The following is a 72,089-nucleotide window of genomic DNA, read 5'->3' as shown; positions in this document are numbered from 1 at the left end:
CTCTTAAAATAGGGTCCATTCGGGAGGTGAAATACCCCGAATGGTTAGCCAATGTAGTTGTAGTCCCTAAAAAAGGGAACAAACTTAGAATGTGTGTAGATTATAAGGATTTAAACAAGGCATGCCCCAAAGATTCTTTTCCGCTGCCCAAAATCGATCGCATGATCGATGCCACGGCCGGCCACGAGGTCCTCACTTTTCTCGATGCCTATTCCGGGTATAATCAAATCCAAATAAACCCGGAAGACCAGAAAAAGACTTCATTTGTCACCAAGTATGGAACATAGTGTTACAATGTGATGCCCTTCGGGCTAAAAAATGCAGGAGCTACTTACCAGTGCCTAGCAAATAAAATGTTCGAGGAACAAATAAGTAAATCAATGGAAGTTTATATTGATGACATGCTAGTTAAGTCCCTGTGCGCAGAGGACCATTTGGATCATTTGCAGGAAAAATTTGAGATTTTAAGGAAATACAACATGAAGCACAACCCAGAGAAATATGCTTTCTGGGTCGGTTCGGGCAAGTTCCTTGGCTTCATGGTATCAAATCAGGGGATCGAGATCAACCCCGATAAAATCAAGGCCATCGAAGACAATCGTGGACAGTGTAAAAGCTATGCAGAGGCTAATATGATGGATTTCTGCCTTAGGCCGATTCATTTCAAGGTTGTCAGATCGAAGTCACATATTTTTCTTTCTACTCAAAAAGAAGAACGATTTCGCCTGGATCCCGGAATTCCAACAGGCATTAGAGGAATTGAAGTGATACCTATCGAGCCCACCACTGCTTCACACTCCAAAGACAGACGAAAAACTTTGCTTGTACTTGGCAGTATCGAAAATCGCGGTAAGTGATGTCCTAGTTCGAGAAGCGCAAGGTACGCAATTTCCAGTTTATTATGTAAGTCGAACCTTAGGGGAAGCAAAAACTAGATACCCGCACTTAGAGAAATTGGCACTTGCACTGATAAGCGTCTTTAGAAAGTTAAGATCATACTTTCAATGTCACCCCATATGCATATTAACCACTTACCCACTTCGTAATATTTTGCACAAGCCCGAACTATCAGGCCGATTGGCCAAATGGGCCGTAGAACTCAGTGGGTACGATATCGAATATCAACCCCGGACGACCATCAAGTCTCAAATTTTAGCGGATTTCGTGGCCGATTTCACGCCAACCCTCGTACCCATAGTCGAAAAAGAACTCTTGTTGAAATCGGGTACATCATCAGGGGTATGGACCCTTTACACAGACGGGGCTTCGAACGCGAAGGGGTCTGGGCTAGGCATCATTTTAAAGCCGTCTACGGGTAGCACTATTAGGCAATCTATCAAAACTACTAGGTTGACTAACAACGAGGCCGAGTATGAGTCCATGATTACAGGTCTCAAACTAGCTAAAAGCTTGGGAGAAAAAGTCACTGAAGCAAGTGTGACTCTTTGCTGGTGGTAAATCAAGTAAACAAAACCTTCGAAGTTCTAAAAGATAGAATGCAAAGGTATTTGGACAAACTACAGGTAACTTTGCACCGTTTCAAAGAATAGATTTTACAGGATGTACCTCAAGAACAAAACAGTGATGCCGATGCACTTGCAAATTTGGGATCATCAGTCGAGGAAGGTGAGATCAGCTCGGGGACTGTCGTTCAACTCTCGAGATCCGTGATCGAGGATGGTCATGCCGAGATAAATTCTACAAGCTTAACCTGGGATTGGAGAAATAAGTATATTAAATACTTGGAGAATGGAAAGCTCCTATCGGACCCTAAATATTCGAGGGCCCTACGAACCAAAGTTGCTCGATTCATATTGACTGCAGATGAAACATTATACCGAAGGACATTAGATGGACCATTGTCAGTATGCTTAGGTCCAGGAGACACCGACTACATCATACATAAGATTCACGAGGGTACTTGTGGAAATCATTCGCGACGATTCATTTGTCTGAAAAATAATCAGAGCAGGATATTATTGGATCGATATGGACAAAGATTCAAAAGAGTTTGTTCGAAAATGTGACAAATGTCAAAGGTTTGCACCGATAATCCATCAGCCGGAGAGCAACTTCACTCAGTCCTATCCCCACGGCCATTCATGAAATGGGGAATAGATATCGTCGGCCCTCTGCCATTGGCCCCAGGTAAAGCTAAGTTCAATTTAATTATGACTGACTATTTTTCTAAATGGGTTGAAATACAGGCGTTCGAGAAAGTAAGAGAGAAAGAGGTTATAGACTTCATCTGGGATCTTATCGTATGTTGATTTGGGATACCCGCCGAAATAGTGTGTGACAATGGAAAACAGTTTATCGGTAGCAAAGTGACAAAATTCCTCGAAGACCAAAAAATAAAAAGGATATTATCGACACAGTATCACCCTAGTGGGAACAGACAGGCCGAATCGACGAACAAGACTATCATTCAAAACCTAAAGAAAAGGTTGAACGATGCTAAGGGAAAATGGAGAGAAATCCTACCCGAAGTTCTTTGGGCATATCGGACAACATCAAAATCCAGTACGGGGGCAGCCCCGTTCTCCTTAGTATATGGCTCAGAAGCTTTGATTCCAGTCGAAGTCGGGGAACCCAGTGCCGGGTTTTGATATACAACAGAAGAGTTAAATCACGAGGCTATGAATACTAGCCTCGAATTATTGGATGAAAAACGAGAAGCTGCTCTCATCCAATTGGCCACCCAAAAGCAGCGAATCTAAAGATACTATAATCGAAGAACCAATCTTCACCATTTTAAAATCGGGGACTTAGTGCTAAGGAAAGTCGCCCTCAGCACCCCAAATCCAAATGAAGGAAAACTGGGTCTAAACTGGGAAGGACCGTATCAGGTTCTCGAAAACATCGGTAAAGGATCCTACAAGCTCGATATTATAAACGGCAAATAACTACCAAGCAATTGGAATGTGTCGTACCTAAAATCATACTACTGCTAAGGTACGACCCTCCCATATTCGTTTATATTTCAAAACTAACCCTTGCAGGAGTTCGATCAGGAACAAGGATGGATCATTCAACACGAAGCCCTAGGTCTGAAAGTACGCGTTTCACTCTTTTTCCCTTAGACCGATTTTTATCCCAAATGAGTTTTTCGGCAAGGTTTTTAATGAGGCAACCATTGATCGTGCTAACTTAGAATAATTCAACAATATCTGAGGCCTCTTTACAATCGACCTCGAATACTGGTGGGTCATTACCCTCAAATATATCAAGTTTGATGTTCGTTTATCAAGTTCGATGCAAGAAAGTTACTTCATAACAACAGGGTTCCGATAGGAAAAATTGTAAGAGCCAAATGGTCTAAACGAACCATGCTCGTGTAGATTGCTCGATCCCTGGTACAAAATATAAACACATGTATAACAACATGAAAAGAAACTTATTTGCCCATATCTCATGTCTCACAAACCATCCTCTATTTCATGATCTATTACGCAAACAGGCTCAAGGGCCGACCATTACCCCACAAATCGGGGACTTCCACTCGACCATTATGCCTACGGGCTACATTACTTTGAGTTTGAGCAAGCACTCACTTAACTACTAAGCCTACGGGCTACTCTTATTTTGAGTTCGAGAAATCACCCACTCAACCATTAAGCCTACGGGCTACATTACTTCGAGTTCGAGCAAGCACTCACTCGACTACTAAGCCTACGTGCTACGTTACTTCGAGTTCGAATCACTCACTCGACTAATAAAGCCTACGGGCTACATTACTTCGAGTTCGAGCACGCACTCACTCGACTACTAAGCCTACGGGCTACTCTTATTTTGAGTTCGAGAAATTACTCACTCAACTATTAAGCCTACGAGCTACATTACTTCGAGTTCGAGAAAGCACTCACTCGACTACTAAGCCTACGGGCTACTCCTATTTTGAGTTCGAGAAATCACTCACTTGACCATAAAGCCTACGGGCTGCAATACTTCGAGTTCGAGCAATCACTCACTCGACTATTAAGCCTAAGGGCTATCTTACTCTGAGTTCGAACAAATCACTCACTCGACTATTAAGCCTACAGGCTACTTCACTTCGAGTTCGAGAAAAAACTCACTCAACTATAAAGCCTAAGGGCCACTTGTACTTCGAGTTCGAGCAAACAATTGCTCAGTTATAAAGACTACAAAGTCCGAGTTCGATGAAAATTGCATAAAGCCTCAAACTTATGAACATTTTCATAAGGCATGAGTAAAACAAAATCTTCACTAGGCAGAAAATAAAACAGAGTCAAGTTGAGAAAGGAAAAGACCTTTATATATATGGTAATATTTACAAACATCTGATCAGGACCTTACACGAAAGATCAAAATAAGAAAAACCCTAATTATCTCTTGGGGCAGTCTCTTCTTCACCGGACTCCTCCCCACTCTCAGGTCCACTCATGCTCCCATCATCATCACCGTCATCGTCATCATCGGAGGCTAAGTCCACAGTATCGGCTTCAAGCTCTTTGGCCTTTGTTATCTCTTTAGTAAGATCGAAACCTCGAGCGTGGATCTCCTCGAGGGTTTCCCTTTGAGATTTTCATTTGGAGAATTCAGCAATCCAATGTGCTCAAGTTCGAGTGGTCTCGGCTACCTCTCTCGCATGTACCTGAGTGGCTTCAGCATCGGCCCGATAAACGGCCACAAATGCATCTGTATCGACTTTTGTCTTTTCGGCCTTGGCAAGTTCAGAAGCCAACCGAGCCTCGAGCTCCTCTATTCTTCTTGCTTGAACCGAGCTTTTCTCCTTCAGACCTTGAAGTTTACCTTTGACCGATGATAATTGGGCTCGAGCAACCTCTTTCTCTGCAGCAAAGCGGTCCATACTTTCTTTCCACTTCAAGGACTCCGCCTTTATCACATCGACCTCCTCACGTAGTTTCCCGATTATCTCAAGCTTCTGCTGCAGCTGTGAAACCGAAAAATTAGCCATCATTCCAGTATCGAGCCCATAGGCTTTTAATAGTATCATTACCTGCTCGGACAGATCGGTCTGATCTTGGTGAGACTTGGCCAACTTAGCTTGGAGGTCCTTTATTTCCTCTCCCCTTTGCCCTAAGAGGAGTTTAGGGGCGTTCCTCTCCTCCGTGACCCATTGGAGGTCGGCCTCACATCGACGCAGCTCGGCTCCAGACCGAGAACATGCCTCTCACTGAATTGCTGCGGCCTACGAAGAAAGAAGAAATTAAGTTAGAAAAGGAAAACAAACATAAAGATAATACCAACAAAGTAAGTTAAGGCTTACCCGATTCAAGGCCTGCTGCACTCCGTGGAAAAGGCTCGATGCATCACTAGTACCGGCAACATCCTCGACACTGGTAAACAGATCACGAAAAGGGTCCTCTCCTGTCATGACCCAATTTCACCTATAGGTCGTGATGGCGACAAATAAATTAAACATATATCAATTATTTTCAGAATAATTTTCTAAGAAATTTTATTATTTTACTAGAAATATCAAAGAAATTAGAAAAGATAACGATTAACTTAAATCCAAGAAAATAATACAACTCCCAATTCTACCAATGTGTGTGCCAAGACCTGGTATCACAAGTGTATGAGCATCTAGTAGATTATACAAAATCCCAAATACTGTCTGAAATAAAAATAGACAGAATGAAAATACAAGGAGAGACACTGGTAGCTGCAGAACGGCTCAGAAAGGCAGCTCACCACTATGCCACTGGATAACGTGGGTGTAAGACGATAGGTCCCCCCACTAGTACTTGCCTCAGGTCCTGCACAAAAAGTGCAGCAAGTGTAGCATGAGTACGTAAACAACGTGTACCCAGTAAGTATCAAGCCTAATCTCGAAGTGGTAGAGACGAGATGGTCGACTTTGACACTCACTAAGGGTCAACAATATTAAATAGAATAAAACAGAATTTATTTAACTCAACATGATTTACAAAGTCAACAATAATTTTATTTAATCAGTAGAAATAATTAAATTCCCTCAAATGCAAGAATTCTCAATATATTAATTAAATTCCTTCAATTCCAATAAATTTTCAATTTATCAATTAGCTTTACTAGCTGCAATAAACTATCCAAGTATCGTGTAATTATTATTATTAGGCACAATTTCTGCCGAGGTCGTACGACCCGATCCAGAGTGTAGTGTACACTGCTGAGGGACGTGCGGCGCGATCCATAGATGCATCTATCCTGCCGAGGCGTTTGGCCCGCTCCACAAGAAAGGAGGACATTTTTCTTATGTACCTCCGGAGAGAGAGAGTATATTTATTATAAGATCAATTCAAGAGGATAAACAATTTCTCTTAACAATTAATTAATTTAAACAGAAAATCAAGCATATGAGATTTCCATCCTTTAATATTTTTAACAGAAAATCAAGCATATGAGATTTCCATCCTTTAATATCTTTATCTAATAATTCACAATATATTCATATATATTAATTTAATATTAATTAAACAAAGAATACAATTTACACAAGTAATTCATACTTTGAGTCCTAAACTACCCGGACTTTAGCATTAATAGTAGCTACGCACGGACTCTCGTCACCTCGTGCGTACGTAGCCCCCGCAATTAGCAATAATTATTACTTTAATTACCTATGAGGTAATTTCTCCCTCACAAGATTAGACAAGAGACTTACCTCAATTTGCTCCAATTTAATCCACTAGAAAGCCTTTTCCACGGTTATCCAACTTTGTCTGGCTCGAATCTAGCCAAAATAATACGACACAATCACTAAAAATTATAGTAATCAATTCTATAAAAAAATACTATATTTTTCAATAAAAATCCAAAATTAATTCAAATATCGTCCGTGGGGCCCACGTCTCGAAATCCGGTGAAAGTTACAAAATATGAGCACCTACTCAACCACGAGTCTACCCATACAAAATTACTAAATTTCGATAATAATTCGGCCCTCAAATCCTCAAATCTATCCAAGAGGGGTTTCAAACTTTTCCAACTTAATTCACCAATTAAATGATAAAAACAGTGATGGATTCGGGTAATTTAACCAATATTTAGTTAAGAACACTTACCCCGTTGTTTTCTCTGAAAATCTCCCAAAAGTCGCCTCAATCCGAGCTCCAAATCGATAAAAATAAAAAATGGGACGAAGTCCCATTTTCAGAACTTAAACTCTCTGCCCAGTGATTTCTTCTACGCGATCGCGAACTTCCTCATGAGATCACGTAGCACAAAGTTTTATTGCCCAAAAATAACCCTACGTGATCGCAAACAATGCCACGCGATCGCGATGCACAAGGTTCCAACTCTACGCTATCACATCCTTCTTTACGCGATCGCGTAAAACAAATTCACCTCTACCTAAATTAACCTACACGGTCGCAAATAGACTTACGCGATCGCGTATAAGGAAATCAGAAGAAAATTCCAGCAACTATCAGCAATCTCCCAAAAGCCAAAAATGATCCGTTAGCCGTACGAAACTCATCCGAGCCCCTCGGAACCTCAACCAAATATACCAACAAATCCCAAAACATCATACGAACTTAGTCGAACCCTCAAATCACACCAAACAATGCTAAAACCACGAATCATCCTCCAATTCAAGCTTAATGAAAGTTAAGATTTCCAACTTTTATATTCGGTATTGAAACCTATCAAATCAAGTCCGGTTGACCTCAAATTTTGCACACAGGTCATAAATGACATAACAGAGCTACGAAAATTTCGGAACTGGATTTCGACCCTGATATCAAAAAGTCAACTCTCCGGTCAAACTGCCAAACTTAAATTCTTATTTTAGCCATTTCAAGCTTAATTTAACTACGGACTTCCAAATAAAATTCAAAACACGCTCCTAAGTCCAAAATCACCATACAGAGCTGTTGGAATCATCAAAATTCTATTCCAGGGTTGTTTTCTCAAAATGTTGACCGAAGGCAAACTTGGCCTTTTAAAGCCAACTTAAGGAACCGACTGTGCCGATTTCAACCCAAACACTTCCAAATCCCAAACAAACCATCCCCGCAAGTCATAAATCATTAAAAGCACATACGGAAAGTTTTATTGTAGGGAACGAGGTTCTAAAAGTCAAAATGATCGGTTGGGTCATTACATTCTCCACCTCTTAAACAAACGTTCGTCCTCGAACGGGTTTAGAATTATACCTGAAGTGCTGAATAAGTGTGGATATCTGCTCCACATATTTTTCTCGGCCTCCCAAGTCGCTTCCTCGACTGGTTGACCCCTCTACTGGACTTTTACTGCAAAAATCCTCTTAAACCTCAACTAGCGAACCTGTTTATCAACAATGGCAACTGGTTCTTCTTTATAGCCCAAAATATTATCTAGCTGAACTGTGCTGAAGTCCAACACATGTGACAGGTCAGCATGATACTTCCAGTGCATAAATACATAGAAAATCAGATGAACTCCCGATAGACTGGGAGGCAATGCAAGCTCATAAGCAACCTCTCCAACTCGTCTCAACACCTCAAATGGGCCTATAAACCTTGGGCTCAACTTGCCCTTCTTCCCGAATCTCATGATTCCCTTCATCGGCGAAACCTTTAAGAGAACTTTTCCCCCCATAATAAAGGATAAATCACGCGCTTTCTGATCTACGTAAATCTTCTGTCTGGACTGCGATGTACGAAGTCGCTCCTAAATCAACTTTACCCTTTTCCAAGGCATCCTTCACCAAATCAGTACCATATAACTTAGCCTCACCGGGCTCAAACCACCCGATGGGAAAACGACGTCGCCGACCATATAAAGCCTCAAATGGAGCCATCTCGATGCTGGATTGGTAACTGTTATTATAAGCAAACTCGGCCAAAAGCAAGAAACGATCCCACTGACCTCCAAAGTCAATCACACATGCCCTGAGCATATCCTCCAAAATCTGAATTGTCCGCTCTAACTGCCCGTCGGTCTGCGGATGAAAAGTTATGCTGAGCTCTACCCGGTCCCCAACTCACTCTGTACTGCTCTCCAGAAATGTGAAGTAAACTGAGGGCGTCTATCTGATATGATAGAAATTGGCACGCCGTGCAACCGAACTATCTCCTGAATATAAATCTGGGACAACCTCTCTGAAGTACACATAGTCACAACCGAAATGAAGTGTGCCGACTTGGTCAACCTGTCGACAATGACCCAAACTGCATCAAACTTCCGCAAGGTCCACGATAACCCAACTACAAAGTCCATAGTGATGCGTTCCCATTTCCACTCCGGTATAGTCATCTGCTGAAGTATGCCACCTGGCCTCTGGTGCTCATATTTAACTTGTTGGCAATTTAGACACCTAGCTACATACTCAACTATGCCCTTTTTCATTCATCGCCACCAATAATGCTGACTCAGGTCACGATACATCTTCATAGCACCTGGATGAATAGAATACCGAGAACTGTGTGCCTCATCTAGGATCTTTTTCCTCAGTCCATCCACATTAGGAACAAATAGACGATCCTGGAGTCGCAGAACACCATCCGCTCCAATAGTAACTTCCTTGGCACCACCCCGTAGTACTATTTCTCGAAGAACCATTAAGTGTGGATCATCATACTGGCGAGCCTTGATCTGTTCAAATAGTGAAGATTGAGCTACAACACATGTAAGAACTCGGCTGGGCTCTGAAATATCCAGCCGCACAAGTCTGCTGACCAAGGATTGAATGTCCAAAGCTAATGGCCTCTCCTTTTCTGAAATAAAGGCCAAACTACCCATACTCTCCGCCTTTCTACTCAAGGCATCTGCAACCACATTTGCTTTGCCCGGATGATACAGGATAGTAATATCATAATCTTTTAGTAATTCCAACCATCTGCGCTGCCTCAAATTTAGGTCCCTCTGCTTGAACAAATGCTGCATACTGCGATGATCGGTGTAAACTTCACAAGACACCCCATAAAGTTAATGCCTCTAAATCTTAAGAGCGTGAACAATCGTAGCTAATTCCAAATCATGTACCGGATAATTCTTCTCGTGGGGCTTCAGCTGACGTGAAGCATATGCAATAACTCACCCTTCCTGCATTAATACATAGCCCAAACCAACGCGTGAAGCGTCACAATATACTGTATACATCCCCGAACCGGAAGGAAACACTAACACTGGTGTTGTAGTCAATGCTGTCTTGAGCTTCTGAAAGCTCACCTCACAATCATTGGACCATCGGAACGGAGCACCCTTTTGGGTTAATTTGGTCAAAAGTGCTGCAATAGACAAAAAACCCTCCACAAACCGATGATAATAACCTGCTAAACCCAGAAAACTCCTGATCTCAGTCGCCGAAGTAGGACGATACTAATTTTTAACTGCCTCAATCTTTTTGGGATCAACCTTAATGCCCTCGCCTGATACAATATGCCCCAAAAATGCTACAGACTCTAGCCAAAACTCACATTTAGAGAATTTAGCATATAGCTTTTGTTCCCGCAACGTCTGAAGCACCACTCTCATATGCTGCTCGTTCTCCTCCTTACTGCGCGAGTAGATCAAGATATCATCAATGAAGACAATGACAAACGAATCAATATATGGCCTGAATACCCTGTTCATCAAATCCATAAATGCTGTCGGGGCGTTAGTTAAACCGAATGACATTACCAGAAACTCATAATGACCATATCTAGTCCGAAAAGCAGTCTTCGGAACATCCGAATCCCGAATCTTAAACTGATGGTACCCCGACCTCAAGTCGATCTTAGAGAACACCCTGCAGCTGGTCAAATAGATCATTAATACGCGACAACGAGTACTTGTTCTTAATAGTGACTTTGTTCAATTGGCGATAATAAATACTTACCCCGTTGTTTACTCTGAAAATATCCCAAAAATTGCCTCAATCCGAACTCCAAATTGATGAAGTCCCATTTTCAGAAATTAAACTCTTTGTCCAGTGATTTCTTCTATGTGATCGTGAACTTCCTCACGCGATCGCAAACAATGCCATGCGATCGCGATGCACAAGGTTCCAACACTACGCGATCGCGTCCTTCTTCACGCGATCGCGTAGAACAAATTCACCTCTGACCAAATTACCCTACGCTATCGCAGACAGACTTACGCGATTGCGTATACGTAAATCAGAAGAAAATTCCAGCAGCTATCAGCAATCTCCCAAAAGCCAAAAATGATCTGTTAGCCATCCGAAACTCACCCGAGCCCCTCGGAACCTCAACCAAATATACCAACAAGTCCCAAAATATTATATGAACTTAGTCGAACCCTCAAATCACACCAAACAACGCTAAAACAACGAATCATTCTCCAATTCAAGCTTAATGAAACTTAAGATTTCCAACTTCTACATTCGGTACCAAAACCTATCAAATCAAGTCTGATTGACCTCAAATTTTGCACACACATCATAAATGACATAACGAAGATATGAAAATTTTCGGAACTGGATTCCAACCCCGATATCAAAAAGTCAACTCCTCGGTCAAACTTCCAAACTTAAATTCATATTTTAGCCATTTCAAGCCTAATTTAACTATGGACTTCCAAATAAAATTCCAAACACGCTCCTAAGTCCAAAATCACCATACGGAGCTGTTGGAATTATGAAAATTCTATTCCAGGGTCATTTTCTCAAAATGTTGACCGAAGTCAAACTTGGCCTTTTAAAGCCAACTTAAGGAACCAAGTGTTCTGATTTCAATCCAAACACTTCCAAATCCCGAACCAACTATCCCCGCAAGTCATAAATCATTAAAAGCACAAACGGGAAGTTTTATTTTAGGGAACAAGATTCTAAAAGTCAAAATGACTGGTTGGGTCATTACATCTCCCTCATGAGATCCATCTACCTTGAAGGCCCCCAAAGCTTGGCTTCACGAATCGCCCCTTCGTAAAAAGAAGGGAAAATGGGCGAGTTTTCGATTACTACCGCCCCATGTGAGTCACTTGGGGCGTTCTCTTCGGTTCGAAGAGATTCACGGACGACCCCTTCAGACTTATCCACCATCTGTTGATTTCGATGGGAGGCACCCTCGATCTCCAACGACTCGGGGACTTTGCCCGAATCTTTCTACGATATATCCTTAGTTCGAGGCGGAGCCTTATAAACCACAATCGATCCAGCTGCCTGTGGGGCATCGATGGTTTTCTTCATTCGGGACACCAGTACGGGCCCATCGTCTTCTTCTTCTTCTTCCTCGTCTTCATCCCTTAGACGCAGAACCGATTCCATGGTTAAAGGGATGGTATTCTTCCTCGGTTTACGAGCCATCCTCATCTTTGGTTTTGGATCTTCGGGAGCAGAGGCCCTTTTTTTCTTATTATCCTTCACCAGTTTTGGAAAAGAGGTCGAAGCCTCTTCCTCGACAGGCGGAGGCCTCAGAACCGCATCTTTGCCCACACCTACATATAAGAAAATTGATTTAAGTATATGGAAAGAATCTCGTTCAAACTACCAAAGATACGAGAAAGAGGCTTACTATGATTTTTGGCCTCCTATCGGCCCTTTGACAAATCACGCCATGAGCGCTCGGCATATGTGGAGGTCGAAGCTAGATCCTGTACCCAGTTTTTCAGGTCGGAAACTGCACCGGGCATCCAAGGAACTGCTGCAACACAAAAAGGGGATATCGATGAGAAAGAAATTAAGGGGCACAATAGTAGGTGATAACAACAGAATTACACTTACGCTTCGTGTTCCACTCCTTGGGAAATGGCATCTTTTCAGTCGGAATCAGGTCTGAAGTCTTCACTCGAACGAACCCGCCCATCTAGCCTCGATCCCTATCCTCGTCTATGCTCGGGAATAGAACCTTGGTAGCCCGTGCTGAAGTTTTATTAACACGCCTCGAAAGAGGCGAGGGCAGTACAATCGAATGAGGTGGTCGAGGGTGAAAGGCATCCCTTCGATTTTGTTCACGCAGTAACGGATCAAAATAACGATCCACCAAGAAGAAGGATGGATCTATCCTAAGGTTATTTGATATTGACGACAGAAATCGATAATAACAGGGTTGAGGGGACCTAACGTGAAAGGGTAAGTATATACACTTAAAAATCCTTTCACGTAAGTGGTGATATCTTTCTCAGAAGATGGCTTGAGAAGATGGCCTTCGTACGACTGATCGAGATGGGAACATAATGGACCAAAGAAAGTCCTCATAATATCGAGATGGATCCGAAGAAGGCACAAGAGAGCTTCAATTTCAGGGACATGTAAAATACTGAGCTCGAAGTCATTATCGAGCTCGGGTCCGTATCGAATTATGATGAGATCTAACAGAATCGAGCTTAAGGGCCAGAGGCCAACCAATACCGAGCCAAGACATTACCGGACCCCGTGTCGGCATCGATCCCAAATTCGCATCGAGCTCCAAAACTGGAAACTGACCAATATCGACCAATACCAAGTCCGATCAAGATCGAGCTCATAGACAAGAGCCATTTCAATCGCACTGTCACGACCCAAAATCCCACCACAGGCGTCGTGATGGCACCTAGTCTCTAAGACTAGGTATGCCGATTACAATTATATTTCAAGCCATTTTTTTATATACCAGGAGCGGAAATAATTACAAATATTTGTATATAATATACACAGGCAATGCTCAATAGTTATTTCTTTTAAGACTTGATTATTTTTAAATTGTATAATATTTTATTATTTACATATGTTAATGTTGCACACATGGTAGATAAATGTGTGATTAACCATCATATTGTTTTCTTGTATTTTCAGAGATCTGGTTGATTTATGCCATAATTTCTCTTGCTCATTATTGCTACCGATTTTTCTTACCTTGCTACATCATAACCTGGACTTATATTATTGAGTTAAAGGCAAAGAAAGGTTAGAGAATTTCACGTCTTCATAATCTTCAGAAATCTATTAACATGCATGCCTTTGAATATCTCATGCGTTGTTTTGGACCTTCGACCTTCGAGGTATTTTTTCTTACCGATCTAAACCTTTGGGAGTCACCAAAATTTCATTAGGAATCACAGAATGTAGCCAAATATAATGTCGTTAGATTATCAAATTGAAAATCCATGAATATTAATTTTTACTCTTATCATAAATAATTGACTAAAGACCTACGTACAACGCACGTAAAATAGAAACTAGTATTATATTAAAAGCATGAAGTCTCTTAGCAAAATGTCGTTCGTCTTTTTTACCCCTCTAAAATAGTGTTCGCACTAGACAAAATAGTTATTTAATTATCTTCTTATATATAGTATTAATCATTCAATTTACTTTCCTAATATTTAGAAATACTCATTTAATTACTTTCCTATTTAGGACCTTGATTTAGAAAAGTGAAAAACACATTCCTAAAATACCTACCATAAATAAATGAGAAAAGTACATTTTAGAGAAGGAACTAAAAAGTCTTCAATTCCTAAAATCTTAAGTTAATTAAAAGAAAATATATATTTCAAGAAAGAATCAAATTATTTTAAATTCTAATATTTCCTATACATAAATAGAAAAGGAAAATACATTAAAAGGAAACTCTTAACTACTTTTGTTATAGGAAATTTTTCGGCAACTTTGTCAAACAAAAACGTAGAATCCATTTTTTCCTTTTTTGTTTTTTTAACTTTTCTATTTTTATGTTAAATTTTGAAATGTTATATTTTTACTTTGATCTATATATATATAATTATGTATCCATAATTACAATTATTTAGGAAGGGATTAGGTGGAATGAGTTCTTTTAGAGTGTTTCCTACTTTCTCATGTGATGTATAAGTTAGAGTTAAATGAAAATCTTTGAGATGAGAAGAAACATAAGAGTTAAATAAAAGGGATTAAATTGGGAGTGTCTGGCTGACGGCTTACGAAAATTACTAAAATATATATCGGTTTACTTAGATTATAAGAGTGTATGGGGTACATGTAGAATAAATTTATTCTTTTTTGTATATATTTTTATTGATTAACACGATACACTAAAAACTAGTACAGTTATAAATATAGGGCCCTTTCCACTTCTTAAATAACGACCAAAAAGAGAAAGGCTGATATGAATTAGTAGAAGATGAAAATTTTCTTTCTCACACCCATTAAGTATGAATAACATTTTTCAATTATAATTGTTGTATTCATTTGTAACGATCCGATCGTCGTTTTGCTTTCTAGATCTTCGTTCTCCTAAATAAGATTTCATGTATGTGCTTTTACTGTTTTATGACTTTTGGTGATGGTTAGTTCGGGTTTGGAAGGATTCGCGTTAAAATCGGAATACTTAATTCTTTAATATTGGCTTAAAAGGGTTAAGTATGACTTGGGTCAATATTTTTAGTACATGACTTCGGAATCGGGATTTGCTAGTTCCAATAAGTTCGTATGATGATTTTGGACTTGGGCGTATGTTCGGATCGAGTTTCGGATTACCCGGAAGCGTTTCAGCGCTTAATATTGGAAGTTGACGCATTGAAGGCTTTCAAGTTCTTTAAATTTGGTTTGAGGTAGGATTTGGTATTATCGAGGTCCGATTGGGATTCCGAGCCTTGGAATAGTTTTGTATAATGATTTGTGACTTGCACGCAAAGTTTGGTGTCATTCCGAGTAGTTTAAGTATGATTCGGCGCGTTCGGAGCAAGTTGGAAGAACTTGCAGTTCATAAGTTGATTCGATTTAGTTTTGGAGTGTGATTCTTAGTTTTGATGTTATTTTATCCGTTCCGAGGGTTCGAGCGTATCATGACCCGAAATTCCCACATTCGGACCGTGATGGCGCCTAATATTTCACTTGCTAGGCAAGCCAACGTTAGAATAATATTAATTAATTTTTAAATAATTTTTAAATTTATTAATAACAAAGAACGATTGCGGAAGTAAAGTATGAAATATAGTGAATAATCCATAAAAATAACGGTGTCTAAATACCATCCCAGAATTTGGTGTCACAAGTGCACCAGTTTCTAGAATAATACAAATAAGGGCCTGAATAAAATAAAGCTGTCTAAAAATAAACACACAGCTAAAGTAAAGTAGACGGGGACTTCAGAACTGCAGACGTCGTGCAGTTATACCTCAAATCTCCTCTGAGTAGCTGAAATCCGAGCAAGTCTATGGTACGCCGCTGGGACCAACTCCAAAATCTGCACAAGAAGTGCAGAGTATAGTATCAGTACAACCGATCCCATGTACTGGTAAGTGCTGAGCCTAACCTCGATGAAGTAGTGACAAGGCTAAGGCGGGTCACTTACATTACCTGTATGCAATATTAGTAACAACAATAGCAATAGAAATAAATCAGGTAACTCATTTATAATAATTGAAGCCAATTCAGCAATCATAACCAATTATCATTTCCATCAATTCTGTTGCAGCGTGCAACCCGCTCTCACAATATATTCACATTCAATTCTGTTGCAGCGTGCAACCTGCCCTCACAACATATTCACATTCAATTCTGTTGCAGCATGCAACCCGCTCTCACAATATATTCATTTTCAATCCTCTCCTATAATTATTTTTAATCAAGTATATATATTGACTTTTAAATTAGTCTATTGCGGTGTGCAATCCGATCCCCCAAATATTGACTTTTAATAAGTCTATTGCGGCGTGCAACCCGATCCTCCAATATGGACTTTTTAATACGTATGTTGCGGCGTGCAACCCGATCCCCCATATGGAATTTTAATAAGTCTGTTGCGGCGTACAACCCAATCCTCCAATATATCTATTTCAATCAATTCTGTTGTGGCGTGCAACCCGATCCTCTAATATATCCATTTACCAATTCTTATAGAAGAAATTTTCCCAATAAATATAATAATTAATATAAAATTATAAGACAACAAGCATACAATAATTATGATTTAATTATGAAACAAACAATGACAAATAGCAAATTATTATGGAAATCGGAGAGAAAATATGTAATTTAATATTTAATATGCTAAATGTCAAATAACAATTAAGGCATATAAATCAAATAGCATGTAACAATTAATGAAGGAATTCAAGAATTAATATTTGACAAAGAATAGGAGAGAAACAATTATTATAATAATTAATTCATGATTTAAAACGATTTATGATTTTTCAAGTAATTATGCAAACAATTAATTTGACGACGTATAGACACTCGTCACCTAGCCTATATGCCATTCACATACATTTCACATAACAAATAGTTTAAGGGTTCTATTCCCTCAAGTCAAGGTTAACCACGACACTTACCTCGCTTTGCAAATTCCAATCAATTACTCGACCACAGCTTTTTCTTTTAAATTTATCTCCAAAAGCTTCAAATCTATTCATAAATAATTCAATATACTCAATACGAATCATAGGAATTAATTCCATATGAATTTACTAATTTTCTGGATAAAAATCTGAAATTCATTAAAATATTTGACAGTGGGACCCACATCTCAAATTTCAGAAAAACATACGAAATCCGAACACCCGTTCCGATACGAGTCCAACCATACAAAATTTATCAAATTCCGATGTCAAATGGACCTTAAAATCTTAAATTTTCGTTTTTGGAAGATTTTATAAAAATCTGACTTTTCTTCCATATATTCACGAATTCATGATATAAATGAGTATGAAATCATGAAATATAATCAATATAGGATAAGGAACATTTACCCCAATATTTTTCCGTGAAAATCACCCAAGAATCTTTTTACCCGAGCTCAAAAATTAAAAATGGTTGAAAATGGGTCGAAACCCCATTTCCAGAACTTAAGTTCTGTTTTTCAGATTTTTATTCATCGCGATTGCGAAAATTCGTTTGCGATCGCGTAGCACAAAATTTGCCCAGGTTTGTTTAACACTATGCGATCGCGTATAAGGCCATGCGATCGTAGAGAACAATTTCTCAGCCTTACGCGATCGCGTACAGGTTTATGCGATCGCGTAGCACAATTTTGGTGCTTCAGCTTCTGCCTCATTCCTTCTTCGCGATCGCAGCTTTGAGCTCGCGTTCGCAGTGCACTGGGAGCTAGCCTTTCGCGTTCACGTGCCTATCTTTGCGAACGCGAAGAGTAAAACTCACGGCTTAAAATTTTCTCTTCGCGATCGCGATCGCGAAGCACAATGCACCAGATGACAGCAGAAGCTCAAAAATCAGATTTTCTAAGTTTAAAATCATCCCGTAGCCTATCCGAAACTCACCCGAGCCCTCGGGGCTCCAAACCAAACATGCACCCAAGTCCTAAAACATCATACAAACTTGCTCGCGCGATCAAATCTCCAAAATAACACCTGGAACTACGAGTCGGACATCAAATCAAAGGAAGTTTTCAAGAAAACTTTAAAATTCATATTTTCACAACCGGACGTCTGAATCATGTCAAATCAACTCCGATTCTCACCAAATTCGGCAAACAAGTCATAAATATTATACTGGACCTATACCGGGCTCCGGAACAAAAATAGGGACCCTGGGTCAATAAATCCAACATCAGTAATTTCTTAAAAATCATTAAGCTTTCAAGCTTTTAATTTTTCATCAAAATTCCATATCTCGGGATAGGGACCTCGGAATTCGATTCCGGGCATACGCCCAAGTCCCAAATCATGATACGGACCTACCGGAATTATCAAAATACTGATCTGGGTCTATTTGCTCAAAATATTGACCAAAGTCAACTCAGCTGAGTTTTAAAGCTCTATTACACATTTTAATCTATTTTTCACATAAAAACATTCCGGAAAAATGTACGAACTGTGCACGCACGTCGAGAAATAATAAATGGTGCTTTTTGAGGTATTAGAATACAGAATTACTTATTAAATTTTAATATGACATATTGGGTCATCACATTCTCCACCTCTAAAATAAACGTTCGTCCTCGAACGGAGTTAGAAAAAGTACTTGAGCTGGAGAAAAGGTGTGGATATTTACTCCGCATGTCCGACTCAGACTCCCAGGTAGATGCCTCTACCGGCTGACCTCTCTATTGCACCCAAACTGAAGGATAACTCTTATACCTCAACTGTCGGACCTGCGGGCTAGAATAGCCACCGGCTCTTCCTCGTAAGTCAAATCTTTGTCCTATTGGACTGAGCTGAAATCTAACACATGGGACGGATCACCATGATATTTCCGGAGCATAGACACATGAAACACCGGATGAATCCCTGATAAATTAGGTGGTAATGCAAGCTTATAGGCTACTTCACCCACCCTTTCAAGAATTTCAAAGGGTCCGATATATCTAGGGCTCAACTTGCCCTTATTTCCGAACCTCATTACACCTTTCAGAGGTGAAACCCGAAGCAATATTATTTCTCCAACCATGAATGCAATATCACGAACTTTACGGTCGACATAACTCTTTTGCCTAGACTGAGCTGTGCGAAGTGGATCCTGAATAATCTTAACCTTATCCAAGGCATCCTGTACCAAATCGGCACCCAACAACCGAGCCTCTCCCGGTTCAAACCAACCAACTGGCGATCGGCATTGACTTCCGTATAATGCCTCATATGGAGCCATTTGTATGCTAGACTGGTAGCTATTATTATAAGCAAACTCCACAAGTGGCAAGAAATGATCCCAAGAACCTCCAAAGTCTATAACACAAGCGCAGAGCATATCTTCCAATATCTGAATAGTGAGCTCTGACTGTCCGTCTGTCTGTGGATGAAATACTGTACTCAACTCCACCTGCGTGCCTAACTCACGCTGTACAGCCCTCCAGAAATGTGAGGTAAATTGTGTACCTTGATCTGAAATAATAAACACGGGCACACCGTGAAGGCAGACAATCTCACGAATGTAAATTTCAGCTAACCTCTCTGAAGAATAGGTAACTGCCACTGGAATGAAATGTGTTGACTTGGTCAACCTGTCCACAATGACCCAAACTGCGTCAAATTTCCTTTGAGTCTGTGGGAGTCCAACAACAAAATCCATAGTGATACGCTCCCATTTCTATTCAGGAATTTCTAACTTCTGAAGCAAACCACCAGGTCTCTGATGCTCGTACTTAACTTGCTAACAATTCAGACACCAAGCTACATATGCAACTATATCCTTTTTCATTCTTCTCCACCAATAATGTTGCTGCAAATCTTGATACATTTTTGTGGTACCTGGATGAATAAAATACCTAGAACCGTGTGCCTTTTCAAGAATTAATTCACGAACCCCATCCACATTAAGCCCATCCATATTAAGCACACAAATACGACCCTGCATTCGCAGAATCCCTTCCCCCACAACAACCTGTTTGGCATCACCGTTACGCACTATGTTCTTAAGGACAAGTAAATGAGGATCAGCATACTGCCTCTCTCTGATGCGCTCATATAAAGAAGACCGAGCGAATGTGCAAGCTAGAACCCGACTGGGTTCTGAAACATCTAACCTCACGAACTGATTAGCCAAAATCTGAACATCTGCAGCTAATGGCCTCTCACCAACCGAAATATACGCAAGACTTCCCATACTCACAGCCTTTCTACTCAAAGCATCAGCCACTATATTATCCTTTCCGGGGTGATACAAAATGGTGATATCATAGTCTATCAACAACTCCAACCATCTTTTCTGCCTCGAATAAAGATCTTTTTGTTTGAACAGGTACTAAGGCTACGATGGTCAGTAAATACCTCACACGAGACACCGTAGAGGTAATGCCTCAAAATCTTCAGCGCATGAACAATGTTTACCAGTTCTAAGTCATAAACAGGATAATTCTTCTCGTGAACTTTCAACTGCCATGACACATATGCAATCACCCTGCCATGTTGCATTAATATTGCACCAAGCCCAATATGAGATGCATCACAATATACTATATACGATCCTGAAGTTGTGGGTAATACCAACATTGGCGCCGTAGTCAAAGCAGTCTTGAGTTTCTGAAAACTCAACTCACACTCGTCTGACCATCTAAATGGGACACCTTTCTAGGTCAGTCTGGTCAATGGGTTTGCTATAGATGAAAATCCTTCCACGAACCGACGATAATTGTAACAACCCGACTTATCGTTTTAAGAATTAACACCCCGTTAAACGACTTAAGGTCCTGAGCAACTTCATAATATGTATTATGATCCGCGGGTGTGGTCGAATTTGAATTTCGGAAGATTTAGAATTTAATTGAAAGATAAATTCTCATTTTGAAGCTTAAATGGAAAGAGTTGACCAAAGAGTTGACTTTTGAGCAAACGACCTCGGAATAAAATTTTGATGATGTCAATAGATTTGTATGGTGATTTTGGACTTAGGCGCGTGTTCGTATTTGGATTTGGAAGTCCGTAGGACAATTCGACGTATTTTGGCGAAAGTTGGAAAATAGACTATTTTTGGAAAGTTCGATCGAAGGTTGAATTTTTGATAACGAGGTCGGAATACGATTCTGGAAATTGGAATAGGTCAGTTATGTCACTTATGACTTCTTTGCAAAATTTGAGGTCAATCGAATTTGATTCGATAGGTTTCGGCATCGAATGTTGAAGTTGGAAATTTCATAATAGACTAAAGTTTCAAGTGAGTTCGCACAAAACCTAACTTCAAAAGATCATACCTCTCTTTATATGAAGAGATATATGATGTGTTACCTATAAAAAGAAAGGTCTATGTGTCTAGTTTCCAATGCTTCAAACTGTTTATCATTTGGACATTCCTACAAGAAGTTATAACCAAATTACCAAAGGCTGACAGAATACGATTCTGTGACCAATTATGCAACCATTATGCGATCGCAAAATAGTTATGCGACCGCAAACTGGTCGCAAAATGGTCCAGAACAGCCCAGTTCTTGGCACCGATTTGTGCGATCATTTTGTGACCCGCACACCAATTATGCGGTCCATTATGCGACCGCATAATTGAGTTCGGAGGGTTAATTTTCCTATTTTCATAATCCGACCCCATTTTGATAAATAGGCTTTGGGTTTTATTTGGGGGCAATCATCTGAGGTTTTTTAAAGAGAAGTGAGAGTGTTCTAGAGAGAGGAAGTAGATGAATTGTTTTGTTCATCAAGATCTTGTCCAAACTTGGAAATCCAACAAGGAAATTTCACAAGTTCTTCATCTAAGAGGTAAGGTTCCATGCCCTAGTTTTCAATTTAGAATTTGGGTAGAAGATGGTTGATTAGGAGTATGATTCTTGGGTATGAGAGCATTATTTATACATGTATGTACCAATAATATTTGTGGAAAGATTGTTGTGATGACCCAAAATATCATCTTTAAATTTAATAAGTAATTATATGTTATAAGACCTCCAAAAGCACCATTTATCATTTCTCGACTTGCGTGCGCAGTCCGTACAATATTCCGGAAAGTTTTTATGTGAAAAATGGATTAAAATATGAAATAGAGCTTTAAAACTCAACTAAGTTGACTTTGGTTAACAATTTGAGCAAACGGACCTAGATCAGTATTTTGACAATTCCGGTAGGTCTGTATCGTGATTTGGGACTTGGGCGTATGCCCGGAATCGAATTCCGAGGTCCCTAGCCCGGGATATGGAATTTTGATGAAAAATTAAAAGCTTGAAAGCTTAATGATTTTTAAAAAATTACTGATGTTGGATTTTGTTGACCTCGGGTTTATATTTTAGTTTCGAAGCCTGGTGTATGTCCATTATAATATTTATGACTTGTCTTCCAAATTTGGTGAGAATCGGAGTTAATTTGACGTGATTCGGACGTCCGGTTGTAAAAATATAAGTTTTAAAGTTTTCTTGGAAATTTCCTTTGATTTGGTATCTGATTCGTAGTTCTTGATGTTATTTTGGTGATTTGATCGTACGAGCAAGTTCGTATGATGTTTTAGGACTTGGGTGCATGTTTGGGTTGGAGCCCCGAGGGCTCAGGTTGGTTTCGGGTGATTAACAGATCATTTTTGGACTTGGGAAAAACTGTAGAAAATCTGCTTTTGGTATCCTTCTTCGCGTTCGCAAGAGGGGGCTCGCGTTCGCGAAGAAGAAACTAGAGGCAGATGAAAATTACTCTTCGCGTTCACGAAGAAGGGTCAGCGTTCACGAAGGCTTGAGGTGCGAAGTTTCGCGTTCGCGATCGAAGCCTCGCGTTCACGAAGGGAAATAGGCTTTCCAGGAAAATTAGCCTTCACGTTCGCGAAGGGCATCTCGCGTTCGCGAAGGCCAAGGCAGGCAAGCATCGCGTTCGCGAGGTAGCCCTCGCGTTCGCAAAGAGTAAAATTAGACAGCACAAATTTTTGCTTCGCGAACGCGAGGCACTGACCGCGTTCGCGAAGGGTAAAAATCCCAGAAACAGAACTTAAGTTCTGGAAATAGGGTTTCGACCCATTTTCAACTCTTTTCCATTTTTGAGCTCGGGTAAGGTGAGTTTTGGGCGATTTTCACGAAAGAACATTGGGGTAAGTGTTCCTTATCCTATATTGATTATATTTCATGATTTCATACTCATTTATATCATGAATCCGTGAATTTATGGAAGAAAAATTATATTTTAATAAAATCTTCCAAAAATGAAAATTTAAGATTTGAAGGTCCATTTGATATCGGAATTGGATAATTTTTATATGGTTGGACTCGTCTCGGAATGGGTGTTCGGATTTCATAAGTTTTTTCGGGATTTGAAATATGGGTCCCACTACTGAATATTTTAATAAATTTCATATTTTAATCCGAAAAATTTGTAAATTCATATGGAATTAATTCCTATGATTCGTATTGAGTATATTGAATTGTTTGTGAATATATTTGAAGTTTTTGGAGACAAATTTAAAAGAAAAAGTTGTGGTTGAGTAATTGATTGAAATTTGCAAAGCGAGGTAACTATCATGGTTAACCTTGACTTGAGGGAATAGAACCCTCAAATTATTTGTTATGTAAATTGCATGTGAACGACGTATAGGCGAGGTGACGAATGTCTATACGTCGTCAAAATTTTTTGTTTGCCTGTTTACTTGAAAAATCATAAATTGTTTTAAATCATGAATTAATTATTATAATAATTGTTCCTCTCCTATTCTTTGTCAAATATTAATTCTTGAATTCCTCCATTAATTGTTACATGCTATTTGATTTATGTGCCTTGATTGTTATTTGACATTTAGCATATTAAATATCAAACTGCATATTTTCTCTCTGATTTCCATAATAATTTGATATTTGCCTTTGTTTGTTTCATAACTAAATCATAATGATTGTATGCTTGTTGTCTTATAATTTTATATTAATTGTTGCATTTATTGAAAAAATTTCTTCTATAAGTATTGGTAAATGAATATATTGGAGGAGTGGGTTGCACGCCGCAACAGAATTAATTATAGAAAGTCGACATACATATATATATATTGGGGGATCGGGCTGCACGCCGCAACAGATTTGATTAAAGGAATATATTGTGAGAGCGGGTTGCACGCTGCAACAAAATTGAATGTGAATATATTGCGAGAGCGGGTTGCACGCTGCAACAGAATTGATGAAAATGATAATTGGTTATAACTGCTGAGTTGGCTTCAATTATTATAAATGAGTTACCTAATTTATTTCTATTATTGTTGTTGTTACTAATATTGCGTACAGGTAATGTAAGTGACCCGCCTTAGCCTTGTCACTACTTCGTCGAGGTTAGGCTCAGCACTTACCAGTACATGGGGTCGGTTGTACTAATACTACACTCTGCACTTCTTGTGCAGATTTTGGAGTTGGTCTCAGCGGCTTACCATAGACTTGCTCGAATTTCAGCTACTCGGAGGACTTGCGGTATAACTGCATGGCGTCCTCAGTTCTGAAGTCCCCGTCTATTATACTTTAGCTGTGTGTTTATTTCCAGACAGATTTATTTTATTCGGACCTTTATTTGTATTATCCTAGAAGCTCGTGCACTTGTGACAACAATTCTAGGATGGTATTTAGACTCCGTTGTTTTTTATGGATTATTCACTACATTTCAGACTTTACTTCCGCATTTGTTCTTTGATTATTAATAAATTTTAAAATTGTTTTAAAAATAGATAATATTATTCTAACATCGGCTTGCCTAGCAAGTGAAATGCTAGGTGCTATCACAGTCCGAATGTGGGAATTTTGGGTCGTGACAGTTGGTATCAGAGCACTAGGTTACATAGGTCTAACGAGTCACGAGCAAGCTTAGTAGAGTCTGGAGGATCGGTACGGAGACGTCTGTACTTATCTCTTAGAGGCTATGAAGTTTAGGAATAATATCACTTCATTCTTATTCTGTCGTGCGATTTTATTCTATCATCGATGATTGAACCATTCTACTCTTATTCTCTCGCAGATGGTGAGAACATGTAATACCTCTACCGATGGTCAGGGACCAGAATCCCCAGTGGCAACTATGGCCAGGGGTAGAGGTCGAGGTCGTGCTAGAGGCCGAGGCAGAGGCCGAGGTAGAGCTCAGTCCAGAGCTCGAGCAGCTGCACCTGTTATAGAACCTCAGGTGGACCTTCAGGAGGAGGTTCCAGTTCAGAATGTACCAGTTGGACCAGTTCAGGTCCCGGAAGGATTCATAGCCACTCTAGTACTTCAGGACGCTCTAGTCTGTTTGGTAAGTCTTATGGAGTGCGTGGCCTAGAATGGTACATTTCCAATGGCACCAGCCGTCTCATAGGCTGGGGGAGGAGCCCAAACTCCCACTAATCCCACTCCGGAGCAGATAGCTCCCCAGAATCAGGCTCCAGCAGCCCTGCCAATTGGGGTAGTTCATCTAGTTGTTGCGGCATAGATCGGTGATAGGCCCGCCATGTCTTTTGAGGCCTTTTTGAGACTGGATAAGTTTACTAAGCTCTTTCCAGTTCACTTCAGTGGTACACCTTCTGAGGACCCACAGGATTATCTTGAACGCTGCCACGAGGTGTTGCGGAACATGGGTATAGTTGAGACCAATGGGGTTGATTTTGCTGTATTTCATATAACGGGTTCCGCCAAGAGGTGGTGGAGAGATTATACATTGACCAGACTAGTTGGATCGCCTGCACTTACATGGGAGCAGTTCTCTCAGCTATTTCTAGAAAATTTCCTCCCTATCACACTGAGAGAGGAATTCCGCAAGCAATTTGAGCGTCTACAGTAGGGAAGTATGACTGTTACTCAGTATGAGTCCCATTTTTTGGATTTGGCCCATCATGCTCTTCTTTTACTACCTACGGAGGGGGAGAGAGTGAGGAGGTTTATTGAGGGGCTCACTCACCCTATCAGACTTCAGATGGCCAAGGAGACCGGAAGTGAGATTTCTTTTCAGGCGGCTACTAATGTCGCAAGGAGGATCGAGATGGTTCTTGCATAGGAGAGAGGGCAGAGGCCTGATAAGAGGCCTCGTCAGTTCGGTGGTTTTAGTGGTGCCTCGTCTGGAGGCAAGGGTAATTTTGGTAGGGGTCATCCTCCCAGTCCGTTTCATTCAGCACTTCATGCATCTCCCGGTGCTTCAGGGAGTCACGGTCCTATTATGCCTTACTCTGGGCAGCCAGTATTCAGTGCACATTCAGCTCCTATCAGTTCACCACCACTCCAGAGTTACTACAGTGGTTATCTGGCCCATCTGGGTTAGCTTCAGCTTCAGCAGCCACGACATCAGGATGGGTGTTATGAGTGTGGGAACATTGGTCACATCAGGAGGTATTGCCCTAGATTGGCGACTAATAGATCTCGGCAAGATTCTCGTGCCATCATACCGGCATCGGTTGCTTCATCGCCTGCTCAGCCAGCTAGAGGTAGGGGTCAGGCAGCTAGAGGTGGAGGTCAGGCTATTAGAGGTGGAGGTCAGGCCATTAGAGGTGGAGGCCAGCCAGTTACAAGATGTCCCAGAGACGCAGTTCAGAGTGGTGGGGCCCAGCCCCGATTTTATGCTTTTTCAGCTAGGCCTAAGGTCGAGTCATCTGATGCTGTGATCACAGGTATTATTCCAGTTTTCCATAGAGATTCTTCAGTTCTATTTAATCCAGGATCTACTTATTCCTATGTGTCCTCCTATTTTGCTTCATATTTGGTTGTGCCTTGTGATTCTCTGAGTGCTTCTGTGTGTGTATCTACACCGGTGGGAGACTCTGTTGTAGTAGATCATGTCTATCATTCGTGTGTGGTTACTAATGGTAATCTTGAGACTAGTGTGGATCTTCTACTTCTTGATATGGTAGATTTTGATGTCATCTTGGGTATGAATTGGTTGTCCCCTTATCATGCTATATTGGATTGTCATGCCAAGACAGTGACCCTAGCTATGACAGGGTTACCTCGGTCATAGTGGAAAGGAACTCCTGGTCATTCTGCCAACAGAGTTATTTCTTATATGAAAGCTCGGCGTATGGTAGAGAAAGGGTGTCTAGCCTATTTGGCTTATATTCGCAATCCCAGTGCGAATGCTCCTTCTATGGACTCAGTACCAGTTGTTCATGAATTTTCAGAAGTATTTCCTGCAGATTTGCCGGGAATGCCACCCGACAGAGATATTGACTTCTGTATTGATTTGGCTCCGGGCACTCAGCCTATTTCTATTCCACCATACCGTATGGCCCCGCCAGAGTTGAAAGAATTGAAAAAGCAGTTACAAGACTTGATTGATCAAGGATTCATTAGACCTAGTGTCTCGCCCTGGGGTGCACCAGTATTATTTGTAAAGAAGAAAGATGGCTCTATGCGGATGTGTATAGACTATCGGCAGTTGAACAAGGCCACTATCAAAAACAAATATCCGCTGCCAAGAATTGATGACTTATTTGATCAGCTTCAGGGTGCCAAGGTATTTTTGAAGATCGATTTGAGGTCTGGTTACCATCAGTTGAAGATTAGAGCATCTGATGTCCTAAAATAGCTTTTCGGACTCGGTATGGGCATTATGAATTCCTAGTGATGTCATTTGGGTTGACAAATGCCCCAACAACATTTATGGATTTGATAAATCGGGTGTTCAAGCCTTATTTGGATTCTTTTGTGATTGTATTCATTGATGATATCTTGATTTACTCCAGCAGTCGAGAGGAGCATGAGCAGCATCTTCGACGTGTGCTTCACACTTTGAAGAATAATCAGTTATATGCCAAGTTTTTAAAATGTGAGTTTTGGTTAGACTCGGTTGCCTTTTTGGGGCATGTTGTATTGGCAGAAGGCATAAAGGTGGATCCTAAGAAGATTGAGGTTGTTCAGAATTGGCCTAGACCTACTTTAGTTGTAGAAATCCTGAGTTTCCTGGGTTTACCAGGTTATTATCGTCGGTTCGTGGAAGAGTTTTCATCTATAGCAAGCCCATTGACCAGATTGACCTAGAAGGGTGACCCATTCAGATGGTCAGGCGAGTGTGAGTTGAGCTTTCAGAAGCTCAAGACTGCTTTAACTACGGCGCCAGTGTTGGTATTACCCACAGGTTCAGGATCGCATACGGTATATTGTGACACATCTCACATTGGGCTTGGTGCAGTATTAATGCAAGATGGCAAGGTGATTGCATATGCATTGCGGCAATTGAAAGTTCACGAGAAGAATTATCCTGTTCATGACTTAGAATTGGCAGCCATTATTCATGCGCTGAAGATTTGGAGGCATTACCTCTACGGTGTCTCGTGTGAGGTATTTACTGATCATCGCAGCCTTCAGTATATGTTCAAACAAAAAGATCTAAATTTGAGGCATAGAAGATGATTGGAGTTGCTGAAAGACTATGATATCATCATTTTGTATCACCCCGGAAAGGCCAATATGGTGGCCGATGCTTTGAGTAGAAAGGCTGTGAGTATGGGCAGTCTTGCGTATATTCCGGTTGGTAAGAGGCCATTAGCTGCAGATGTTCATACTTTGGCTAATCAGTTCGTGAGGTTAGATGTTTCAGAACCCAGTCGGGTTCTAGCTTGCACAGCCACTCGGTCTTCTTTATATGAGCGCATCAGAGAGAGGCAGTATGATGATCCTTATTTACTTGTCATTAAGGACACGGTGCGGTACGGTGATGCCAAATAGGTTATTGTGGGGGAAGATGGGGTTTTGCGAATGCAGGGTCGTATTTGTGTGCCTAATGTGGATGGGCTTCGTGAATTAATTCTTGAAGAAGCACACAGTTCCAGGTATTCTATTCATCCAGGTACTGCCAAAATGTATCAAGATTTGCGGCAACATCAGAATGAAAAAGGATATAGTTGTATATGTAGCTCAGTGTCTGAATTATCAGCAAGTTAAGTACGAGCATCAGAGACCTGGTGGTTTGTTTCGGAAGTTAGAAATTCCTGAGTGGAAGTGGGAGCGTATCACTATGGATTTTGTTGTTTGACTCCCACGGACTCAGAGAAAATTTGACGCAGTATGGGTCATTGTGGACAGGTTGACCAAGTCAACACATTTCATTCCAGTGGCAGTTACCTATTCTTCAGAGAGGTTAGCTGAAATTTACATTCGTGAGATTGTCTGCCTTCACGGTGTGCCCGTGTTTATTATTTCAGATCAAGGTACGCAGTTTACCTCACATTTCTGGAGGGCTGTACAGCGTGAGTTAGGCACGCAGGTGGAGTTGAGTACAGTATTTCATCCACAGACAGACGGACAGTCAGAGCTCACTATTCAGATATTGGAAGATATGCTCTGCGCTTGTGTTATAGACTTTGGAGGTTCTTGGGATCATTTCTTGCCACTTGTGGAGTTTGCTTATAATAATAGCTACCAGTCTAGCATACAAATGGCTCCATATGAGGCATTATACGGAAGTCGATGCCGATCGCCAGTTGGTTGGTTTGAACCGGGAGAGGCTCGGTTGTTGGGTGCCGATTTGGTACAGGATGCCTTGGATAAGGTTAAGATTATTCAGGATCCACTTCGCACAGCTCAGTCTAGGCAAAAGAGTTATGTCGACCGTAAAGTTCGTGATATTGCATTCATGGTTGGAGAAATAATATTGCTTCGGGTTTCACCTCTGAAAGGTGTAATGAGGTTCGGAAATAAGGGCAAGTTGAGCCCTAGATATATCGGACCCTTTGAAATTCTTGAAAGGGTGGGTGAAGTAGCCTATAAGCTTGCATTACCACCTAATTTATCAGGGATTCATCCGGTGTTTCATGTGTCTATGCTCCGGAAATATCATGGTGATCCGTCCCATGTGTTAGATTTCAGCTCAGTCCAATAGGACAAAGATTTGACTTACGAGGAAGAGCCGGTGGCTATTCTAGCCCGCAGGTCCGACAGTTGAGGTATAAGAGTTATCCTTCAGTTCGGGTGCAATAGATAGGTCAGCCACTAGGGGCATCTACCTGGGAGTCCGAGTTGGACATGCGGAGTAAATATCCACACCTTTTCTCCAGCTCAAGTACTTTTTCTAACTCCGTTCGAGGACGAACGTTTGTTTTAGAGGTGGAGAATGTGATGACCCAAAATGTCATTTTTAAATTTAATAAGTAATTCTGTGTTTTAAGATCTCGAAAAGAACCATTTATCATTCCTCGACTTGCGTGCACAGTCCTTAAAATTCTTCGCAAAGTTTTTATGTGAAAAATGGATTAAAATATGAAATAGAGCTTTAAAAACTCAACTGAGTTGACTTTACTCAACATTTTGAGCAAACGGACCCGGATCAGTATTTTGACAATTCTGGTAGGTCCATATCGTGATTTGGGACTTGGGCGTATGCCCAAAATCGAATTCTGAGGTCCCTAGCTCGAGATATGGAATTTTGAAGAAAAATTAAAAAATTAAAAGCTTAATGATTTTTAAGAAATTACTGATATTGGATTTATTGACCTCGGGTTCGTATTTGGTTTTGGAGCCCGGTGTAGGTCCACTATAATATTTATGACTTGTCTGCCGAATTTGGTGAGAATCGGAGTTGATTTGACGTGATTCAGACGTCTGGTTGTAAAAATATAAGTTTTAAAATTTTCTTGGAAATTTCCTTTGATTTGGTATCCGATTCGTAGTTCTTGGTGTTATTTTGGCTATTTGATCGCGCGATCAAGTTTGTATGATGTTTTAGGACTTGGGTGCATGTTTGGTTTGGAGCCCCGAGGGCTTGGGTTGGTTTCGGGTGGTTAACGGATCATTTTTTGACTTAAGAAATCTGGTTTTCTGCAGACTTCAGGCTTCTGGTGTGTTCTTCTTCACGTTCATGAAGGTACTATCGTGAACGCGAAGAGCAAATTGGGGTTGGCACGTTTTGTGCTTCGCGTTCGCGAAGGCCTAAGGTTCAAAGCTTCGCGTTCGCGAAGGGAAAGAGGCTGACCAGGATTATTGCCTTCGCGTTCGCGAAGGCCAAGCTAGGCAAGCTTCGCGTTCGTGAAGTAGCCCTCGTGTTCGCGAAGTGTGCGATCGCGAACGTATTTCCGCGATCGCGAACGTATTTCCGCTATCACGATGAGTAAAAATCCCAGAAACAGAACTTAAGTTCTGAAAATGGGGTTTCGACCCATTTTCAACCCTTTTCCAATTTTGAGCTCGGGTAAGGCGATTTTTGGGCGATTTTGACGGGAAAATATTGGAGTAAGTGTTCCTTATCCTATATTGATTATATTTCATGATTTCATACTCATTTATATCATGAATCCGTGAATTTATGGAAGAAAATTCAGTTTTTTATAAAATCTTCCAAAAAAGAAAATTTAAGATTTGAAGATCCATTTGACATCGGAATTGGATAATTTTTGTATGGTTGAACTCGTCTCGGAATGGGAGTTTGGATTTCGTAAGTTTTTCCGAGATTTGAGACGTGGGTCCCACTGTCGAATATTTAAATGAATTTCGGATTTTTATCCGGAAAATTTATAAATTCATATGGAATTAATTTCTATGATTAGTATTGAATATATCAAATTGTTTGTGAATATATTTGAAGCTTTCGGAGTCAAATTTAAAAGGAAAAGTTGTGGTTGAGTAATTGGTTGGAATTTGCAAAGCGAGGTAAGTGTCGTGGTTAACCTTGACTTGAGGGAATAGAACCCTTAATTTAATTGTTATGTGAATTGCATGTGAACGACATATAGGCGAGGTGACGAGTGTCTATATGTCATCAATTTAATTGTTTGCCTGCTTACTTGAAAAATCATAAATTATTTTAAATCATAAATTAATTATTATAATAACTGTTTCTCTCCCATTCTTTGTCAAATATTAATTCTTGAATTCATGCATTAATTGTTACATGCTATTTGAATTATGTCTTTTAATTGTTGTTTGACATTTAGCATATTAAATATTAAACTGCCTATTTTCTCCCTGAATTCCATAATAATCTGCTATTTGTCATTATTTATTTTATAATTAAATTATAATTATTGTATGCTTGTTGTCTTATAATTTTATATTAATTATTGCATTTATTGGGAAAATTTCTTCTATAAGAATTGGTAAATGAATATGTTGGAGGAGCGGGTTGCACGCCGCAACAGACTTTTGAAAAGTCCATATTGGAGGATCGGGTTGCATGCCGCAACAGACTTATAAAAAGTCCATATTGGAGGATCGGGTTGCACGCCGCAACCGACTTATGAAAAGTCCATATTGGAGGATCGGGTTGCACGCCGCAATAGACTTATTTAAAAGTCAACATACATATATATATATTGGGGGATCGGGTTGCACGTCGCAACAGATTTGATTAAAGGAATATATTATGAGAGCGGGTTGCACGCTGCAACAAAATTAAATGTGAATATATTATGACAGCGGGTTGCACGCTGCAACAGAATTTATGAAAATGATAATTGGTTATGACTGCTCAGTTGGCTTTAATTATTATAAATGAGTTATTTGATTTATTTCTATTATTGTGGTTGTTACTAATATTGCGTACAGGTAATATAAGTGCCCCGCCTTAGCCTCGTCACTACTTCGTCGAGGTTAGACTCAACACTTACCAGTACATGGGGTCGGTTGTACTGATACTACACTCTGCACTCCTTGTGTAGATTTCGGAGTTGGTCCCAGCGGCGTGCCATAGACTTGCTCGGATTTCAGCTATTCAGAGGAAACTTGAGGTATAACTGCACGACGTCCTCAGTTCTGAAGTCCGCATCTATTTTACTTTAGGTGTGTGTTTATTTTCAGACAGTTTTATTTTATTCAGACCTTTATTTGTATTATTCTAGAAGCTCGTACACTTGTGATACCAATACTGGGATGGTATTTAGACAACGTTATTTTTATGGATTATTTCACTATATTTCAAACTTTGATTCCGCTTTTGGTTCCTTGATTATTAATAATGTAAAGATTGTTTAAAAATTAATTAATATTATTCTAACGTTGGCTTGCCTAGCAAGTGAAATATTAGGCGCCATCATGGTCCGAAGATGGGAATTTCAGGTCGTGACATTATAACAAGATTTCAACCTAGAATCTAGAATTTTTATGGTGAAATTAGGATTTTTGGGTAGAACTTAGAAATTTCGAAATTTGGCGATTTAGACCTCGAATTGAGGTCGGATTCCAAAACCAATTGTATATCCGGACTCGTCTCGGAATGGGTGTTCGGATTTCGTAAGTTTTTTCGAGATTTGAGACGTGGGTCCCACTGTCGAATATTTTAATGAATTTCGGATTTTATCCGAAAAATTAGTAAATTCATATGGAATTAATTCCTATGATTCGTATTGAGTATATTAAATTATTTGTGAATAGATTTGAAACTTTTGGAGATACATTTAAAAGAAAAAGTTGTGGTTGAGTAATTGATTGGAATTTGCAAAGCGAGGTAAGTGTCGTGGTTAACCTTGACTTGAGGGAATAGAACCCTTAAATTAATTGTTATATGAATTACATGTGAACGACGTATAGGCGAGGTGACGAGTGTCTATATGTCGTCAAATTAATTGTTTGCCTGATTACTTGAAAAATCATAAATTATTTTAAATCATGAATTAATTATTATAATAATTATTTCTCTCCTATTCTTTGTCAAATATTAATTCTTTAATTCCTGCATTAATTGTTACATGCTATTTGAATTATGTGCTTTAATTGTTATTTGACATTGAGCATATTAAATATTAAACTGCATATTTTCTTTATGATTTTCATAATAATTTGTTATTTGCCTTGTTTGTTTCATAATTAAATCATAATTATTGTATGCTTGTTGTCTTATAATTTTATATTAATTGTGTCATTTATTGGGAAAATTTCTTTTATAAGAATTGGTTAATGGATATATTGGAGAATCGGGTTGCACGCCGCAACAGAATTAATTATAATGAATATATTGGAGGATCGGGTTGCACGCCGCAATATACTTATTAAAAAGTCCATATTGGAGGATCGGGTTGCACGCCGCAATAGACTTATTAAAAGTCCATATTGGAGGATCGAGTAGCACGCCGCAACAGACTTATTTGAAAGTCGACATACATATATATATATTGGGGGATCGGGTTGCACGCCGCAACAGACTTGATTAAAATGAATATATTGGAGGAGCGAGTTGCACGCCGCAACAGAACTGAATGTGAATATATTGTGAGAGCGGGTTGCACGCTGCAACAGAACTGAATGTGAATATATTGTGAGAGCGGGTTGCACGCTGCAACAGAACTGAATGTGAATATATTATGAGAGCGGGTTGCACGCCGCAACAAAACTGAATGTGAATATATTGTGAGAGCGGGTTGCACGCTGCAACAGAATTGAATGTGAATATATTGTGAGAGCGGGTTGCACGCTACAACAGAATTGATGGAAATGATAATTGGTTATGACTACTGAGTTGGCTTCAATTATTATAAACGAGTTACCTGATTTGTTTTTATTATTGTTGTTGTTACTAATATTGTGTACAGGTAATGTAAGTGACCTGCCTTAGCATCGTCACTACTTCGTCGAGGTTAGGCTCAGCACTTACCAGTATATGGGGTCGGTTGTACTGATACTACACTCTGCACTTCTTGTGCAGATTTTGGAGTTGGTCCCAACGGCGTACCATAGACTTGCTCGGATTTCAGCTACTCAGAGGAGACTTGAGGTATAATTGCACGGTGTTCGCAGTTCTGAAATCCCCGTCTACTTCACTTTAGCTGTGTGTTTGTTTTCAGATAGTTTTATTTTATTCAGACCTTTATTTGTATTTATTCTAGAAGCTCGTGCACTTGTGACACCAATTCTGGGATGGTATTTAGACACCGTTATTTTTATAGATTAATCACTATATTTCAGACCTTACTTCCGCGTTTATTTCTTTGTTATTAATAAATCTAAAGATTGTTTAAAAATTGGTTTATATCATTCTAACGTTGGCTTGCCTAGAAAGTGAAATGTTAGGCGCCATCACGGTCCGAAGGTGAAAATTTCGGGTCGTGACAAATACGACCACAAACGAATAAATAACCCCATCACTAATTTAATAGCCCTTTAAAAGCTTCAACCAACATAAATAAAGTAAAAAAAATGCATTAGAAGGACAAGTTGTAGATACCCAAAAATTTCAAACCCAAAACAAATTTATACAAAGCAGTAAAAATCTCACCTTTGACTTTGGATATGAATCTTCAAGAGAATCCTTGAAATTACTATGCATATTTTTTCCAACAATCGACTTCACACACAAGAATCGAGTCTTTGCTGAAAAATAATCTCTTGTTTTTAGGTTTTAGTTAAATGGGTTATATGTATTCTGGGTCAGCGGGTCGGATCGGGTATCTTTTAAAGGATAAATTTGACCCTAATTGGTCTGTTAAATCTCAGGGGCAGATTTGAGCCCAAAAAAATGTTGAGGGTACTTTTGGTCTCAAAAGTTAATTGGGGGGCATTTTTGAGTTATTTTCAATAGGTTACGAGCATTGATGGCCTTTTCCGTATTATAATTCATATTATATACCGAAGGATGTGATATTTTAAGTTAAATAACAAGTATGTTTAATTTCTTTGATTCACACTTATATACACATTATAAATATGATTATACAATTTATATATCATATATTTTTAATTTATATATCTTTATATTCACAAAAAAAATATATATCTTTATATTCACACTTAAATACATATTATATTACTATTTATACAATGTATATAACATAACACATAATACAGTTAATAGATGCAATAGTGGATAACACATATAAACTCAGACAAATATTACAGCCATATGCAATGTACTGTGCCAAATGCAACAAGGGGATCTAGTCCTTTTTGTTGGATATTTATCGATAAAATAGAAAAATAATTAATGGGGTTGAGTGGGCGAGATATGCGAATTTTATAATTATTTTACTGCCACCTTTGTTTATTAAGTAACCCTGCTAGGTTGGTATAATTACTTCTCAAATATTGCCCAGTTATAAAACTTTCCCAAGAAAATTTGGAATAGTTCACACCTTTTGTAGTTTGAAGCCCTTACAAGGCACATTTTTCAGCCCTGTATGGTTTTCTCCTAAACAATTTTGTATTTCTTTCTCACTTAAAAATACAAATATGACGAAGAAGTCGAAATCTTACAATCATCCAAACAAAATCTTAAATTTTTCTCCTAAAATAAGGAAAATGAAGTTAGAATGGTAGTAAGTATTACTTACAAAATTGTACGTAATATTGTATTTTAAAGAATCTTAAGTTTTTATTCATTCATACATAGATTTAGATGATAAAATATGAGTTGTACGTACCGAAATTTTCAAAATCAATATTACTACAAAAATAGCTTTGAACACTTAAAAACCCAAAAACCTAAACATTATTATACATATAAAGACACTAAACTATAAATAGAGAACACTTTTTTAGCTACAAATTTGAAAGAGTACTTCCAAAAAGTAAATATAACATGTCTACATTTCAGTAATTAATTTATGTAAGGAAAATGAATCTAATGACAGACAGTAACCTCAACTTCAATACCATCATCTTAACATTTTAGGAGGAAAGAGTGATTTTACTGTTGTGATTATGCGCCCGTGCCTTCTTAACCCCAAGCTTGTTGGTTGGCTTCGTTGCTGCATATGCCATCTTTTCTAAGAGTGGAGAAAAAAGTTAAGAGCAATATTTCAACGGGAGACAAATGTCATTACGTCTCAAACATCTCTTCCCAAAGGCAATCATCAAAACCACTCTTTTGTAACTGAAAATTTCTATAAAATTTTACGTAAATATGGAGAAAGACAATTAAGTTGTAGAATTGTAACTTAAACTTTATGCAAGAACTTAAAGGGAATTAAATGAAAGAAAGGGTAATAAGAATATAGTAAAACATATGATAAAATATACAGATGAATAAGCACTCCAAACCGTTAACTATAGATAAAAGCTCTCACAATTCCAGAGCTTGAATAAGTCATTTATATCCAGATTTTTCATAATGTATAGACATTTAATTAGTAGATTACTCTGATCCTTTATTGAGAGTTTGTCAAATGAATCAGGCTACTAATTATTCTCGACAACTCTTCAAATTCTTCAGATGGTCTATATCAACTTTTGTCTTCTCAACGCCCCCTTCAAATTAAAAGAGCATTAATTGAATATGAGAGGAGATTTAAAAAAATAGAAAAAAGATAACTTGGAATGTCTATTTACATTTTTATACAAAAAAACTTCTTGAAATAATGTTTGTTCAAAGGGCAAAATAGTCGTTCAAACTTTTGATGGCTATTTTGGTCTTTCATTTTTTACTTTAGGGCTTCACACTTATAATATAGTATGATGATATGATATGACGTGATGATATGACGATGATTAAGCAATTGAATGTACTAGTAAGAGCACCTTTAAGAGGGTTTTCCTTTGTTAAATAAGTTGATTAGTACGTGTTTGAATTGCAAACAAATACTCGAGAGGTAGGGTTGTAGCTTATGCTGCTGGTATAACTATCCTACCAAACTGATTTTAAATTCTAACTTTAAAATGATCCATTGTTTTACATTTCAAATTCAAAATTTGTTGATTTTAAATAGCATCATTCAATCTAACCACATGATTTGTATTCTTGTTTTCCCCTTGAAAAGTAACATGAAGATTATATCTTTTTTCTCTGTTTCTCAAACAAAATCTATTTATAAAAATATTTATCTAAAAAGCTGTATCTTTGAATTTAACTTTGATTTTATTACATAACCTAAATAACATTGTCCTAACGAAGTAATATTTTAGTAGTTTTTCATTTAGATTAATCTCAACTATACATGTTAATCGGGTCGGGCTGACCCGTTTACAATCCAGCCCGGGTCAGCCCGGTACTGTAGCATTGGGGGCGGGCTGGAACGGGTTGGGCGGGGAGCGGGTTTCAAACGAACAGTTTTTTTTTATACTGGTGCACCGGAACCCGCTAAGCCCGCTAACCCGTTAACAAGTTTTTAACGGGCTACAACCCGGTTCAACCTAGTATCCGTTATAATTTTTTTTTAAAAAATTTTCTGGACCGTTGCCAGAAACCAAGAACCTCATGTTGACATGGATGAACTTACAAAAATGATACAAAGCATGTGATGTACTATTTCTTATTTTTTATAATTGTTGTAAATTTTTAATTTGCAAGTTCAAAAATAAAAAAATAAAAAAAGAACTTACAACTTAATTTGAAGTATGATATATTATTCAATAAAATATCAAATGAAAGCCTTGAGAGCTTGATCCTTACATATTGCCTATTGGTCTTATTAAATAATTTTTTGTAGCCACTTACTTTCAAATTTCAATTTTAAAATTTTAAAATTCAAAATTCAAATTTAAAACTTTAAACTTCAAAGTTTAATTCTAACCCTTAAAAGTTTGCAAATACTTAAGTATCAATAAAATTGAATAAGAAAAATAAAATTTACTTAAAAAAAATATTAAAATAGCCCGGCCCGGTCTAGCCCGCTAAGCCCGAACCCGGACGGACAAAAAAAAAACCCCAAAAAGTACAACCCGCTAACAGCTCGTAACGTTTAACGGACGGGCTGATTTTTTTCATGTACAGATCGTCCCAGCCCGCGCGTTAAACACCTCTAATCTCAACAGACTGTCTTCTTACTTTTGATAACATACAATTTTATACGATTGTCAAATTTTTCTATAAATTTAATTTCTTAAAATTTATATCAAATCAATATTTATTTTTATAAGTAAAAAATGTGACAATAAGTGTAAATTTTTGCAGAATTATTTTATTCTATTCAAATCATAAAGAATCAACAATTTCATAATAAGTTAAACCCCAATCCGTTTAATTTACCAAAGGCAAACCGAGAAAGAAAAATCAGAAATTACACAAAAACCTCCCTGCGCTTGAAGTGTTGTTCAAGAAAAACCAATAACAAAAGTCTGTTCCTTTTTTCACTCCACAGGTTCTCAGAGCAAAAAACCTTCCCGCAACATAGTTCGTTTCCTCGTTCTCTTCAGTCCCAGAATGTCGGTAAGTATTTCTTCTTCCTCGTATCTGTAGAGAGTATACACAGATGTTTGTAACCCTAGCTTGTCTCATCACTCTCCTAAACCTAACTGTAAACCCAGCTTTTTCACAGAAATTTTAGATAGTAGAGATTCTTTTCCTTAAAAAATAAATTGAAATGGGCTTGATTAGAATGGAATAAATTAGAGGATTTATATGGCTGAACCCAATTAGTTTGAGTTTGAGATGTAGTTGATTGATTGATTTTGATAGAGATTAAAAAAAAAAAAATTTAAAACTTTTTTATTATCTAAGTTGGTTTCATGGACTTAGCTTTAATGCAGAAAGTTTAGATAGTATTGATTTAAAAACAAGAAACTGAAATGGTATTTGATTAGAACGGAAGAGATATAGAGGATGTATAGAGTTTACCTCAAATAGTTCGGGATCAAGATTTAGTTGATTTATTGATATTGATAGAGAAAGAGAAAAAGAAGAAACTGAAATGGGTTTGATTAGAGACGGAACAGATATAGATGATTTATATAGCTGACTTCAAATGGTTTGGGATCGAGATGTAGTTGATTGATTGATTTTGACTGGCGTAAAAAAAAAGGAAACTGAAATATGTATTATCAGAGATGGATTTTTGGACCTATCTTCAAGGGCGGATGTAGAGTAGCGGTGCCAGGTTCATCTGAACCTTGTACATTCGACGAGAAGCATAAATTTATGCGTAAAAATTCACTAAAATTACAACATATGGTACGTCTGAACCCATAAGTTTAAAAATACGATAGGTTCAATGCTAAGAACCTTAAAAGTTGAACGCAAATAGTTTAAATCCTGGATCCGCCTCTGCCTATCTTTTATGGATGAATTTCAGATAGCAGAATGGGCACTGAGGATTCGGATATGCAATCTCAATTAGTCAATAAGGGTAGTCCATTGATTTTGATATAGATAAAAGTAACTGAAGTATGTACTATTGAATTTTGTTTTGTGAAGTGGGTTACTAATATTACGTGTTTGGTTATGGTGGTGTGTATAAACAAATTGAGAATAATTGATTGATTGATTTTAATAGAGATACAACACTTAACTATGTGTTATCATGGTTGCTTTTTTGCACAAATTTCAGATACAGTAGATAAGAAAAAAACTGAAATGGGCTCGAATATAGCAGAATGACACAAAGGATTCATTTGCTAAACCCAACTATTTAGGGATTAAGGCGAGGATTTTGTGATCTAGCCGTAGAATTGGTTTTAGTAGAGATAAAGAAACTTAAAAATGTATTATTTGCATTGTGGGTTATTGATTATGGTGATGTATATGTATAGATCTTTGAGTACAATGGAAGTGCCCTAGTGGCAATGGTGGGGAAGAACTGCTTTGCAATTGCGAGTGACCGGAGACTTGGTGTGCAGCTGCAGACAATCGCCACTGATTTTCAAAGAATATTCAGAATCCACGATAAGGTTTTCATTGGCCTTTCCGGGCTGGGTACCGATGTCCTAACACTGTAATTCCAATCCCTTTTCTTTTATGTTCTTCTTCTTTTGCTATTTGCTATTTGCATGTGTCGGTCTTGGCATATATGCTTGAGTGCTAATCGGATTAGATTTTTACAGAATTAAATCAATCCAACGACACAGATCCTTGTTGTTCAGGAGAAGAGATAAACTTATCATATTATCATTTTCTCATGATCCACCATGCATATTGTGGGAGATTAAGTAGACCTTTTCTGTAAATTAATAACCAAAATATAAATACGTTACGGAAGAGAACATAAAACTTTGCCTCCTCAAATCCTATTCGCGGAACGAACAAACTCATTCAATGTACAAAAGATATGTGATGCAGAAGTGCCGTATGCAGTTTGACCTTGTACTCTGATGTTGTAAAAGTTATGTTTTGAGCCTAGAGAAGGATGTAAAATATTAAAGAGAACTACGGTGGGGTTTATACTTGTTTGAATTGCATGAATGAATTAAGGGATCAATTTATAATATTGGTATTATTGTTTGGGTGAATATTAAAACATGAATTGTTATACTACGAACAATAATATATGGTTTATTATGCAGAGATTACACTTTCAAAGTCATGAATTAGCTTTATCTTGAAATTACTAAGACACTGATTTGTATTCCAGATTATGTCTCCTATAAAACAATACATTAATTCATGTATAAGTTATGCAAGTATTACATAGATGGACTTATATACTGGAAACTGAACACAATATTAATTATGCAAAGTTGTATTAGTACTACAAGTTTAATATGAGAAACTAAACTTTGTATTACGATGATAACTACGCCTCAATCCGAAGCAAGTTGTGTTGGCTATATGAATCCTCACTTTACATGCTGCTCCAATTAAGTTCATCTTAGACCCATATTATACAAAACCTTTGTATTAATAATGCAAAATCTTGTAACAGGGTTATTTTCTCTTAAACAGCAAACCAAATGAGCATTAAGTGAATGACATCAAGATATTGAGTCATCTTTGTGGTATTGTGAAATATAAGGTGCTATAGGAGTTCCCAAACGAATTTGAGTTTGAACGACTTATTAAAGTGCTTGTTCACATATAGGAGGGATGCATTAATTTGGAACGAAGAGTGAGACAAATTTTATGTCAAGCTTAACTCTTTCAGTTTTGGTGTTGCTTTCTTTGGGATGTGGGATGGGGAGGGACATAATCTCTTTATTGATTTGTTTCGTTTTGATTATGTCACTGATATATACCTTTGATCGGTTTCTGAAGGTATCAACGGCTAGTGTTCCGTCACAAGTTATATCAACTTAGAGAAGAGAGGGACATGAAGCCTGAGACTTTTGCCAGCCTTGTATCTGCTCTTCTTTATGAGAAAAGGTTATTACTATTTATATGTCCTGTGGCTAGTTATTTCCTAAAGAGACTTCATGCACTGTTCATGTATGAATAAATTTTGTTGAGAGTTGGCATAAACTTGAAAGGTGACTGCCTCCAAGACTGGAAAGCAATTTGATCACTTTGGTGGGTGAAGGTTTACTAAATACTTAAAAATGTGTATAAACATCGAGATAGTGCATTTTTGTCTTTCGTCCTCTACGCCTGGGCCTTCAAGGCTATACTATTTCTTTACCACCATTCCATCCATACTAAAACATATCTGCAGCAGATATTACGATTGTGTCAATATTTTCCAATGACTTGCTGGGGATAATACTTGCTGAAATAAGTTGCAAGTCATTGAAAACACTGACAGATATTCTCTCCTCTATAAATTAAAATCTTTTGGTCCATGTAAACTGATATTCATCTTCTGACACTTCCGATCTGCTTTTGCCCCATTCCCTTGCCTAAGTATCTGATCAAGTTGAGCAAAAGTCCCACGTAGTAGGCAAATTGTAGTTTGATCTCGACATGAAACCCAATTTTCTGCAAGTTTTGACAACTTTTGAGGCTGCAAACTCGAGCCACCATTTTAAGCTTGAATCAGTAGCAGTATTGTCAAAGGCTCATTTAAGGCGCGCCTAAGCCCTGAAGCTCAGAAAAGCTCAAGATGGGCGCTTTACCTCGCTTAAGTTGCGTTTAGTGTAAGGCAAGCACTAAGGCGTGGACCTCATAGCCCATGAGTTCTCTGTTGAATCAAGTGGTAGTAAACAACAAGTATAATCGAAAATATGTGTTTTAGCTACTAAGGGAAGCATTATAAATGAATTTGTTACTTTGTTCTTGATTACATATATATTTTTATCTTTTTTCCGCCATTGCGACTTTTTTTTACTAAAGCCCACACTTTAAGTACGCTTTGCGCTTAAAGCCTCAAGAGACCAAGAGCGCTTTTTAGAGCTTTCGCCTTTGACAACACCGATCAGTAGACAATTCATTGGATCTTGATTTTATTTTTTCCTTTCAATGATGAGTGTGGGATGTTTGGCTTTAATAGCTCAACTCAATGGCTGCCTTACCTTGTCTCTTCTGTCTCTTTTATTGGAAAAAGGCCTATTAAAATAGCTATGTTTATATGTGTGTGTATGGCACTATTTCTATAATGGTTCTACTAATAATTGCGTGTTGAATTTGGTTTCCATCTAGGTTTGGTCCATACTTTTGCCAACCTGTAATTGCTGGATTAGGAGATGATGACAAGCCATTTATTTGCACAATGGACTCTATTGGAGCAAAGTATGTTGACCTTTCTACTTCTTCAAGTTAATTTTTGTTGTGCACTTTGAGAGGCTTTCCCTACAATGTTTTGCTTATGATATGGCTACTTACACATTATGCGCAGGGAGCTTGCCAAAGATTTTGTCGTTGCTGGTACTGCCTCAGAATCTCTGTATGGTGCATGCGAGGCCATGTTCAAGCCTGACATGGTTTGTTACTCATCTCAATATAACTTAGTATAATATTCCATAATCTAGCTCAAATGACATTTACATGATGCTTATTTCAGCTGAAACGCATATGCTTAGGGAAAATAATTTTAGCTCCCCTTAGTTTATGTTCTATATGGTGCTGATTTAAGAAAAGTGTGGGCAATGTTTTATATGATGGGTGGTGAAGTCTTATTTCAGCTGAAACGCATATGCTTAGGGAAAATAATTTTAGCTCCCCTTAGTTTATGTTCTATATGGTGCTGATTTAAGAAAAGTGTAGGCAATGTTTTATATGATGGGTGGTGAAGTAATGCATTATCTCTTTGTTGCTTTGCTGTAGCTAGGCGTCCTGTCTTATCCACAAAACCTTTTGCTCATTGATAAGCTGAAATAAATTTGGCCAGTCAATAGTGGAGATGTCAGTATTCCAGGAGTGTAAATCCTCAAGGAGTGTTTTTTCCAAGATCAGACTACATAGAACACTCCGTAGATCATACACTATCCATGGACTCACTTCCGCCAATTATTATCACTATTATAATTCATTTTGATAAGTGCACTTTCATCAATTATTTGTTAGTAGAATACTTTCGCCACTGCAATTTTGAAGTTAGTTTGCAACGGTATGAGAGTGTCAAACATAGGACTAAAAATATGTAACATAGCTTCGTTCTAGCTAAATTTGTCAAATGGCTTTAGTTATGAAGTAACGATATATGGTATAACTACATGTCTCCATGCTTTAGAAATTGAGACTTTTTTTATAGCTTTATGAAGAGAATAGGAGAAAGCTTGATCTTCTACGTTTCTTTAATTGGGTGCTAATACTTTTTTGCTTCAGCACATGAAACTTGTATTCAGCTCTCAATTGTTGACGCCAATAAAATTATGTAGCGTGAAAAATATGTGTTTTTTTGAGACTTTTTGTTGACAGTCCCATAGAAAGAGTCAATAATGCATCAATGTTTCAAAAGTTCTGAGATCCTATAAAAACTGGTCGCTGGAGAATTATCCCGATATCTTGACTCTCCTTTCTTTGATATTGCTCTAGTGATTCAAAATTTGGACTTTGCTTTCTGCCTTCGGTTCTTGACTTGCTGGACATGCATTTAATGAAAAACATTTATTTGGGTTTTTTTCTTTCTTGTGTAATTTGCGCTTCTAGTCTGTTAGAATGAGGTTTTTTCATTCTTTAATTGGGTGGTTAGTTAAGGTGGCACTAAAATTTGCATGAATCAATTGTCTCCAATATCAATGAGATGATATAGTTGTCACGACCCGGAATTTCCCACCGACGGGATCGTGATTGCGCCTAACATTTCACTTGCTAGGCAAGCCAACGTTAGAGAATTATTAAACCAATTCTTTAATTTCATTTAGTAATTAACAATACTTAACTAAAATGAAATATAATAAGTCCGGAATATCATAAAAATTGTATTAATTACTACCACCTGGATTTGGAGACACAATTCACGAGCATTCTAGAATTTACTACAAGTAATAGTCTGAAAGAAATACAACTGTCTGAATGAAAGAAACAGTAGAATAGAAAAGATAGACGGGGACTTCAAGGTCTGTGTACGCCGACAGATCTACCTTGAGTCTCCGGACAACGGACCAATAGTAAAATCTCGATCAACTGAAGCCGGTATCAGTATCAAAATCTACACAGAAAGTGCAGAGTGCAGTATCAGTACAACCGACCCCATGTACTGGTAAGTGTCGAGCCTAACCTCGACGAAGTAGTGACGAGGCTAAGGCAAGGCACCTACAAATCAACCTGTACAATTTAACAGTGTATATACACATAACAGAAATGAAGAACTAAACAGGAAATATCGGGAGGGGAACATACTGAGGGGAATACAAGATAAAGGACTACAACAGAATGATCACCGGAGTAGACAATATACCATGAATCAACAGGAATAGTGAATACAGTAAGGAAAAATGCACGGCATCACCCTTCGTGCTTTTACTCTCAATCTCACCATAAAATTAATATAAACGGCACGGCATCACCCTTCGTGCATTAACTCTCATATCATGGCACGGCATCACCCTTCGTGCATTAACTCTCATATCATGGCACGGCATCACCCTTCGTGCATTAACACTCACAATATGGCACGGCATCACCCTTCGTGCATTAATACTCTCATATCATGGCACGGCATCACCCTTCGTGCATTAACACTCACAATATGGCACGGCATCACCCTTCGTGCATTAATACTCACAATATGGCACGGCATCACCCTTCGTGCATTAACACTCACAATATGGCACGGCATCACCCTTCGTGCATTAACACTCTCCCTTACCATAATGCAATGCATAAACAACAACAGGGAGATAGAATAACAAGTACAAACCTTCAACATTTGATTCCATAACATCAATCTCAACTTTGAAATAAAAATTCAATTATCACCAGAAAATCCGTAAGCATGATAATGACGATCAATTTAACAACACTAGTATGACACATAGCAATTAGGCATAGGAATGAGACAATATAAGAAAAACTGAGAAACATGGAAAAACAGGAAAATTGGCGGCGCATAAGTACTCGTCACCTCACATATACACCGCTTACATGAATTTCACTTAGCAAGTAATCTAAGGTTCCTAATTCCCTCAAGTCAGGGTTAGACACAATACTTACCTTGCTCCAAAGGCCACTTAATTCTCAATCACAACTTTTCCTTTGGAATTCACCTCCAAACCACTCTTATCTATTCAAAATGACTCAATAATATCAAATATTGTTTAAGAAATCAATTATATTACATAAATTAAATTTTCCCAAATTTTTCTCCAAGAAGTCGAAAAATCGTCCCCGGGCCCGCTTAGTCAAAACCCGAGGTTCAGACCAAAATCCTTTTACCCATTCACCCCCGAGCCCGAATATGTAATTAGTTTTGGAATCCGACCTCAAATTGATGTATAAATCCTCAAATTTCGAAATTCCTAATTTCTACCCAAAAATCAGAATTTCACCATAAAAATTCTAGATTCTAGGTTGAAATCTTGTTATAAGATGTAAAAGATTGAAAGAAAAGAGTTAGGAATCACTTACCTATGATTTAGGGAAGATTTGGTCTTTGGAAAATCGCCTCTTTAAGGTTTAGGGTTTTGAAATATGAAAAATGGATGAAAAATCCCGTCTAAGTCCCTTTTTACTCAGCTGCAGGTGTCGCAATTGCGACATGAGCTTTGCAAATGCGAAGCTCGCAAATGCGAAGGAACACTTGCAATTGCGATGGCCCTTCACAGTCCCGTTGCCTTCGCAAATGCGAGGAAAGTGTCGCATTTGCGACCACTGTATCTTCGCAGATGCGACTAAATGATCGCATTTGCGATCACTGCCCTTCCCCGACTCCCTTCGCAAATGCGAACGAAAACTCGCAAATGCGAAAACTATTGGCCCAGTTTCTCTTCGCATTTACGATGAGAAGCTCGCAAATGCGAACCTCTCAGAGGTCGAAATTGCGATGCCTGATCTCGCAAATGCGAGATCAGAGGCCTGCAATAATATCAGATGCCCAGCAGTGTTTTCCAAGCCAAATCTCACTCCGTAGCCTATCCGAAACTCACGCGAGCCCTCGGGGCTCCAAAACAAACATGCACACATGCCTAAAAACATCATACGAACTTGCTCGCGCGATCAAATCGCCAAAATAACACCTAGAACTACGAATTTAGTACCAAATCAAATGAAATTCTCAAGAACACTTTAAAATTTCTATTTTCTCAATTGGAGGTCCGAATCACGTCAAATCAACTCCGTTTCTCACCAAATTTCACAGACAAGTCTTAAATATCATAATGAACATTTACCGGGCTCCGGAACCAAAATACGGACCCGATACTAACAATGCCAAATATCAATCAATTCTTAAAAACAAATAATTTTCAGACTTTTAATTTTCATCAAAAATTCATAACTCAAGATAGGGACCTCCGAATTCAATTCCGGGCATACGCCCAGGTCCCATAATTCGATACGGACCTACCGGGACCGTCAAAACATAGATCCGGGCCCGTTTACCAAAAATGTTGATCGAAGTTAACTAAAATCAACTTTTTAGGCAAAAATTCTTATTTTCATTAGTTTTCAACATAAAAACTTTTCGAAAATCTCCCCGGACTGCGCACGCAAATCGAGGAGGTTAAAAATGTGATTTTTAAGGCTTAAGAGCGCAGATTCGAGTTCTAAAATATATGATGACCTTTTGGGTCATCACATTCTCCGCCTCTATAACAACCGTTCGTCCTCGAACGGACATAGAAAAGTACCTGGGCTAGTGAAAAGGTGGGGATATCTACTCCGCATATCGGACTCGGACTCCCAAGTAGCTGCCTCAATAGGCTGACCTCTCCACTGCACTCGAACTGAAGGGTAACTCTTTGATCTCAACTGGCGAACTTGCCAGGCTAGAATTACCACCGGCTCCTCCTCGTAAGTCAAATCCTTGTCCAACTAGACAGAGCTGAAATCTAACACATGAGACAAATCGCCATTAAAATTTCTAAGCATGGACACATGGAATACCGGATGAACAGTTGCTAAACTAGGTGGCAACGCAAGCCTGTAAGCCATCTCTCCCACTCTCTCCAGAATCTCGAAAGGTCCGATATACCTAGGGCTCAACTTGCCCTTCTTTCCGAACCTCATTACACCCTTCATGAGTGATACCCGAAGTAACACTCTCTCTCCGACAATGAATGCAACATCACGAACTCTACGGTCGGCATAACTCTTTTGCATGGACTGAGCTATGCGAAGTCGATCCTGTATAATCTTGGCCTTGTCCAAGGCCTCCTGAACTAAATCTGTACCCAATAACCGAGCCTCCCCGGCTCAAACCACCCAATTGGCGACCTACACCGTCTACCATATAATGCCTCATAGGGAGCCATCTGAATGCTTGACTGGTAGCTGTTATTGTAGGCAAACTCCGCTAGCGACAAAAAATGATCCCAAGAACCTCCAAAGTCAATAACACAGGCGCGGAGCATATCCTCCAAGATCTGAATAGTACGCTCGGATGGAATGCTGTGCTCAACTCAACCCGCGTACCCTAACTCACGCTGTACTGCCCTCCAAAAGTGCGAGGTAAACTGCGTACCTCGATCAGAAATGATAGACACGGGCACACCGTGAAGACGGACGATCTCACTAATGTAAATCTCTGCCAACCGCTCCGAGGAATAGGTAACTGCCACAGGAATGAAATGCGCTGACTTAGTCAGCTTGTCCACAATAACCCAAACTGCATCGAACTTCCTCTGAGTTTGTGGGAGCCCAACAACAAAATCCATAGTGATACGCTCCCACTTCCACTCAGGAAATATCTAACCTCTTAAGTAAACCACCAGGTCTCTGATGCTCACACTTTACCTGCTGGCAATTTAGGCATCTTGGCGGCGCCCGGATGAATAGAATACCGGGAACTGTGGGACTCCTCAAGGATCAACTCACGAAGTCCATCCACATTAGGCACACAAATACGTCCCTGCATCCTCAAAACTCCGTCATCTCCAACAGTAACCTGCTTGGCACCACCGTGACGCACTGTGTCTCTAAGGACAAGTAAATGAGGATCGTCATCCTGCCGATCTCTGATGCGCTCAAACAAAGAAGATCGAGCAACTGTACAAGCTAGAACACGGCTGGACTCAGAAACATCTAACCTCACGAACTGGTTGGCCAAGGCCTGAACATCCAATGCAAGCGGTCTCTCACCAACTGGAATATATGCAAGGCTACCCATACTGACTGACTTTCTACTCAAAGCATCGGCCACCACATTGGCCTTCCCGGGATGATACAATATGGTGATATCATAGTCTTTCAATAGCTCCAACCATCTCCGCTGCCTCAAATTGAGTTCCTTCTGCTTGAACAAATACTGCAAGCTCCGATGATCAGTGAATACCTCACATGGCACGCCGTAAAGATAGTGCCTCTAAATCTTCAGCGCGTGAACAATGGCTGCTAGCTCTAGATCATGAACATGGTAATTCTTCTCGTGAACCTTCAACTGCCGCGACGCATATGTAATTACTTTCCATCTTGCATTAATACTGCACCAAGACCAATACGAGATGCATCACAATATACTGTATAAGATCCTGAACCTGTGGGTAACACCAATACCGGTGCTGTGGTCAAAGCTGTCTTGAGCTTCTGAAAGCTCGCTTCACACTCGTCTGACCACCTGAACGGGGCACCCTTCTGGGTCAATCTGGTCAACGGGGCTGCTATGGATGAAAACCCCTTCACAAATCGACGGTAATAGCCCGCCAAACCCAGGAAACTACGGATCTCTGTAGCTGATGTGGGTCTAGGCCAGTTCTGGACTGCCTCAATTTTCTTAGGATCCACTTGAATACCCTCTGCTGATACAACGTGACCCAAGAAAGCAACTGAACTCAACCAAAACTCGCATTTTGAGAACTTAGCATATAACTGGCTGTCTTTCAGAGTCTGAAGAACGATCCGAAGGTGCTGCTCATGCTCCTCTCGACTGTGGGAGTTGATCAAGATATCATCAATAAACACAACCACAAAGGAATCCAAGTAGGGTTTGAACACCCGGTTCATCAAATCCATGAATGCTGCTGGGGCATTTGTCAGCCCAAATGACATCACTATAAATTCATAATGCCCATACCGAGTCCGAAAAGCTGTCTTAGGAACATCGAATGCCCTAATCCTCAACTAATGGTAGCCAGATCTCAAATCAATCTTTGAAAACACCTTGGCACCCTGAAGCTGATCAAATAAATCATCAATCCTCGGCAATGGATATTTGTTCTTGATGGTGACTTTGTTCGACTGCCGATAATCTATACACATCCTCATCGATCCATCTTTCTTCTTCACAAACAACACAGGTGCACCCCAGGGCGAGACACTAGGTCTAATGAAGCCTCTATCAAGCAAATCTTGCAACTGCTCCTTCAATTCTTTCAACTCGGGTGGGGCCATGCGATATGGCGGAATGAAAATAGGCTGAGTGTCCGAAGCCAAATTAATGCAGAAATCAATATCCCTGTCGGGTGGCATCCCCGACAGGTCTGCATGAAACACCTCTGGAAACTCACGAACAACCGGCACCGAATCTATGGAAGGAACCTCCGCACTAAAATCGCGGACGTAAGCCAAATAAGCTAGACACCCCTTCTCGACCATATGCCGAACCTTCACATAAGAGATAACCCTGCTGGCAGAATGGCCAAGATTCCCTCTCCATTCTAATTGAGGCAGCCCCTGCAAGGCTAAGGTCACCGTCTTGGCGTGGCAATCTAATATAGCATGATAAGGTGACAGCCAATCCATACCCAGTATGACATCAAAATCAACCATGTCAAGAAGTAGAAGATCTACACGAGTCTCAAGACTCCCAATGGTGACCACACACGAACGATAAACACGATCTACAACAATAGCATCTCCCACTGGTGTGGACACATACACAGGAGCACTCAAAGAATCACGGGGCACAACCAAATAGGAAGCAAAATAGGATGACACGTAAGAGTAAGTAGATCCCGGATCAAATAGAACTGAAGCATCTCTACTGCAAACTAAAACAATACCTGTGATAACAGCATTAGATGACTCAGCCTAAGGTCTGGCTGGGAAAACATAACACCGGGGCTGGGCCCTACCACCCTGAACTACGTCCTTGGGACGGCCTCTAACTGGCTGGTCTCCACCTCTAACGGCCTGACCTCCACCTCTAACAGTCTGGCCTTTACCTCGGCTGCCTGACCCCTGCCTCTGGCTGGCTGAGCAGATGGTGCAGAAACTGGTGCCGGAACCATGGCACGAGAACTCTGATGCTGTGAGCTGCCCGTTGCTCGAGGGCAAAATCTAGCAATGTGTCTCGGATCACCACAATTATAACATAACCTCGGTTGAGGTGACTGCTGACCTTGAAACTGACCTGACTGCTGACCCTGAAACTGACCCTGTCGACCCGAATAACCACCCTGATAGCTCTGGAGTAGAGGTGCACTAATAGGAGCTGGTGGTGCACTGTAGACTAGCAGGTCGGAATAATTCATTTGAGGGCCATGACCACCTGAGGCACCGTGGGATGCCCGAAGCGCTGAATGAAACGACCTGGGAGGATGGCCTCTACCAAAAGTACTCCTGCCTCTGGATGAGGCACTGCTGAACTCACCGGAATGACGAGGTCTCTTGTCAGACCCCTGACCTCCCTGAGTAAGAACCATTTCGACCCGTCTGGCAGCATTAGCAGCCGCTTGAAAAGAAATCTCACTCCCAGTCTCCTTAGCCATCTGCAATCCGATAGGCTGAGCAAGTCCATCAATAAACCTCCTCATCCTCTCTCTCTCGGTGGGAAGCAGAAGAATGGCATGGCGGGCCAAATCCACAAAACGGGTCTCATACTGAGTAATAGTCATACTGCCGTGCTGGAGACGCTCAAACTGACGGCGACGCTCCTCTCTCAGCGTGATAGGCAGAAACTTCTCTATGAAGAGCTGAGAGAACTGGTCCCAAGTAAGAGCAGGCGACCCAGCTGGTCTGGTCAACAAGTAATCTCTCCACCATTTCTTGGCAGAACCAGTCATCTGAAATACAGCAAAATCGACCCCATTGGTCTCCCACTATACCCATGTTTCGTAGAACCTCGTGACAGCTGTCAAGATATTCCTGGGGGTCCTCTGAAGGAGTACCACTGAAGTGAACAGGAAAGAGCTTGGTAAACCTGTCCAATCTCCATAAAGCCTCAGAAGACATAGCTTGCCCATCTCCGACCTGTGCCGCAATAACCGGCTGAACTAATCCGATTGGCTAAGCTGCTGAGCCTGATATTGGGGAGCTATCTGCTCCGGAGCGGGAGTGGTAGGAGTCTGGGCTCCTCCTCCAGCCTGAGAGACTGCCGGTGCCATGGGAAATGCGCCAGTCTGGACCACACACTCCATAAGGCCCACCAAACGGACCAAAGCGTCCTGAAGTACTGGGGTAGCAATGAACCCCTCCGGAACCTGAGCTGGTCCGGCAGGAACAGTCTGGGCTGGAACCTCCTCGTCAAGCTCTATCTGAGGCTCCACTGCTGGGGCTGCTGCTCGGGTTCTAGGTTGAGCCCTGCCCCTGCCTCGGCCTCTAGCACGGCCTCGGCCTTGACCTCTGCCCCGCGTAGGAACTGCCATTGGAGGCTCTGGCTGCTGCTCAGCTGAGGAAGCGGTACGTGTTCTCGCCATCTGCGAAAGAATAAGAGTAGAAGAGTTCAATAAGTATTGAGAAAGCAAAATCGCACGACAGAGAAGAATAGAAGTGAAACTTGTTCCTAAAATTCATAGCCTCTAGAAGATAAGCACAGACGTTTCCGTACCGATCCTCCAGACTCTACTAAGCTTGCTCGTGAATCGTGAGACCTAGGCAACCTAGGGCTCTGAAACCAACTGTCACGACCCGAAATTTACCACCGACGGGACCGTGATGGCGTCTAACATTTCACTTGCTAGGCAAGCCAAAGTTAGAGAATTATTAAACCAATTCCTTATTTCCATTCAGTAATTAACAATACTTAACTAAGATGAAATATAATAAGTGCGGAATATCATAAAAACTGTATTAATTACTACCACCCGAATCTGGAGTCACAATTCACAAGCATTCTAGAATTTACTACAAGTAATAGTCTGAAAGAAATACAACTGTCTGAATGAAAGAAACAGTAGAACAGAAAAGATAGACGGGGACTTCAAGGTCTGTGTACACCGACAGATCTACCTTGAGTCTCCGGACAGCGGACCAATAGTAAAATCTCGATCAACTGAAGCCGGTATCAGTATCAAAATCTACACAGAAAGTGTAGAGTGCAGTATCAATACAACCGACCCCATGTACTGGTAAGTGTCGAGCCTAACCTCGACGAAGTAGTGACGGGGCTAAGGCAAGATACCTACAAATCAACCTGTACAATTTAACAGTGTATATACACATAACAGAAATGAAGAACTAAACAGGAAATGTCGGGAGGGAAACATACTGAGGGGAATACAAGATAAAAGGACTACAACAGAATGATCACCGGAGCAGACAATATATCATGAATCAACAGGAATAGTGAATACAGTAAGGAAAAATGCACGGCATCACCCTTCGTGCTTTTACTCTCAATCTCACCATAAAATTAATAGAAACGACACGGCATCACCCTTCGTGCATTAACTCTCATATCATAGCACGGCATCACCCTTCGTGCATTAACACTCACAATATGGCACGGCATCACCCTTCGTGCATTAATACTCCCAATATGGCACGGCATCACCCTTCGTGCATTAACACTCACAATATGGCACGGCATCACCCTTTGTGCATTAACACTCTCCCTTACCATAATGCAATGCATAAACAACAACAGGGAGATAGAATAACAAGTACAAACCTTACTTCAACATTTGATTCCATAACATCAATCTCAACTTTGAAATAAAAATTCAATTATCACCAGAAAATCCGTAAGCATGATAATGACGATCAATTTATCAACACTAGTATGACACATAGCAATTAGGCATAGGAATGAGACAATATAAGAAAAAGTGAGAAACATGGAAAAACAGGAAAATTGGCGGCGCATAAATACTCGTCACCTCACATATACGCCGCTTACATGAATTTCACTTAGCAAGTAATCTAAGGTTCCTAATTCTCTCAAGTCAGGGTTAGACACAACACTTACCTTGCTCCGAAGGCCACTTAATTCTCAATCACAGCTTTTCCTTTGGAATTCACCTCCAAACCACTCTTATCTATTCAAAATGACTCAATAATATCAAATATTGCTTAAGAAATCAATTATATTACATAAATTAAATTTTCCCAAATTTTTCTCCAAGAAGTCGAAAAATCGACCTCGGGCCCGCTTGGTCAAAACCCGAGGTTCAGACCAAAATCCTTTTACCCATTCACCCCGAGCCCGAATATGTAATTAGTTTTGGAATCCGACCTCAAATTGAGGTCTAAATCTTCAAATTTCGAAATTCCTAAGTTCTACCCAAAAATCAGAATTTCACAATAAAAATTCTAGATTCTAGGTTGAAATCTTGTTATAAGATGTAAAAGATTGAAAGAAAAGAGTTCGGAATCACTTACCTTTGATTTGGGGAAGATTTGGTCTTTGAAAAATCGCCTCTTAAGGTTGAGGATTTTGAAAATATGAAAAATGGATGAAAAATTCCGTCTAAGTCCCTTTTACTCAGCTGCCGGTGTCGCAATTGCGAAATGCGAAGCTCGCAAATGCGAAGGAACACTCGCAATTGCGATGCCCTTCACAGTCCCGCTGCCTTCGCAAATGCGAGAAAAGTGTCGCATTTGCGACCACTGTATCTTTGCAAATGCGACTAAATGATCGCATTTGCGATCACTGCCCTTCCCCGACTCCCTTCGCAAATGCGAACGAAAACTCGCAAATGCGAAAACTATTGGCCCAACTTCTCTTCGCATTTGCGATGAGAAGCTCGCAAATGCGAACCTCTCAGAGGTCGAAATTGCGATGCCTGATCTCGCAAATGCGAGATTAGAGGCCTGCAATAATATCAGATGCCCAACAGTGTTTTCCAAGCCAAATCTCACTCCGTAGCCTATCCGAAACTCACCCGAGCCCTCGGGGTTCCAAACCAAACATGCACACAAGTCTAAAAACATCATACGAACTTGCTCGCGCGATCAAATCGCCAAAATAACACCTAGAACTACGAATTTAGTACCAAATCAAATGAAATTCTCAAGAACACTTTAAAATTTCTATTTCTCAATTGGAGGTTCGAATCACGTCAAATCAACTCCGTTTTTCACCAAATTTCACAGATAAGTCTTAAATATCATAATGAACCTGTACCGGGCTCCGGAACCAAAATACGGACCCGATACTAACAATGCCAAATATCAATCAATTCTTAAAAACAAATAATTTCTAGACTTTTAATTTTCATTAAAAATTTATAACTCAAGTTAGGGACCTCCGAATTCAATTCCGGGCATACGCCCAGGTCCCATAATTCGATACGGACCTACCGGGACCGTCAAAATATGGATCCGGGCCCGTTTACCAAAAATGTTGACCGAAGTCAACTAAAATCAACTTTTAAGGCAAAAATTCTTATTTTTATTAGTTTTCAACATAAAAGCTCTCCGAAAACCTGCCCGGACTGCGCACGCAAATCGAGGAGGGTAAAAATGAGATTTTTAAGGCTTAAGAGCGCAAATTCGAATTCTAAAACTTAAGATGACCTTTTGGGTCATCACAATAGTCCATCATTAGTAACATTATCCGAGTCGCTCTCACGGTTCAGATCTTTCAGTCCCATGTTTTCTTTACATCCTTTAAAGAATTTTCTTGCTATCATTTGTTTGCAATACTTGTGTCATAGTTATGCGTTTATGTCTGATTTCTATGGAGATTATTGACTCCTTACCGTAACACTACCATTTCAGGGACCGGAAGAATTGTTTGAGACCATCTCGCAGGCCCTCATATCATCAGTAGACCGTGATTGTTTAAGTGGTTGGGGAGGACATGTTTATGTTGTGTAAGTGTTCAGATGCTCCGGATTTTGATTGCTTTCCTATAGAGTAAATGACTGCAGGAATCCCTGTGCTTAACAACTGCTATATAATGTTTAAAATCAAGTCCGTCATTTATTATGTTCAATGCCTCCTTGATTTGGCGAAAAAATATTCCATAAGTGAGGCATTGAGGGAAACGGTTTTTTTGCCAAATCAAGGACTTCTGATGTCAATTTTCATGCTTAAAACTACATTTTTAAATTCCGGTGGATCACTAAAGTTCCAAGCTAAAACATACCTTTATGCCTCTCGTTATCTCATTTGTTTCGATTGGTAATGGAGCCTGTGGGGTTAGTAATACTTCATGATATATTATGAGTTAAAGCGAGTTAATGTCTCTGTTCTCTGTATCTTATTTGTGGTTGCAGTACTCCAACTGAAGTGACAGAGAAGATCTTGAAGGGAAGGATGGACTAGACAACCTTTTTCGTTTAGATCCTCAATCCTGTACTTGTTCATTGCATTCCCTGGTAGACATTTATGCCGCCTTGTTTATGTTTGATGTTGTGTATTCAAGTTATTGACATTTGGCTGAACAATTAGTTCAAGTTATTAGTTAGTATCTAGTATGTTAAGTTTTATGTGATACGAATCCTTTATTTACCCCCATATACGTGTCAAATGAGTGACATGCGTATGGTATTTCATGAATTCTCAGTTAATATTAAAACTTCGCAGAAATGGCACGTATCAAATTTTATTATTCAACTTGAAAACATAATCTGTTGAGAATGGGTATAACAAAAATTCAAAAAACTTAAAAAGTAGATTCAGCCTACAAGGCTACAACAAGCAACTTATTATGTTAAAAAAATTAGCTGAAGCAAGTATTCAACAATGATTGGTTTGTATGTATTAACATTGGTTGAATAATATTTTTTTCCTCATCTACTGATCTACCTCTATGTATATCGGATACGTATTCATAGGTGGGTCCATATAACAAATCTTGGTTACATTTTTAATTAATGACTTGCTCAAACTATAACGTGTTATTAGAGCCTCTTGGGATGGTCAAGGATGTCGAATCCACTTGTGCAATAGGCTATGGCGTACACGATATGTAGTAGACTCGTGCAAATTGTGATGTCTTTTTTCATATATGTTATATCTACTATTTGTTATAGTTTTAGAGGTGTATCCGGCATTTAAACTTTATAAGTTCAATTTTTAAGATTTTTAATATTAAATTCGTTATATGTTTAAAATAATGAGTTCATATCTACTATTTGTTGATATGTTCGCAGCGTCAAAAATACTAAACAACACATACATATTTTCTGTCTAAAAATAACAATCAGCACGTGCACTTTTATTTACGTATATATAGGAAGATAAAGTACTTGAGGAAGGTTTTATTGCTCCCAAACAATAAACTATTTATTTGACGTCTACCTGTTGTCTATACGGCAAATACATTTTAGGCTGTCTTCATTGAATAGAACTTGAAAATTAACATAAAGAGATCATAATGTCTTAGATGCTAATCTTGACATTATAATCTCTCTCTATCTCTTGTGATGCTTAGATTATCTTGCATGTATTTCGACTATGCCGCAAGATTAACTATTATATCTCAACCGTTCACTAATAAATTGAAGTTTTATTAGAATTGAATAATTTATTTTTCAACTACTTTTTGAAAGAAATTAAGTTGAAATTTTAGTATTGTATAATATGTCTTTTTTGGTTTCCATTTTGAGACAAATAAAACGTGGAATAAGCAATTTAAGTTTCTCTCAGAGATTTATAGGTATAAAAGTTAAGACATTACTCCATTGTTTAGGATGTTATCTTATTTTATTATGAAAACCAACTCCAGAACTTTAATATCCCTTACCAAGGGAAAAACAAGATACATCGAAAGGAAGAAGATGTAGCCGTGGTTCCGAGTATTTTTTCCTGAGATAAGTGATGACAATACAATTAGCCAGACGTGATAAATAATTTAAAATGAAATTATAATAGTTTGAAACGTGCTCAGTGAAGAACACAAATTGTGCAGTCCTAAAGGGTCGGGATGAAGAACAACCCTTAAACAGATGTGCACTTACTTGACGAGGAGTAAGAATATGTAAGAGTATGTTTTATTGATAGAAAATGCTAAACTCTGATCGATATTACATTGAGTGCCTCTTTTCTGTATTTAACCTCCTAAACTTTCTAACTGATGCTAACTAACTAATGAGCTTACTGTTAACAACTCAACAGTCATAACCGACTACTAACTGCTTTCAATGAAAAGATTAATATGCCCTTAGACAATTACCTCTACAGATATAGCCTATAACAAATTTCCCCCAACGAAAGAGTCCTTGACCTCAAGGACTGAAATGAGGAAATTATTGAGATAGTGATTGAGCATCCATCCAGGTGCCGTCTTCTTCCGTACAGTTGATCCATTTGATCAAGACTTGATCAATCTACTTCCCTTTGGACTGTACTGATCTTCTGTCAAAAATAACTTCAGGCTCGAGTACAATGTGACCATTAGTAGACAATGACACTGGTAAGTCTGGAACAGCAGCCACATTCCCAATGTATTTCTTTAGCTGTGATACATGAAAGGTGTGGTGAATCTTGGCTTGAGGTGGGAGTTCCAATCGATAAGCAAATGTTCCCACCCTTTGTAAAACCTTGAATGGTCCAAAGTACTTAGGATCAGGGGCGGATTTATAAACTAAATAATGGGGCACGTGAACTTATGATTTTTTCGCCAAATTATGTATTTTATATATGTATTTTCTAGAATTGATCTAATATTATCTACTGGCACCCATGCTCCAAAAAGACTGAATGATGCACTTGGTTGAATACTGAATTGTTTACTCAAAGAAACATGAATCATTTTTCACGTAATATATTTATCTTCCTTTATTTAATGGTGCACTCATGTTCTAAAAGTCCTAGATCCGCCTCTGCTTAGGATTGAGCTTGTGATAAGAGTGCCCTTTCAAGGACATCTGCCTGTAGGGATGTAACTTGACAAAGACCAGATCTCCTTCCTCAAAGCCCCTGGGAGTCCTCTTCTTATCAGCTTGGGCTTTCATCCTACATTCTGCCAATTGCAGGTAGTTCTTGAGTAGCTTGATAGTAGATTCCCTCGCTTGCAAACTTCTATCTACTTGATCAACCATAGAATGATGAGCCATATAAGGCAAGTGAAGTGGTGGTTTCTGTCTATACACTGCCTCAAAAGGAGTCATTTTGATAGCAGTGTGATAGTTGGTGTTATACCACCATTCAACAAGGGATAGCCACTGGACCCATTCTTTTGGTCTTTCACTGCACATACATCTGAGGTAGTATTCTAAACATTTGTTCACAGCTTCTGTTTGTTCATCAAATCGGGGGTGGTATGCAGTGGAATGATGCAGCTGAACTCCTTGTTCTTCAAATAAAGCTTGCCAAAATTTACTCAAGAATATAACATCTCGATCACTAACTATAGTTTGAGGTAGGCCACGGAGTTTATAGACATTGTCTAGATAAGCTTGAGCCACCATAGAAGCTGTATAAGGGTGTACCAATGCAATAAAATGAGCATATTTGCTCAACCTGTCCACTACCACCAAGAACACAGATTTGTTATGTGCCCTTGGAAGACATTCTATAAAATTCAGAATATTTGCCATATCTTCTTAGGGATGGGAAGGGGCTGTAACAGTCCTGGGTATTTCACATTTTCACCTTTGCATTTTTGGCAAGTTTCGCATCTCCTGACATGTTTGTAGATGTCTTGCTTCATCTTTTTCCAATAATAGAGTTGACTAATTTTGAATAAAGTGGCAGCCACACCTGAATGACCCCCAACAACTGAGTTATGCAAGTATTGTAAGACTTTCTCCCTGAGATTAGGGTCAGAACCAGAAGTGATAGTATTCAACAGGATACCTTGACAAAGCATTAGTTGCTATGTTGTCTTTCCCCTTCTTGTAAAGGATAGTGTAGTTATACCCCATTAGCTTTGCCAGCCACTTTTGCTGGCTGGGAGTTGAAATTCTTTGTTATGATAGGTATTTGAGTCTATGATGGTATGTCTTAATGACAAAGTTTCTCCCAATTAGATAAGGCCTCCATTTGTCAATAGCAGTTACAATGGCCAATATCTCTTTTTCATAAACTGACAACGGTTGATGTTTTGGACTCAAAGCTTTGCTTATATAAGCTAATAGATGTTCAACTTGCATTAACACTGCTCCGATACCCACCCCATAAGCATTAGTCTCAATCACAAACTCAAGAGAGAAATTAGGTAATTCCAACACAAGAGTAATGCTCATGGCCTATTTCAGTTCCTGAAAATCTACTACAGCCTCTTTTGTCCACCCAAATTTGTCCCTTTTGAGTAAATCAGTTAGAGGTCTGGCTAATATCCCATACCCTTTGAAAAATCTTCTATAATAGTCAGTCAACCCCAAGAATCCTCTAAGTTCCTTAAGATTTTGTGGAGTAGGCCAGTCTCTCATTACGTGCACTTTGCTAGGATAAGTGGTTACTCCCTTCTGTATAATGATGTGACCTAGGTACTCTACCTTAGTCTTCCCAAAAGAACACTTACCGAGCTTTACAAACAGGCTGTGCTTTTGTAGGACATCAAAGGCTGCTTGTATATGAATTAAGTGTTCATGCCATGAAGGGCTATAAATGAGAATATCATCAAAGAACAATGGTATGAACTTCATTAGATATGGCTGAAAGATCTTGTTCATGAGACTTTGAAAGGTTGAGGGGGCATTAGTTAGGCAAAATGATATCACTACAAACTCATAATGGCTATTATGGGATCTAAAAGTTATCTTGTCAATCTCTTTCTCAGTCATCCTAATATGATGATAGCCTGATCTAAGGTCCACTTTTGAAAAGTATTTTGATCCCCCTAGTTCATCTAGCAATTCTTCTATAATAGGAATAGGAAATTTATCCTTCACTGTACAGTCATTTAGTTTTCTATAATCGATACAAAGTCTTCATGTACCACCCTTCCTTTTTACCATAACAATAGGAGAAGAGAATGAGCTTACACTAGGTCTGATGACACCAGATTTCAGCATCTCAGCAATTGTCTTCTCAATCTCATCTTTTTGGCTTGCAGGATATCTATATGGCCTCACATTGATGGGTGAAGCTCCTTCCTTCAGAATGATTTTATGGTCATGAGCTCTATGAGGTGGCAAGGCTGTTGGTGCCTCAAAGAGGGGTGCATACTGCTTGAGTACCTTATGCAAATCCTCTGAATCTTGCGCCTTTTGAGAATGTAATGCTATTCTTGCTTCTTGCACTGGACTTGTCTTCTGTGATGGCTGAATAAATACCATTGCCATCAAGTGAATTTGGCTAGGCTTGTTGAGCACCTTTTGCATTCTAACATCAACTACCAATTTAAATGCCCCAGGTTGACTTTCCCTCAAAGATACCTTCCTTCCTCCAATCTGGAATTCCATTTTCAACTACCTAAAATTCTACCTTATGTCTCCTAGAGTGATAAGCCATTATATGCCTAATACTACATCAGCTACTCCTAATGGAATAACCAACATATCAGCCTTGAAACCCACTCCTTGCATCTTCCAGGTGACCCCTGAAGTCATAACAGAGTTGTGGACCTTGCTACCATCTGCTAGAGACATAGAGAAAGAAGGGTGTATACGGTTAAAACCGAGCCCACCCAATTTTTCTATCTGACCGGGATCAGGGAGCTGCATCGAAGGTCAGCCCCGTAGTGGATCAGACCAAGGTACGAGGACAAAGTACTAAGTTCGTGATTCGAGATACCTGTCGAGATCGAGGCCAGTAGCGATCGAGACCAAATAAGACAGGCATCGAGCAAGATCGAAGATAACATAATAACGGAGAGGCGAAATATCCGCGACTGGTCAAAAATCATGGCGGAAATCTCGGAACGGATCAAATTAGGAATGGTTAATTAGCTAATCATGGAATTTCCTTCTGTAACTAGAGTTATACCATAAGTAGAATTCCTCTACTATATAAAGGGGAGTATTAACCATTTGTAAGGCGACATTGTTCACAGACATCAAAGCTATATGATTCTCTTTTCGTTTATACTATTGTTCATCAGTTTATTATATTTTGATTGTTCTTACATCAACCAGTTCGAGGGTATCCAAACTTGAGGGCTGGGTTTCATTTATAGTTTATTTCTGCTGTTAATCTTCATATTTATCAATTGGTGTTAAGTGAAATCACGTGTTCTTAGAACCACATTATAAGTTTAATTGTTATCCAACTTTAAGGGTAAACATTTTGGCGCCCACCGTGGGGCCAAGGATAATAGTGATTGCTTAATACTGATTCCAATAACGCACACTGCTTTACATTTGTTCTCGTGAGAATCTTTGTTTTCAGGATAAACATGTCAAACTCACAAGCAGTGCCTACACACGATGACAACGACCTCGTATTTCACGGAAAAAATGACAATATAGCCTCCCCAGGGATCGAGGCGCCTCAGGCTGACCTCGAGCGATCACCAGTTGCAAATCCCGTCGATGTCAGTTCACATGTCGCCCTAAATACAAATTTGGGCGTTGATCCCGAAGGTAGCATACGCAGGGAAGTTCAATCAGGCGGTCGAGGTACGCAGGGCGGAGAAGATGGTGGAGTTAGCCTCCAATTGACATTCGAAATGTTACAGGCTCAACAAGCCGCTATAGCACAACTACAAAATCAGCACCAAACACCGAGTAGGATCGAACCAGAAGTCGTCCACAGGACCGAGCATATGCCGGAAAGGTCGAACGCCAACGAATTGGGGACTAACCCCGCCATTATGAAAATGCTCGAAGATCTCACTAAGTGGATTGAATCGGAAGAAAAGAAAATCGAGGCAAATGACAAGAAAGTAGAAACATACAACTTTCGGGTTGACCAAATACCGGGAGCACCGCTGATTCTAAAGGGTATGGATTCAAAGAAATTCGTACAGAAGCGTTTCCCTCCAAGTGCGGCTCCGAAACCCATTCCGAAAAAATTTCGAATGCCAGAAATTCCTAAGTATAATGGGACCACCGACCCTAATGAGCATGTCACTTCTTATACATGCGCAATAAAAGGGAATGACTTGGAAGACGATGAGATTGAATCTGTTTTACTGAAAAAATTTGGAGAAACCTTGTTGAAAGGAGCAACGATGTGGTACCACAATTTGTCGCCTAATTCTATCGATTCCTTTGCCATGCTTGCAGACTCCTTCGTAAAGGAACATGCCGGAGCAATAAAGGTTGCAACTAGGAAGTCGGACCTCTTCAAGGTGAAACAAAAAGATAACGAAATGTTAAGGGAATTCTTATCTCGGTTCCAGATGGAACGCATGGAACTACCACCAGTCACAAACGATTGTGCTGTTCAAGACTTTACTCAGGGTTTGAACGAACGAAGTTCGGTGGCATCACGACAGCTAAAGTAGAATTTAATTGAATATCCAACGGTAACCTGGGCCGATGTACATAATCGGTACCAGTCAAAGATCAGGGTCGAGGATGACCAATTGGGGACCTCTTCCGGTTCCGTTTATCCAAACAGGCTCGTTGGCAGAACTCAAAGGGATATCGATAGAGAACCCCGGTCGAACAGAGATCGGTATCAACCATACAATGCAGATCGTAGAAATATCGGCCCAGGACGCAATCCCATCCGAAATGATCGAAGGAACGATCGAGGACAGAGCTCTCGAGGGCTCATGAGCAAAAGTGGCTTTGATAAACATGCCGATCCCACAGAAGCACCGTGGTTATCAGAATACAACTTCAGCATCGACGCATCAGGTATTGTGTCAGCCATTGGGAGAATCAAAGATACTAGATGGCCCAGACCCCTACAAACCGATCCATCCCAAAGAAACCCCAATCAAATATGCAAATACCATGGTACACATGATCATAGAACCGAAGACTGCAACTAAGGGAGGAGGTGGCCCGTCTATTCAACGAGGGTCACCTTAGAGAATTCTTGAGCGACCGAGCTAAAAACCATTTCTAAGATAGGGATGCGAACAGGAAAAACGAGCATGAAGAACCACAACACGTGATTCACATGATCGTTGGTGGGGTCGATATTCCATAAGGTCCTGTGTTTAAACGCACTAAAGTATCAATCACCAGGGAAAAACGAACTCGAGACTATGTGCCAGAAGGCACTTTATCATTCAATGATGAGGAAGCAGAAGGGATCTCATAACCCCACAATGATACTTTGGTAATCTCTATCCTTATGAATAAAATTCAGGTTAAACATGTTTTAATTGATCTAGGAAGCTTGGCCAATATTATTCGATTGAGGGTCGTGTAGCAGCTCGTCCTACAAGATCAGATCGTACCCGTAACTCGGATTCTCAATGGTTTCAACATGGCGAGTGAAACAACTAAAGGCGAAATCATCCTACCAGTAAATGTAGCCGGAACTATTCAAGAAATAAAGTTTCATGTGATCGAGGGTGATATGAGATACAATGCACTGCTCGGAAAACCCTGGATTCACAACATGAGGGTGGTCCCCTCAACCCTTCACCAAATACTGAAGTTCCCGACATCGGATGGAATAAAAATGGTGTATGGGGAACATCATGCTGCCAAAGAGAGGTTCGCGGTCGACGAAATAATACCGGTATCGGCGCGTTCGTCAACAAAGGGATCGGAGTCCAAAGGAAAACAGGAAGCTAAATAGCAACCACAACCACCAGCCTCGACTCAGTCGGAGAAGCAGGGAACGGACGAGGACGGTGACTACTAGATCCCTCGATCCTTCATAATCCCTGAGGACTCCGACGCCACTAAATCGACAGTGGAAGAGCTGGAGCAAGTAATACTGATCGAGCATCTACCCGAGCGAAAGGTATACATGGGTATGGGGTTAACTCCTGAGCTCAGGGAAAAACTCATTAAAATTTTTATCAATAATATGGATTGTTTTGCATGGTCCCACCTAGATATAACCGAGATCCTGCCAGAGATCACTACACATTGACTGAGCTTGGACCCGAAATTTTGCCCGATAAAAGAAAAGAGAAGGCCCCAGTCCGAGGTAAAACATGCATTCATCAAGGATGAGGTAGCCAAACTTCTCAAAATAGGATCCATTTGGGAAGTAAAATATCTCGAATGGTTAGCAAACGTAGTTGTAGTCCCTAAAAAGGGAAATAAACTTAGAATGTGTGTAGACTATAAATATTTAAACAAAGCATGTCCTAAAGACTCTTTTCCTCTGCCGAATATCGATCGTATGATCGATGCCATGACCGGTCACGAGATCCTTAGTTTTCTCGATGCCTACTCCAGGTACAATCAAATACAAATGAACCCGGAGGATCAGGAAAAGACTTCGTTCATCATTAAGTATGACACCTATTGTTATAATGTAATGCCGTTTGGACTAAAAAATGCTGGTGCCACTTATCAACGCTTAGTAAATTGTTCGAAGAACAAATAGGTAAATCAATGGAGGTTTATATTGACGATATGCTAGTTAAGTCCCTACGAGCAGAGGACCATTTGACATATTTGCATGAGACCTTTGATATACCAAGGAAGCACTACATGAAACTCAACCCGGAGAAATGTGCATTCGGGGTCGGCTCGGGCAAGTTCCTCGGCTTTATGGTATCAAATCGGGGAATCGAAATCAACCCCGATAAGATCAAGGCAATCAAAGACATCACAGTCGTGGACAATGTTAAGGCCGTACAAAGATTAACAGGGCGCATAGCCTCCCTAGGCCGATTCATCTCGAGGTCTTTAGATAGAAGTCACAGGTTCTTTTCACTACTCAAAAAGAAGAATAATTTTACATGGACCCCGGAATGCCAACAAGCATTGGAAGAATTAAAGTGGTACCTCTCGAGCCCGCCACTGCTTCATACTCCGAAAACGAATGAGCAACTCTACTTGTACTTAGCAGTCTCGGAAATCGCGATAAGTGGTATCCTAGTTCGAGAAGAGCAGGGTACACAATTTCCTATTTACTATATTAGTCGAACTTTAGGTGAGGCTGAAATACGGTACCCACACTTAGAAAAATTAGCGCTTGCCCTAATAAGCGCCTCTAGGAAATTAAAACCATATTTTCAGTGTCACCCGATCTGTGTGGTGACTACTTATCCCTTAAGCCTGAACTTTCAGGCCAATTGGCCAAATGGGCCATTGAGATTAGTGGGTACGATATCGAGTATCGACCCCGGACGGCCATCAAGTCTCAAATCTTAGCGGACTTCGTGGTTGACTTTAAGCCAGCCCTCGTACCCGAGGTCGAAAAGAAACTATTATTAGAGTCGGGTACATCATCGGGGGTGTGGACCCTTTTCACAGACGGCACTTCGAACGTGAAGGGGTCCGGCCTAGGCATCGTTTTAAAGTCGCCCACGGGTAATACAATTAGACAAGCTATCAAAACTTCCAAGTTAACTAACAATGAGGCCGAGTATGAGGCCATGATTGCAGGTCTCGAGATAGCTAAAGGTTTGGAAGCAGAGGTTACCGAGGCCAAATGTGGCTCCCTTATTGTGGTAAACCAAGTCAACAGAACCTTCGAGGTTCGAGAAGATCGAGTGCAGAGATACTTGGACAAATTACAAGTGACTCTACATCGGTTTAAAGAATGGACCCTACAGCATGTGCCTCGAGAACAAAACAGCGAGGCCGATGCCCTTGCAAATTTGGGGTCATCAGTCGAAGACGACGATATTAGCTCAGGCGCTGTCGTACAACTTTCAAGGTCAGTAATCGAAGAAGGCCACGTCGAAATCAACTCCACAAGTCTGACCTGGGATTGGAGGAACAAATATATTGAGTACCTAAAGAACGGGAAGCTTCCATCAGATCCTAAGGAATTGAGGACCCTATGTACGAAGGCCGCACGATTCACATTGGCCGAAGATGGAACACTATATAGAAGGATATTCGATGGACCATTGGAAATATATTTGGGACCAGACGATACCGAATACGTCCTACGAGAAATCCACGAGGGCACCTGCGGAAATCATTCAGGTGCCGAATCATTGGTTCACAAAGTCATCAGAGCAAGATGCTATTGGGCCAATATGTAAAAGGATACTAAAGAGTTTGTTCGAAAGTACGACAAATGTCAAAGGTATGCGCCGATGATTCACTAACCCGGAGAACAACTTCACTCGGTCTTATCCACTTTCATTTATATTTTATACTAACCATTTGCAGGTGTTTAATCAAAGACATCAAAGGATTATTCAAACTCAAAGTCCTTAGGTCTAAAAGCACGCGTTGCACACTTTTTTCCTTAGACCGGTTTTTGTCCTAAATGGGTTTTTCCGGCGAGGTTTTTAACGAGGCAACCATTGTTCGTGCTAAACTTAGAGCAATTCAACAGTATCCGAGGCTCCTTTACAATCAACCTCGAATACTGGGGGGCATCACCGTCGGATAGTTACAAGGAAAATACTTCGTGCCAACAGGGTCTCGATAAGTAAATATTGTAAGGGTCAAATGGTCGAACGAACCATGCCCATGTAGATTACTCGAGCCCTAATGGCAAACATGTACACATGTTAATCTATTGAAAAAAGAATTTTTCCTTGCTAGATATTTCATGCCTTAGAGAAATTTTTACTTTACAATGTCGTGCTTGTGATCTATTGTGGAAATTGGCTTAAGGGCCGGTCACAACTAAAGTTTGAACAATTGACCCCGCACTCGAAGACTGCCAATTACTAAAACCTCGAGATCGTAAGACCTTAAAAAGGCAACCCACGATTCTATAGGCCACGGCCACCCCACTCGGGGACTGATACTTCGAACAAGTTCGAAGTATAACAGGGGAACAAGCCCAAAAGGCGAATCCCAAGCTAAAGGCTACGGCCAAATTAACACGGTTCAGAGACGTCTGATTTTTGTTATAAAACAGGCTTCGAAAATTTTCATAAACCGGTTAAAAAGGTTACCCTCGGCTAAATTACTAAGGGTCTCGACAATATCGACCCTCAAAAACCCTAATGGGTACAAAGTCGTTCGAACTATTGAACAAATTCTATATTTTATGCTAAGGCATTACGAAATAAAGAATCTCGATAATATCGACCCTCGAAAACCCTAAATGGGTACGGAATTTTTCGAACTCTCGAGAAAATCCATTATTTCATGCTAAGATATAGGAGATTTTATATGATTAAACAATAAACTTTTCAAGCCGAAAAGGGGGAGAAATCCATTCTTTTTACTATGGCCATATCGGCCTAATTCAAGAGCCTAAAGGGCCATTTTATTTCTGAGTTCGAGAAATTATCCTCACTCAATTAAAACCTAAGGGTTATCGTACTCCGTGTTCGAGCAAGTACTCACTTGATTAAGACTACACTAGTCCAACTTCGGTCTAGTTGCCTAAAGTCCCAAACTTATGAGCAAAATCTCCATAAGGCATGAAGGCATGAATGAAATAAAATTTTCACGAGGCAGGAAATAGAATAAAGACAAGTCAAAAAGAAAAAAGATCTTTTATATATATACGAAGATATTTACAAGGATCGACCAGGGTCTCGCATAAAAAAAAGAAGAAAAGAAAAAGCCCAAGATTCCTAATTTTCCTCAGGGGCAACTTCTTCTTCATCGAGGTCTTCCCAATTTTAAAATCCGCTCTTGCTGCCATCATCATCATCATCATCATCGGAAGAGGCCAGCGCTCCAGCATCGGCTTCATGCTCCCTACCCTTTATTATCTCATCGGTAAGATCGAAACCTCGAGCGTGGATCTCCTCGAGGGTTTCCCTCCGAGATAGGCATTTTGCGAGTTCAACAATCCAATGTTCTCGAGTTTGAGTGGTCTCATCTGCCTCTCTCGCTTGGACTTGAGCGGCTTCAGCATCGGCCCGGTAGACAACCATGATCGCCTCTACCTCGGCCTTTGCCTTTTCGGTATCAGATTTGGCCTTTGCAAGTTAAGAAGCCAACCAAGCCTCGAGCTCCTCTATTTGCTTTGCCTGAGCTGAGCTCTTCTCCTTCATGCCTCAAAGCTGACTTTCGATCGATGACAATTAGGCTCGAGCAACTTCTTTTTCAGCAGCAAAGCGGTCCATGCTTTCTTTCCACCCCAAGGTCTACGCCTTTATCATGTTGACCTCTTCACGGAATTGCTCGATCCTCTCTACCTTTTGCTGCAATGGTGAGATTGAAATGTTAGCCACCGTTCCCGAATCGAGCCCATGAGCTTTTAAGATTTTCATTACCTGCTCGATCAGGTCGGTCTGATCTTTGTGAGCCGTGGCCAACTCGGCTGGAGGTCATTAATCTTTTCTTATTTTTGCCCACCGAGAAGGTTGAGGGAATTCCTCTCCTCGGTAAGCCTTTGAATGTCGGCCTCGTACCGACTCAGCTCAGCTCGAGACCGAGAAAATGCTTCCCGATGAAGCGCTGAGGCCTATGCAGAAAGAAGAAATGAAGTTAGACAGGAAGAGAAAAATGAATACAAGGGTAATACCAATAAAGGGAGTTAAGGCTTACCCGATTTAGAGCTTGTTGTGCTTCATTGAAAAGGCTCGATGCCTCGCCCGAGTCCTTCCTCGAGACCTCCAAGTCGCTCAGGCCGGTATCATCTTCGACCCCAGTAAAGTAATCACGGAAGGGGTCCTCCCTTCCGTGGGCTCCTTCGATGGAGGGGGTCTTCAAGGCCCGAGCCTTTTGAATCATCTCCTCAGAAAACGAGGGGAGCAGCGGGGAGACTCCAATTTCTATTGCCCCAAATGGATCACTTGGGGCGTTCTCTCCATCTCGAGGGGCCTCAAGATCAGCCCCTACAGCCGTACCCACCGTTGGCTCATTATGGTGGGAGGCATCTTCAATCCTCGATGACTCGGGGACTTCACCCAAGTTTCTTCCCGAGATCCCCTTATCTCGAGATGGAGTCTCTGTAGACTTCACCTATTCAGTGGTCTTAGGGCCTCGGTGCTCATTCCCACTCGGGCCACCAGCCCGGAGTCGTCTTCTTCCTCTTCTTCATCTTCCTCCCTTAGATGCCAAACAAAGTCTTCAGTCAGAAGGATGATGTTCTTCTTTGGCTTACGAGCCGCCCTCTTCTTAGGTTCTGTATCCTCGGAGGTTAAGGTCTTTTTTCTCTTTTTTTCCCTTCGTCGGTTTCGGTGACAGGATCGAAGTCTCCTCACTAGATAGGGGCCTCATGACCGCATCCTTGCCCAGGCCTGTACACGAGAAAAATTAAATAAGTAAAAGAAGGGCATCTTAATCTAATTATCAAATACATAAAAGTGGGCTTACCATGAGTCTTGGCCTCCCAAGCGATCGCTACATCATAGAAAAAGACACCGATGAGAAAACACAAAGGAACAAATAATACATGGAAGCTAACAGTGAGATGGTACTTATGATTCATGTTCTATTTCTCAGGAAATGGCATCTTCTCTGCTGGGATTAGGTCGGAGGTCCTTACTCGAACGAACCGACCCATCCATCATCAATCCTTTTCCTCGTCTATGCTCGAGAATAGCACTTTGGTAGCCCAACGTTGGAGTTTTATTAACCCGCCTTAATAGAGGTGGGGACTATACAATCTGATAAGGTGATCAAGGGTGAAAGGGAGCCCTTCGATTTTGCTCACGAAAAATCGGAGCAGAATAACAATTCGCCAAAAGGAAGGATGGATTTGGCCTAGGGTTATTCGATATTGACGGCAAAAATCAACGATGACGAGATCGAGGGGCCCCAGTGTGAAAGGGTAAGTGTAAACACTTATAAACCCTTCCACATGGGTGGTGATGTCTTCTTCGGGGGTCGGGATCACCACCTCTTTACCCTCCCAGTTATAGTCTTTCTTTACCTGCTTAAGATATTCCTTAGTTATCGAGCATATATACCTCGACACTGGCTCGCATCGACCAGGAATCGACGAGGCTTTATCGATCTTGAAGTCAGAGTTTAGCGCGCACCCCCCAGGAATGCATTCCTCAAGACGGGGTTCCACTGGCATTTTCCCGCCGGCCGGTTGGGAAGATGAAGCAACTTCTTTTTGTGGTACCATTTTTGATGTTTTGCCATTTTTGTGTAAGTTTAAAGGAGAGGAAGATAATAGGACTTGGCGTTTGAGAATGGATTAACAACAAAACCTGAAGATTTGTAAAAAGGAAGAACTTAAGAGATGTGAAAGCTTTGGAGATTAGAAGGAAGTGAAAGTAAGGTTTGAATCAATGAGGAAGGGGTCTATTTATTGGATTCACGACGAAGGTTCAAAGTCACTAGTGGCCAACCACCAACTGACACTCATTAATGACTTGGGAAACTATACCGACAAGACATTTCGGTCACACTCGTTGCTTACGTCACGATGGTGACATCATGGCAGGTCGAGGTATAAATCGAAGGCTCAATTTATTTTTTGTCATTACACTCCAAAAAATGAGGGGACTATCTGTATACGGTTAAAACCGAGCCCGCCCAATTTTTCTATCTGACCGGGACCAGGGAGCTGCATCGATGGTCGGCCCCGTAGTGGATGAGACCAAGGTACGAGGACAAAGTACCAAGTTCGTAATTCGAGGTACCTGTCGAGATCGAGGCCAGCAACGATGGATACCGAATAAGACAGGCATCAAGCAAGATCGAAGATAACATAATAACAGAAAGGCAAAATATCTGCGCCTGGTCGAAGATCATGGCGGAAATCTCGGAACGGATCAAATTAGGAATGGTTAATTAGCTAATCATGGAATTTCCTTCTGTAACTAGAGTTATACCATAAGTAGAATTCCTCTACTATATAAAGGGGAGTATTAACCATTTGTAAGGCGACATTGTTCACAGACATCAAAGCTATATGATTCTCTTTTCGTTTATACTATTGTTCATTAGTTTATTATATTTTGATTGTTCTTACATCAACCAGTTCTAGGTAGGGGTGTCAATGGATATTTAAAAACTATGACCGCACCATACCGTACCGAACCAATTTTTAGGTTT

General features: G+C 40.0%; 1 protein-coding gene across 1 annotated transcript; it reads left to right on the top strand.

Moving 5' to 3' along the window:
* The first annotated feature begins 39,016 nt into the window (after nucleotides 1-39,016).
* Nucleotides 39,017-56,820, top strand: LOC107826949 (proteasome subunit beta type-3-A). The gene is made up of 7 exons (XM_075227840.1): nucleotides 39,017-39,156; nucleotides 40,476-40,657; nucleotides 41,914-42,021; nucleotides 43,231-43,320; nucleotides 43,427-43,511; nucleotides 56,008-56,102; nucleotides 56,508-56,820. Exons 1-7 carry the CDS (start codon nucleotides 39,151-39,153, stop codon nucleotides 56,554-56,556), a joined length of 615 nt encoding a protein of 204 aa, XP_075083941.1. The 5' UTR covers nucleotides 39,017-39,150; the 3' UTR covers nucleotides 56,557-56,820.
* The last annotated feature ends 15,269 nt before the right edge of the window (nucleotides 56,821-72,089 follow it).

This window comes from Nicotiana tabacum, chromosome 13, assembly GCF_000715075.1.
Source record: "Nicotiana tabacum cultivar K326 chromosome 13, ASM71507v2, whole genome shotgun sequence".
Taxonomy (NCBI): Eukaryota; Viridiplantae; Streptophyta; class Magnoliopsida; order Solanales; family Solanaceae; genus Nicotiana; species Nicotiana tabacum.
This window is presented reverse-complemented; position numbering and strand designations above follow the sequence as displayed.

Excerpts from the sequence above, each read along its gene's own strand:
- LOC107826949 (XM_075227840.1), top strand. Across the intron at positions 40,658-41,913 it reads GGTACCGATGTCCTAACACT|GTATCAACGGCTAGTGTTCC; the intron begins GTAATTCCAATC and ends CGGTTTCTGAAG. Across the intron at positions 43,512-56,007 it reads CCATGTTCAAGCCTGACATG|GGACCGGAAGAATTGTTTGA; the intron begins GTTTGTTACTCA and ends CTACCATTTCAG.